This window comes from Ammospiza nelsoni, chromosome 1 (assembly GCF_027579445.1).
Source record: "Ammospiza nelsoni isolate bAmmNel1 chromosome 1, bAmmNel1.pri, whole genome shotgun sequence".
NCBI classification, from domain to species: Eukaryota; Metazoa; Chordata; class Aves; order Passeriformes; family Passerellidae; genus Ammospiza; species Ammospiza nelsoni.
The window spans coordinates 91,647,914-91,714,206 of record NC_080633.1 but is presented as its reverse complement, the minus strand read 5'-3'; the positions used below and the strand labels follow the sequence as shown (position 1 = coordinate 91,714,206).

Genomic DNA, 66,293 nt, shown 5'->3' with positions numbered 1-66,293 from the left:
ATCAGAGAACCAAAAATTACAGAACTGCTCTCGGCAGTAATAATGCTCTTATGGCAAAGTAATGGGTGAAGACTTTCTGTGATGACCATTGCAGTGGAAATTGAAGTATTGCGAGTACACAGGAGTTCCCTGGGGATCACATCCAAACACATCAACCAGAGGAAATTCATCAAGAGAAAGTACAGGAATGAGGCTAATGCAAAAATCATAAAGACTCAATTATTTTCATTCACAAAGATGTTTGTACAAGATGTAAAGAATATGAAGGTAAAAACATGTTTTGTCAAACTTTTTCAAACATTTTTGGGATGTAAATGTGATGGGAAGACTGAACATTCTGGGCTGAAATAGTTAAGGTGTAAAGAATTATTTCTGAACATACAAATAGGCCCCAGCAGGAAAAAAAAAAATCTGCAATCAACAAGCCAAATGAATGAGTTTACTGCTAGCCATAAAACTTGTAGCAAAATTTTCATGGAAGAGTTCCTTTTAAGCCGTTCTCTTGTTTCTTTCAGGTTAAATAACAATGGAAGTTAAAATAATTTGTTATGACTTTTTAGTGTTTAGTGAGTTATAATTTCAAGTGCTTCAGGAGTTTCAAGCAAAGATAAGTAGAGTAACCAAACAAGTCATATAAAAACTCTAATTACTTATCTAGAAATATTTATTGTGTCCTTAGTTGTCCAAATTAAAACGGAAGATCAGTAGAATAATTAATGGCTTTTAAAAGTTTATTTTTAAAAACAGAAAATGTTTTCTTCTCCTCAAAAAGTATCCAAAATATTAACTATTTCAAAAAGCACTAAGAGAAAAAGACTAATGACAACAATATGCAATTGTCCACAAGAATTTACATAATAGTTAATGTAATAACTGAAATTAAGGGTGTATCTCTTGCTCTCTGAAATATGTTTGAAATACTGGTAATATTTAGTTCACCTAAAATACATGAGCTTATTGAAGGACTATGTTTACATATAGGGAATCCCTAAAGAGGTAAGATATGATGAACTATTTAACACCTGTATAGTTATTAAAAGGTATTCTTATTTTTAGTAATGATATATACGTTACAGAAAAAACAGAGCTATTAAATTTGCCAAATATTTTAAATTCACCTCATAGAAACTTTTCCTTTTTTTCTTCTTTTGTGTGTAGAAAGCAAAAATGTCAAATAGAAATAGAGTGGGAAGACTGCATTTTCAATAAGTTAAACAGCTTCCTAAATTCACACTTCCAGGTAAAAATAAAGTCTCAAATAATGTATTTCAGAATAAAGTTCCTAGTTCTAGAAAAAGCCAAAGCTTACATATTTCTAAAGAAAAAAAAATCAGAAGAATATGATAGGAAGCATCATGTACAAATACTTTGGACACAGACAGGAAATTTGCTTAAGGAGAGGAAGAATCATCCAAGCTATAAAACATACTCCCTGCGAAAAGCATTGGACCTATGGGGTCATTGTTCACCATTGTTTTAAATGTGCATAAAAACTGTGTACTGCCCTGCAAGACCTCCCCAAAGTTCTCACACTGGCTGCTCTTTCTCTCCTTTATTAGCAAAAATATTTTTAAAATATTATTATTCAGCCTATTGCACTACCACTGCCAAGGATTTTTTTTTTGTTTAAATAAATGTGTTTGGATTGAAAGTCTCTTTATTTGAGACAGCTGCACAGTGCATGCAAAACACGAAATGAGCCGCACCCTGCTTCCCCAGGGCCAAAGGGTCCTCGGTGCTTCAGCAGGAACCCTGTTTTACAGGGAAGCTGGGTGTATAGTGCAGAGGCAGAGAGATCAAGGAATTGAGAGGAAGAACCCTAAAACTAAAACAAAATAAAACCACAGACTTGATGGCTGAGATAGAAACTGTTGCCTATTTCAGGGATCTTCTATCAGGCTGGTGAATGCTGTAAAATTCTCCTAGTGACAGGTTAATAAGATGAGGCAGCATTCAGTGGATTACTTGGGCAAGACCTCAGCTGCACCAGTTTGCAAATCTCTGTAGAACATGTATGTGCACCCATAGATAAAATACACACACAAAATGCCTGCTCAAAAGGTCACATACAAGCCAGGATGGACAGACAAACAGACAGAGTCAGAACATGCATGTCAAAGCCATCAATCAAAATATTTGCTTGCTGTAGGTATGCACTGCTGGCATATAATTTTTCTCTTAAACTAAATAGCAAGCATGAACTGCAGGCAGTGGAGATAAGGTACATAGAGGAAACCTAAGCCAGGAAGCTTAGCTGTCAGAAAGTATTGGAACAAAACTGCAGTTCTGCTCACAAAGTATGGTATGATGTTAAGGAAGATATGTTATGTTGGAAACCTGACTAATTTTTCAGAATTTCATGCAGACACAATGAATTAAAATACTGAGTTGCAAATACTTTTTGAAAGTTTGTCAAAATTATGGCATATTCTGAAACAATGAAGTAAATTCCTCATAAAGGTAATGCAGCTGGTCATAGTAGACAAAGAGAAGACCATGATTAAAATTCTGAACCAAGAAGTCAAGCAGATATTACATTGTGAAATTAATCTATGTCACTCTACACTGTAGCTACTTACTACCATTTGGTTTTAATAATTTTTTCAACGTTGTTTCTGTTTCTATGCCTGAAAGGACCACAGTAAACATATATAAGTCCAGTGATACTGGGGAAGCATTTCCTTTTCTCTGATGGTATTTCTAATATATGTCTTCTTTTTCATTAAGACAGACATAAGTGTCTTCACACAAAAGACATATTTAAAATTTCAATTTTCTTTTTCTCAGAAGTATGACCTTCTTGTGATTCACATCAGTAAGATTTTACAGTAGAAAATAAGTATTTTACCTCTTAAATTGCCATGAAAAAAGCCATCATACTTGGGGATTTGAGATGCCACCATCCTCACACTTTGATAATGCAGATTATAAGTGAGTCAGCTGTTTCTAGTTTTATGGATTTCTTTGGAACAGATTGCTTGACTACTTGCATTTCTACATTTCTGAGAGGCTTTTGATTATGATGGCATTTTTACAGTTTTCCTTATTACATGATCCTGAATTACATATGAGGTAGTATGTGTCCAAATATATTACATCCTATTACTACTGTAAGAGCAATGGAATTTTTTGTTACCTGGCCAATTTGTAGCTCTGTATCATTGCTCATTTGCCATATTATACTTACTTTACTAGTTCCACAGGTACATTACATGCTCTAATGTTTTCCTAGGCTTTGTTTGGCAAATGCTTAGTTCTGAGTCTTGAAGAACAATGACTAAGTAATTTATCTCTTTCGTTTCACATTATATGATGAGTAGCATCAATAAAGCTTGTATCTCCTTTGTGGTGTTGCTGGTGTTATGAGATCATCAGCAGTGGAGACTTATGTTAGAGAAGTTTCACAGATGTTGATTCCTGACATGTGTGTGTACTCCTGCCCTATGTGTTCTGCCCTTTTTGGTGGCCTGTTCTGTTCCTTGCACTTTTCTCATCTTCTTTATTTGAAAGTAATTAATTTCTTCATTCATTAGGGCTTTTTCCTGTAATTTAAAATTATTTTAACCTTTGAGCAATCTAACATTGACCTATACAAATTAGCACAGGACTGATGTAAATGAATTTCTTGTCAAAATCAATGCATTTTTCACTGACTGGAGAAAGATGCAGTTTGGACAAATCTTCTGAACAATTAACACACAGAGAATCTTGGTTTTATTTTGTCCCATCTTATCTTCCAAACTAAGCTTTCTCCATTCTCTTATCCTAATGAACTGTTTGAAAGGCTTAGGTTGTTCTTTCATTGGTGAAGAAATCAAGTCCTGTATTTTCTAAAGAGCTTTGTACTGCATCATCCAGGAGAATATTCCATAGCAGTTTATTAATTTCAGAAGAAATCTGATTATTTTTCCTTGCCTTGGTCATCAGTCAGTGACAGAAATCCCTGAGTGATCATACCAGTATAAATGCCTAGGATGCCAACTGAAGACGATAATGACCATCAGATGACAGCAGCAGAATTCAGAACAAATAATTTTCCCTCTCATTTTTTAAACCCCATCAAATATTTCCTATGTCTTATAAACTTCTTAAAATAAGCGTTGCATCTTTTGCTGATAGGCTTCTAATTCCATTCATGATATTTTTGTCTGCCATTTCAAACCATTAGTAGAATTGATAGCATAACCATCAGCTACATAACATAAATTGGTAGGATCAACATGTTGAGTAGCTTATCTCAAAGATAAACTGGAGTGATCCTGTCACTAATTTGACAATATCCGAGCAGGCACTTTGATATGGTAAGTATGACCCAATTTTCTTCCATCAAGAATAATGTATTGTATTAATCACTCTTGCCATTCCCTTCTTCCAGGCTCTGAAATCTTAAAAAGAGTCAATTGCACCATCCAGCTTTATTGACAACAGCAAGCTTCTCATACTGTTATAATGCAAGAATGGCTGTAAGCTGTTTTGGCTGGACCAAAATTCTTCTTATCCATGCATCTTCATTCTGCTGATGGCCACTGTAAGCTCCTTTATGCTTAAGAAAATTATTTAACATAAATGTAGATGATACATGCTTAAATATTCAACATGAGTTAAATATTCTACATGCTATCTATAATGAAAGAAGTATCCCTGAATACGTGTCCTGTCCAGGAAATTGTTCTATTATTTCTGTAATGATAAGTATGCATTTTTTTTAATGAATGGTACTTTCCCAAAGGAAAAGTGTCCATAACCACAGCCAAGATTCTTGTTTGCTGTAGACTTTCTCTAAGTGTAATAAGTTTGGCCCTTTGCCATGATGATCTGGCAATCTGGATTTGCCATTGTATCACAGCCAAAAAGCTGTGTAACTTGGAAGATAAGAATGCCACTGCCTAAAACCAGGGGATGGCTACATTTTAGTGGTATTTGACTTAGTGGTATTACACTCCTTTTAAGTTTTCCTAGTCTTCTCATCCCCAAACTCTCCATTCCATAACAAGTGCCCTGTGTTGCCATTGAAGTCACTGATTTTATAGATAGGGACACAACATGATATCATTTGAGTTAAGAAGTTCAAGATTTTTCTTTTCTTTTTTGCTTTGCTTTAGATGTTGTAAAATCAGTTTAACCTAGAAGATATTTCAGGATTTCCTGGGGGGCTGAAACTGAAGAGAAGACACACAAGAAATTCGCATTTTATGTACAAAGATTTTAAACTGAAAGACTAATCAGCGCTGTCAGGAGATGGGAAACGAGTGTTTGTAGGGGAAAAGAGTGAACTTTGAGTCCTGTATTTCATTGAAGAGAGACACCGCTTTGGAGCTAAAGGAGTCATAAAGTAGGACGGTGTAAGTAAAGGCTGGAGTAACGGGTACACGGAGCGGGGCTGACAGAGAGACCGCGCCAGGCTGTAGGAAGTCGCGCTGTGAAGCAAGAAAAAGGAATTGTTGTGTCAGGTGAAAATAAGCGAAGGAATAAGCCCCATGCTGCCATGATCGCGGGCACAGAGACACGCAATGCGGGGACATTTAATGTGCGGCAGCCAGTAACGGCGCGGAACGGCCGCAGGCCAGAGCGCAGAAATCCCTGGCGTGGGGGCAGGAGCCGTGAGGACACCGGCGCTGCCTGGCCGAGGCGGAGGGACACCACTGGGGCTGCCAGCGGGGCAGGAGAGGCGCCGAGACCCCCGACCCAGGCTGGGACAACCCTCGCCGGCTCCGAGGAGCGCGGCCCAGCCCGGCTCCCCCTTCACGCCGTGCGAGAGCGGCCAGGGCGCTGCGGCCGCCCTGGGCCGGCCTCCTCCTGCCGGCCGAGTCCCCTCCTCCCCGCTGCCTTCCCGGCGGCGGAGGGGCGGTCGCGGCCGGCCGAGCCGCTCGGGGCCCGGCAGCGCTGCCCATGGGGGAGAGCGGGGTGCCCCCGCAGGTCCAGCTCTTCCTCCGCGCCTGCGAGCAGGGCGACTGCGAGACCGCCCGACGCCTCCTGGGGCTGCCCGGAGGCGGCGGCGGCGACCCCGCGGCCCCCTCCTCCTCGTCGTGCGGCCCCGAGGAGACGGCGGCGGAGCCCCGCGGCGAAGCGTCGTCCCCGCCGAGCCCCGCCGTGCCCGTGGACTGCACGGACGAGGCGGGCAACACGGGGCTGCAGTTCGCCGCGGCCGGGGGGCATGAGCAGCTGGTGCGGTTCCTGCTGCGGAAGGGCGCCTCGGTGCAGAGCAGGAACCACTACGGATGGAGCCCCCTCATGCAAGCGGCCAGGTACGGGAGAGAGGGAGGGAGGGATCAGAGCCGAGGTGCGGGTCTCCCACCGCCATCCCTCTTCGCCGCGGAGCGCCGGCCTAGTCGGCGGCAGCCCCGGGGCGGGGAAGGGAGGGAGGGCCGCCGGGGCTCTGCCTTCCCCGCCCCCCGGCTGCCGCGGGCGCTCGGCTCCCTCGCTCTCCGAACCGCGGTCCCCGGGCCGAGGGAGGGCGCCGGGGAGCTCCGGGCGAGCCAGCGTGGGAGAGAGGGCGGGCGCCATGTTGAGGGCCGCGGTGGGTTGGTGCCAGCGGAGCCCTGAGTTGTCCCGGGGATCGGAGCGGTCGCCTGTTCCCGTCCCTGGGCGGGGGTGAGGAGGGGCTGTCCCGTGTAGAGTAGGCTAAGTGTTGTCATGGGGCATTAGAAACTTTCCATGTTGAGAATGTGGTATTTGAAGCGCTGCTTGCTGTTCCTTGGTTTAGCCAGCGCAAAATTGGAGCTAACGTGAACACGAAACACTGCTCTCCTCTGTGACAATAGGTATATGCACGTAGCCTTACTTAATTTTCCATGGGTTTTTTTGGTTTTGTGTTGTTTTGTTTGTTTTTTTTTTTTTTTTTAATCTGTGTGTCTTGTTGAAAACTACGTGTGATGTAAGACATACTGAAGCGAACTGAAACAATTTCTCTTAGTTTGCCCATGTGTGCCGAGGTAGCTTGCCAGAGGCTAGGGAAAATCATTGCTGAGGGTTTGTAATGACACAACGCTTGTTTTGTGCATCGGTGATGCTCTCCTCTGTGTAACCCACTGCTGGGCCGTGGGAGGTTCCCGTGTTGCCACTGCTGGGGTTGGTGCTTGTCTTTATTTATTCTGGTGGTGTTTTGGTTTGGTTTTTTTTCTGTTTTTTTTTTTTTTTTTGGGGGGGGGGGTTGTTTGTTTGGGTTTTTTGTTGGCTTGTTGTTTTTTTTTTTTAATTTCATAACTTCAAAATACTTGGAAGAAAATAATCTGTTTCAAAGTCAACCTTTCTCTTTTCAATTAATGGCCATAGAAAGTTCCCAAAGAATGAGTCACACAGCTGGTTTCCCAGTAAGAACAAGGAAGAACAAGGTTCAACAATTTAGTTATTTTATGAAGGTTTAAAGAAAAGGAAAAAATTGCAGAAACAGATTTTTTTTCCCCTTAATGAAAACCATACGCTCATTCCCTAAAAACAATAAAGTCAGATGACTAAAACACTCTCACTGATTTCAAGAAATTACTGGCTGACATTTGAAAAGTGTTGTATATATTGCTGAAAAGTGTAAAGTAAAAGAGCATATTTTCTCTTCTTTTTAATGGATAACCAGAAAGGAAGCCTGGTGTTTGTACAAAGGTAGGCTTCAGACTTAGGTAGCTGTTTCATTTTCTGGCTGTGATTAACTCTATTGCAGCTGGACAGGAGGTAGCATATATGCATAAAATTAACTGTGTGCAGGGGTTGCAGGCTCTACTGAGGTGATGCAGTGAAGGTACAGGGTAGATTTAGGGAGTACACAAGCTCCAGAGGCTTCCTCCTGCCACTGTATACTCTCTGGAAGGAAACAAAGGACTTTGAGGCTGTGGTTGCTTTAAGTGGTCAGTAGCATTCTCTGGGGTTTCCTCGACTAAGGTTTGCTTTGCTGTCATGTACAGAAGTTGCCTTCAGGGTCAAAGTTGGGTTGTGCTAACCACAACATGCATGAGCATGCAGTAGTGCATGATGCCTGCAACAAGAGCATGATGCACACATCTTGTCAAGGTATTATATTTATTAAAATATGGGGTTGCCATTTTCTCACTGATAATTGGCAACCCTAACCCCAACCTCCTGCTTGTCTGATTGCCTTTTGCTTACTGACAAACTAGCTGAGCCTCTGATAGTCAAGCGATATCAAAGCTAGGTTTCTGGTAAAGCTGGTGTCAGAGTTCAGTACTCTGACCAAGTTCTTGTAGATATTTCACACAAGGAGGGTTTGGTGCCATATTTCTTTCTTGGCAGAGACTTAATATTACACAGGGTTTTAATTTAGCCTTGTAATACAGCAGTGTCTTGAAATCATAGCGCAAGCCTGACATAGCAACTGCAACAGACAGTTGAATCACAAGACACCTTGGCACACCTGTTACATGTCCCTGTATGCTCATCATCACAGTGCTGGGTGTTGGAAGGAATGGGTTAAAAACCTCAAGACTGTTGAGGAGGATTGTAAATCACTCAAGTGACCTTGGAGCCAGGAATAATTCTTGATAAGTCTTGTGTGAACTGCAGGCCATTGGTCCTTTAGCATGAACTGGTTATGGTGCCTGCTTCTCCACTTGTGTATGTCTGCCTGTGTGTTGCTTTGGGGGTCCCCAGGTTCATGAGGTAACAAGTAAATTTACTCTTTGCATTCTAGCTGAGTGAGTTTGTGGTTGTTCTGTCTGCCTGCTTTTGTCAACTTACGCACTGGGTATTCCCAATTATCAGGAAGGAATAACTGGCTGGAAGCCAATTCAAGCACCTTACTTTTTTAACACTTAATTTCATTTTGGTGCTTGGTGTTGGGCTGAACTGTGTTGATGCTTCCCCCCATGCTGGTGTGTGTGACCGAGGAGCAGAATAATTTCCATTGATTGTTTTAGGGAAGGCCATTCACATGGCCAGTTGTCCCACTCTGCTGGTAAGCCATTTCTCTTGGTCCTCTCTGGTCCCCTTGGTGTTGAGGGAAGTTCAGCTAACTTTACAACAGTCATGGCCACTCACCGTGTTCTTCTCTGAGCTTCATGGACACATCTGTAATCCCTAAGTCTTCTTATATTGTGGGAGTTCATTGATGGTTCACAACTAGAAAACAAGGGATAATGCAAATATAGAAGACTGACTCTCCAGTTGATAAAATGGTGTTTTTCTTCCTTAGTTAGCACTGACGCTACAGTTTTTACTCCAGTTGTTCAGTAGTAATGATGGTACTTAATAAAGATCTCTGGAAACAAACTGGCTTTGATCTGTTAATGGGATACATCTGTGGAAAAAGAGCCTGAAAGTGACACTGGTTTGTGGAAGTTATGAGTTGGTGCCTTGGTGGCCTGCAGCAGAAAATGAGGCTGGCATTTTGCTGCTTTGAGCAGACCATCCTCTTTGATAGGTGCCTGCTTTATGAGCACAGTCACTGGTGCATGTGGAATGGTTTTGTTTACAGTCCTCGGCTGATGAGTGGTCTTCTCCAGCAAGGTGCCCATTGTCACATTCAGAGATGCTTGTATGATTCCTCACAGTGTATGTATTAGTCAATTGGCAAATTTGGTAATGAAGTTTTCTAGGTTCGGAGGATGTTGGTTTTTGCAGTCCAAGGTGTTAATTCTCCGTTGTGTCTCTTTCCTCCAAGGTTTGGACATCTAAGCGTGGCCCACATCTTGCTGGAGAATGGTGCTGATCTCAATGCACAGAACAAGTTAGGAGCCAGTGTCCTCACAATGGCCTCCAGAGGCGGTCATGTCAGCATGGTGAAATTGTTGCTGGAATCTGGAGCTTTTGTGGACAATTACGACCATTTTAGCACAAATGTACTTAACAGCAGCAGAGATGACCTTCCTGATATCACTCCACTGATGGCAGCTGCTCAGCATGGACATGAGGCAGTGGTGCATCTGTTGCTAGAGTGGGGAGCTGATTGTAACTACACCATAAAGACAATGGGCTGGAGCCCTTTAATGCTGGCAGCTGTTAGTGGAAAGGTGAGCATGGCACAGCAGCTCGTGGAGAAAGGTGCCAACCCTGATCACTTGAATGTACTACATAAAACACCTTTTGAAATCTCTGTTGGCTTCAAACACAAAGACATGAAGGACTATTTGGAATCTCTCACAACGATTAGGCCTCAGGCAGGTATGGAATGTTACTTTGTGTTTCACTTTAGAAATTGAGGAGCTTATTTTGTGTGGGCATGAGGTTCTTTGTAATTTGCAGCTGGATTTTGAAAATGTTGGAGCAGGCACACCTACTTCAGCTGAGGTACAAGTGCCCAACTTCAGCAAATTTTTTCCATGTTAGCAGGATAAGATTCCTGTCTGTATGTGGCTGTTTTGGGGACACTTTTCAAGATATTTATGCAAGCCAGCACTGGGAAGTGCTTAACAAGAGAGTTTGGAAGAGCTGGATTTTCCAGCTTTGTACTGTTTGGTATGAAAGATAAGGATGTGGCTAGCTCTAGAAAGATCATTTTCCACTGCCGTATGGACATGTCCAAAACTGTTGTCTACATTTGGTGTCATTTCTGCAGGTCAAGCTTCCCTTGTACTTGAAGAAGTAAGAACAAAAATCAGACATCTGTTTCTGTTGTAGAGAAGGTGTGATTGACTTATAGGTTAAGTTGGAACTCTAGAGCTTTCATCCAGCCATGCTGCCAGGCAGGACTGATTGATTGTAGATGTTTGGTCATGACCTTGAGGAACAGGCATCAGTTGCTTACAATATACAGAATCAGCGATCCATGGAATTCATGAGTGTCCATGTGTTTGCATATACAGGATGTATGTTCAGGCAGAGTTGGCCTCAACTTAAAGTATTGAAGGATTCTGTTTAAGTGAGAGGACTGGACTTGCTTTAAAGCAGATGGATGTTTGTCACCTCTGCTGAGGGGGAATTTCCATCATCAGGAGGGTAGTAACTCATTTGGGCAGAGGGAGGAGTAAAAACATTTTTCTTCCACACAAATTTCTGCATTGGTTTTTAACCACACTTCAAGTTTCCTCCTAGCGCTGGAGTCTTGAATATCTTGTGAAGAAGAAAGATCATTTCTGTCATATGGAAGACAGGAAAGAAGAAACTTTTGCTTCTTTCATTGCCATAGATAGGGTGAATTGCCTCCTAGGAGAAAGCAGCTCTCTTCCCACAGCTGTTCTCAGCAGCAAATTTACTGCCTGGAATGGCTTAAGTGTTACCTGCCTTCTGTCCCTGTCCTTACTTAGGCTCTACTCAGATCACAGTCTTTCCTTCTGGCATCTTCTCATGGTCTCCTGCTCCCTGAAGCTGCCTCTCCTCCAGGGTTTTCACATTACAAGAATGGAGCCTGGTCCTTTCCTAAACTAGTCTTTTGAAATCTGTTTTGCAGTGGTGAGCTCATACACACAGTTCCTTCTATAAGAGCAGTTTCTGAATCAGGAGAAAATGTAGGACGCATCACTCTCTTTCCTGGTCTTAAAATAAGAGTTTCTTGGAGTATTTTGGAATTTTCAGCAATTCCTTTTGTTCAGCATATTATGGTGACTTCCTTTGGAGTAAAGCTGTGAACATAAACCTTTTCTGTATTTCATAAAAATGCCAGAATTGGCTCACGAAATCTCTCAGTGTCTCCTTGTTTTTCATAAAATTTTGTTACCCCATTGATTCTGTAGTAATAATTTGTCCATAATAATTTCGAGGATAGAGGATGGTATTTTCTGGCATGAGTGGAAGGTGAAAAATATGTCACTATTTTTTTCTCATCTATATAGTGTCAGAATTTTCAAAGCACTGTGAATCCATGTAAAAAGAATGATTCTTCGCTCAAAGTATTACAATTTGTAATAATTACAGTTCTTATTATGGGGATGATTATCTGGGAGCTGAAGAATATTAATTCACAAATAACAAGCTGCGTAGTTAAATTGACACTATTATTTTTGTGACCTTTACAAATTAACCTGGAAATACTCAAGAGGAAATAAAACTGGGGCAGCTTGTAAAACTCCTTTTGAGTCACCTTTCAAAATAATCCCATACAATTTGAGTGTTCACTGTTGTACAGGTGATTTTACCAGGCCACAAAGCCATACTGTAATTCTGTAGGGGATATTTTAGACTTCCAGGCAGGAAAAAAAGAGTTTCCAAATACAATATCCTGATGGAGAATGGAAATTGAAAAGCCTGTGCTGGTGCCTTATTATAGTTTCTAGCTTTAGCTCTGCTCAGAGAACTATACAGGTGATTCATTCTTCCCAAAGGTAATACAGAACTTGTCAATACTTTCTTTGTTCTTATTCAGTATATGCCTAAACATATGTTTTATAATACTTTAAATTTTTAATAGTTTTTTGTATAAAAATTCTACTAGAGACTTTTGGTATTTTTTTTATTGCTAATATAAATGTTTATATTTCTTTCAGATGCAGAAAAGAGGCAACCTGATGTCTTTCATGCTTTGAAAATGGGTGAGTACTGTCATGATTCTTCCACCCTGTCTAGTTTTTCTAACTTCAGAGCATGTCTGTTTGCTAGTGTGGGAAACATGATTTTTCTGTTCCTGCTCTTCACATGTGAGCTACCAAAACATCTTCCTGGGAAAGCCTCAAGTCTGTTAGATTTTTAGAGTGATCATGTGCTCTTCTTGTACCCCTGTGATTTTTGAGATTTACAGATGTTAGTGCTGGGTCAGAAGAAGTAGCATAGGAGGGGCCAAATGAATACTGGTCAGCACACTGAGTTTTGGTTTTTTTTTTTTAATTTAGCTATGGATGGCAGCCCTGTTAAAAAAGCAACTCACTAGGTTAAGGAGTGTCCAGGGTTCAGAGGACATTCTGTACGTGTCTCTGTAGGTTCCAGGGTTTCTGTTTAACAGTTTGCCGTGAGTCTGTGTTATAAAACCCACCCGCTGTCTTTTGCCAAATCGGAACATACCAAAAGTAGTCCTGTTCCAAGAAATTAGCTGAGTGGCATTGGTGGGTGTGAGTTTCAGTGAGTGCATTCAAGTGGCTGCAGGGTTTGTCTGGGATTCTTAACGACTTTCCAAGGAAAATGTTCATGCTTGTGATTGAGTTGAAAGCAGCCTATGCTGTGAAGCAGTTTACCATCTGAAGGGTTTTATTAAAGGTGAAAATTTTTCCATTTGCATGGAAGTTGCTGATTTGCTTGTTCTTGCCCCTGTACCTGTGGTAGTACACACAATCACAGAGATCTTTTTTTTCCTTTGTCTTCTTCCCTGGTTTTGCCTGCCATAGGACAGCAAAAAGGATGTAGGTGAGCTTAGGCTCTCTGTTAAAGGCAATCCTGACTACCTCATACGTTCTGTAAAAGCAGCCCTACTTCAAGATTTAGGAAAAAACCCTCAACCTTGTTCAAATATAATCAGTAACATATTTCATACTGCTTTTTGTAATCTAGGCAAGAACTCAAGTGACTTCCAGCTCCTTTATGTGGAAACCTGAAAATTAGATTAACTTTTAAGGAACTGTAAAGCAGACTAATGACAACAAATGATTTTACTCTTAAGCAAGGAGTAGGGAAATTTTGTGTTGGAGGCGTAGTTCGAATACTGGAGACAGAAAAAAAATTCAGAATATAAGAAAGCTGAGCACTGAAATAAACACCGTTGAGGTTGTGGAATTCTATCAGTAAAAGTTTTTAGAATCAGTGAACTATCTTTGTAAGAGGAACTTACCAGTCAGTGTGAGACAAGGCATTTTTCTACCTGTTTAAGGCAAGGTATGACCTCCATCACCTTTCAGAGTGCCTTTGTACCCACCTACTTTGATTCTAAAATAATTTATTTTCTGTGAGTGCAGCCTTTGAAGGAAAAATAATGGTGCCTGAGCATCATCAATTTTCCTTGCAGGACATCATCTTACGGCAATTTAATAGAAATATTCCCTTTTTGTGTTTTCACATGCAGGATGCACTGCAGTTTATACAACCTTCCTTAGTCGTTCATTTCAGAAAATAATTATTATAATGGGATTGCGCCATAAGTGTACAGGTAGAGAAAATGAGGAAAATACAGTGCCTCATGCAGTTTTATGTCAGCTGGAAAGATGTACTAATTAACTAACATTTAGATTATGTTTTATCACTGTTTTACAGGAAACTTTCAGCTGGTTAAAGACATCATTGATGAAGATCTGAGTCAGGTTAATGTTACCACTGTTGATGGTGCATCTCCTTTAATGATTGCGGCTGTAACTGGACAGCTGCCCCTTGTTCAGTTCCTCGTTGAGAAAAAGGCTGATATTGATAAGCAGGATAATGTTCATGGCTGGACAGCACTAATGCAGGCCACGTACCATGGGTAAGACATGTGCTCTCTTTGTGTCTAGCAGTAAAGAAGTTTAATTTTTCTTACATCCCAATAGAAAAAATCCTCTTTGATACTGACTGTAGAAGCAGAGAGGTCTTAAAAAAAATTAAGAGACTCATGACCTCAGTTTCTCATGACTCTTGCGCTGCCCTCAGCTTTTTGGAGCAGATCTGAATCATGTTTTAATCACCATAGTATGAGAAAGACATTAAACTATTAGAGAATGTCCACAGGAGGGTAACACAGATGGTGGAGGGCCTTGAGGGGAAGCTGTGTGAGGAATGGCTGAGGTCACTTGCCTGTTCAGCCTGGAGGAGATGAGTCTGAGAGGAAAACTCATTGCCATCTATAACTTCGTCATGGGGGGAAGAGGAGGGACAGGCATTGACATCTTCTCTGTGGTGATCAGTGACAGGACCCGAGGGAATGGCCAGAAGTGTCAAGGCGAGGTTTAGGTTGGGTATTAGAAAAAAGTTCTTCGCTTAGAGAGTGGTTTGGCGCTGGAAGGCGCTCCCCAGGGAAGTGGTCACAGCACCAGGCCTGACAGAGTTCAAGGAGTGTTGGATCAAAGCGCTCAGAGACATGGTGTGACTCTTGGGGATAGTGCTGTGCAGGGATTCTACAGTCTTGAATTCAACTGCCCTTGTGGGTCCCTTCTAACTCAGGTTATTCTGTGATTCTGTGATGTTTGGATTTTAGAATGGGTAAAGCATTTGGGAACCTGAAGCAAGCTTAGTAAGTACTGGGAACATGGTGCTCCAGGCAGTCCCCAGGAGCCTTGGTGCATACTTCAGCTTCCATCCTTTGATGTTTTTCAGTATTGTGAAAGATTCTATCACCCCTCCTGCCAGGGTTGTAAGTCTACATGAAGTTGTGAAACTTCAAGGCAATCAGCTTTCCATGTACCACATTTTCCAGTTGTAAAACCATTTCTGTGTTCTTCTGTTCAGCCTTTAGTTTTCATCGAGTTTTTGGAAATGCAGCCAAAATAATTTCATTTTCTGTAAAGCTCCTTCGTAAATCTAAGTAGCTGCTTGGGAGTCAGACCTCAGAAATTGCCCTGGCTGGTACTTCACATGTGATATCTATAACACTGTTTGAATACAGGATATTCAGTTCTGGAAGGTGAACTTTTCTTTGTTGTAGATAAGGCCTGCAGCAAGGTGAAGGTTCTCTTAAGTGGTAGTACATTAATTGTATAAAGGCAGGTATTCGACACCTGATTTTTTTTTTAGTCAGCAGATCTGCTTGGACTGTATAAATGCAACAAAAAGGAAAAATAGGAGGTCAAGTTGTCATTGCCTTGTGAAACTTTTCTGAAGTAGTTCTTGGGGCCTTTATTGATAGTAGTGACAGAAGTGCACTAAGATCAGATTTTCTGGTGCAGCTGTTTCACATAGCATCAGTCACACAGTGCACTGCTGGAATAGGAGCAGCCAGCACAAAGTGATGGGCAGGGCTGCTAGCATGTCCCCTTGCTGGTACTCAGGTACTTGTTTGTGGAAGCACATACAAGAGTTAGTCCTGCATGTGTTCAGATGCTGGCTCTTCAGTTTACTGGAGGACGGGATTATGAAAAGTCTTTTCCCTAATATATCAGTCAACTTTGTAAATTTGAAACTTTGTAAGTTAATTTTGTTAATATGCTTAACATTTGAGGTAGTGGAATTTAAGGAGTGTTTGATATTGTTCATGCTTAAGTAAAGCTGTCTAAAGGACACTGGCTCAGTGGAAAGACCAGAAGGACATCCCAGTCCTGGAAATAAGAGTGTGACTTCTTGGGAACTTAGAGCTATCCATGAAGGATAAAAGATGTCTCAAGTCACCCAAGATAATCGCAGCATCACAGCCAGCTATGAAACCCTCTCAGTGTTGTATGTTGTCATAGGTAAATAATGACAGCAGGACTGACTCCAGGGACATCTGGATCAATAGAAGAGCAGCATGAAGGCTGCAGAAGTAGAGTTGCTGTGCTAAGTTTTACTGTGATGAGTAATCATAGTACAAGTGGAGGTAGTGCACTTGAAATATACAAGAGCCTTGTGTGTAAAGCCGCCTCGCGTGCATAATACTTATCCTTGTAATTCTATACTTTGTATCTGAACCTTTTTCTTAGCATGGAGAGTTGCAAGTTTTCATAACATCTGGAAATCTTTGAGCTCCACAGAGCCTCAGCTAACCCTTTCTCAGGACCACCAGTAGTGTGAAGGGCTTGAAGGAGGGAGCAGGCAAGGTCTCTCTGAGCCAGAGGCACTAAGAAGTGATGTCTCTGTGTGCTCACAAGGTGCAGGACTGGAGAGCAGGAGGGAGGGATGATAGTTCTAAAGAAGAGTAGGAAAGTAATAGGAAATACTCAGAGGAGCTGTGGTGAGGATAAGCAGAATTTTTGTTAGAAGAGAGGAGTAACAGTCATCCTCCATTTCAGGTTGATTTTGTGTGGAGTGAGTTCAGGAGTGGAAATCTAATCTGAATAAGAAATGATGCTCTGAAGTGGAGATGTTGAGATCCATTTTTCAGCTTCATTATTAGAATTTGCAGTTACCTGTTAGTGCTTGAGAATGTTTTTTCTCTGTGTTGCTGATGCATGTCAAAGTTTGATTTTATACAAGGTCGGTCACTGTTAAAGAGTTTTAATATTAAATATATTTTCCCTAGCTTTGTTTTCTGTTCAGTTATTTCATAGGCTGAATTGAAGTATTGTTTTTAACTCACAAGGCTAGTCCTGCTTATTTACTCAGGTGTATCAGAGGGGAGAGGGGCTAACTGGAGCAGGATGGTGAATGTCTTTTATGCAGCTAGCTTTGAGGAGGTTTTGTTGGAGGTGTTTTTGTTGGTTGGCATTTAATGCTGATTGTTTTTGCATTTTAAACACCTCAGGGAAGTGATGATGTGCCCTCTCAATTATAAAATTTATAGCTGTAATTAGGTGAAGTACTGTTTGAAGTTTATAAGTTATCTTCAGTCAATTTGGCTTTTCTGTATGCAATTTCTTAATGTGCAAGCTGTGAAAACGAGGTTGTATTGAAGATTTAGTGATGGCATGTGATGACTACTGAAATGTCCTTTGTCATTCCATCTGCTTTTCTGCCCTAGGCATTAATGGCTTTCATTGGAAAGGTGTTTAGCAACATATTGCAGTCACTTCCAAAGGATCAGCTTAGGAAGCTGATACTCAAATGGTGTTTTTAAGGCTAACTTTCTGCATGTTGATTAATGTAAGTCATACTGAGTAAACGTGACTGATAAAGGACTTGTGGGAGCTTTTGAAGAGCTTGTGAACAAATTTTACACTAAGTTATTTGTAGAATGTGTAAAACTGATCTCTGATTCAGGAATAATGTTATAAAAGGCTGCAAATAGAGTATTGGGTGCTTCTTTCTTCATTTACTTGTTCTTTAATGTGATCAATGCCTTTTTTTCTTTCCTTAAAGAAACAAAAATGTTGTAAAGTATCTGTTAAATCAAGGAGCTGATGTTAACCTTCGTGCGAAAAATGGATACACAGCGTTTGACTTGATAATGCTGCTGAATGATCCAGGTATGCTATTTCAAAATGCTGTGGAGAAATGCACAATATAAACAAATATACATTCCTTCCAATCTAGAAAATACATTGCAGTTGCTAGGAAGTATCCTCTCATGTCTAGGCTGGACTGGACCAAGAAAGGACACTGTCTGAAAGTGATTGGGGTTCAGTTAATTGGTTAGATGAGTGTATACGTTTATGGGATAACAGATTTCGTGCATTCCTCTTGCTTTTGGTTCTAAAGATGCTTGAAAACTGTGCTGTTTGTGTCACCAGAGCCAGCTGTGTGGCATTTGATTGTGGGGGCACTGGAATTCTGTAGTGTCATTAGCACAGAGCTATGAGCTGGAGGTAGAAATTGCCCCTTGACAAAGACCAGCAAAGGGCCAGGACAGAGAGAGCGCAGTGGGAACAGAACTAGGGAACTCCTGATGGAACCTCCAGCGAGAATAAATCACACCTCAGGGTTCAGGGTTCAGGTTGTTTGTGTGGGAGTGCTGTAGGACAAGACAGCATGCTTTGGGGAGGCTTGAATGAAACACATTCACTTTTTGTTGCAATTTGTTTTACATACATAATTTATTATTGTTAATCTTCCTTGGTACCTGAATTGATTTATCTGAAGCCAAAACCCATTACTGCTTATGCAGTCTCTGAATTTACACCTTATGGTGGTCATGGTTACTAGCAGATTGTTTTCTATGTCAAAGGTAGATCACTAATAGTGCAACATTTTAGATAATAAATACAGAGAATTATTTTAGACCTAACTTCTGCAGCAGAATAGTTTGTCTCGCTACTTCTTTCTCTCTTGTTCAGTTCTCTTTGCCTTTCTGAAAATCCTACCTGACTCCTGTACAAAATGCAGATTTACAGAATTTATTTTTTTTGCTTTCCTGTCTCCTGTCATGCTTATTCTTTTTTCATCCTCTTACTTTTTTTCTTACTTCTTTTTTGTCCATGTTTTTCTTACCATTTATTTTCAGTCCCTTCATTGTCCAGGCTGAACATCTTCTTTCTCTTTGGGATTTACTTTCGAACTTCTTTCTGCAACCTACACTTGAAGAAAGAATATTAATTTTTCTCTACTCTCTTCTGTGCCAGGTGAGAAAAGGGAACATCTCAATATTGTTCTTAACTTGTACAAAGTGTGAGAGAGGGCAGTTCACTTGGTCACACATGACTGATTCCAGCTGAGTAGCATGCTTATTTATATTGATAAAAACCTTTAGAGAGATGGTAAAACTGCAGCCCAAATTGTGGAGAGAAGACATGGGAAAATAGGTCAAGAAAGAAAGGTTTGGGGGTTCATCTGCTTTGTGTTTGAGAGGTAGATCAATTGCTACTTATATGTGATTTACAGGGAAAATGTCAGTGCATCGGTTGTAATTTGGGAAAGCAAAACAGGCCAAACATTATCTTAATTTGCTTCCTTTTAGATACAGAGCTTGTAAGGTTACTGGCATCCGCATGCATGCAAGTAGATAAAGACAAGAATAAAGTGAACAACAGATCATCTCTGCCTCGTTCCAGAAGTAGGCAATCCTTAAATGTCCCGATCTTGCCAGATGACAAAGGAGGCCTAAAGGTAAATATATTCATTCTTGATAAAACCTCATTAATTCCTGTAATGTATAAGCAGAAAAAATAATTGCTAAGTCTTTTGGATCTAATATGTAACTGGGTTTGTTGGGGAGTTGTGTGTGTTTCTGAATTCCTCGTTGACAGTATGTTCTGATTTTGTGGAGTGTAGCAGGTATTCAACTTCCTTTTCATCAGGTAGCAAGGCATTGAAGCATTTGCATTGAAGCATTTCAGTGCCTAGAAATAGATCTCATGATTAAGTGGAAGGTACCATGTTAATAAGTTTGGAACTCAATTTCCATTTTGATCTTGCTTTTAAATCTGGACAGAGGGTAGACTCCTTCCTAGCCATAAATGGTAACAGGCTATTGACATTGAAAATTAAAAATATCATAGCAGAGATCTTAATTTGAAGAGTTGTGGAGGAGTGTGTACTTCAGGCTTACATGTCATCTGGCATGCTGAATCCTTAACTCAAAACTGATGGTGGTCCAATAGGAAACAACATAGAGTTAGAATAAGTGTATGCCAACTAAACAAAGATACTCCAACTTTCATTGACTGAAAAAGAGAAGGAAGAAGAGTTAGTTTTGTTGTTGTTGCCTGTTTCCAGGCATCAGTTTATTTAGTGAATAATCTTTAATTATGGTGCATGTGTAGTGTACCTCAGAATTTTCTGGAGTCCATGATGTCATCCTTTAAGTATAAATATTACCAGGATCTTGAAAAAAGTAATGTTAATTTCCAGGCTATTTTTGACATGAATTTTAAAGACCATTTAAAGTTCTGCTTCAGCTCAAATCTGTTTTGCAGTTTTAACTATAAAGGAACATGTGATTGTTTTCATATGATTATGCTATCATTCAATATGATACAACTTCATTGTCAATTTAGACAGAGCTATTTTACATAGATGGGAGACTGTCAGAATAGCTTTTGGCTCTATGGAATACAGATCAGCAATGGATTGGATTGCAACCCTTGCAGTGTTACTACACAAAGACTTGAATTAGGGTCATAAAAGATTGTGAGGTGAAAAAAAAACTAGTTGCCAGTGATAAGGATACAGGCACAATTTTTGACATGAATTTAATAATCTGGAATATTTAAGTATTTGGCCTCAAAGCTACAGAGTATTACAGTGCTTACTAGTCATTATCAAACTTTTCAGCAGAAATTATATTCTGTATAGTTCTATTAAAAATACAACCTGTAAGCCTATGTAATCCATTCTTCCATCACTTCTTAATGCTTTGCTAATCAGCCTGTCTGACCATGAGTATCTTACATATCTTACATATCTTACATATCTTACTCTTCTTACAAATACTCCAAAAGGATAAAAATGATATTTGCAGATTTTCTGCTAGAGGGCAATGTCATAATAGGCATGACTCTTTGGGACAGTATGGCTGTGGTGAGGGGACCTCTCCCGGGATTTGTAGCAACTGTGTTTCTGTGTGAACAACTGCCCTGTGGTGAGCTGGAGCTGTGAACAAAAGAAACTTACGGCAACTCTACACCATTGTTTTGTTTAGATCAGTGCAAGTGACTGAGTGTATGGTCTGCAGGGTCATGGAAATGTGAGAGTGAGAGGGAATTCATGAGGCTCACTTGCCTTAGCATCAGGAGACAGAACAAATACACCAAGAACATCTTTGATAGATATTCAGTTCACTCTTCTTTCACTGTAGTGAAGATTCCCATATCCCATGGTTTTTCCATTAGCGCCCAGTTCCACTGCTTGATGCTTTTTTGGGTTAGAATTTTTTTCACCCTGAAATTTTTCCTTTTGTTGCCCATTAAATTGATTGAATCTTGTTCAGTGGTCACCTTCATTTTTGTAAGAACTGTATAAATACTTGAAGAACTATAATATTTAATATTTTTTCTAGTCTAAACAAAATTGATTAATGCAAATTTCCTTGTTTGTATGTTTTGATTCCTAAACTTTTGACTATTTCTAGTATGTATGTTATCTGTCAAGATGAGGATTCTAAAATGAGTGGTGAGATTCTGACCAGGGTCACAGTATCACTTAGTGGCATACAAAAACTCTGTCACAGATGTGTTTCCTTTTTGCCAGTGAAATTCACTTTTTTTTTTCAGCAGTAACACTGTGCATCTATACTGAGTTTCTGCTATGTTGTGATTGATTTTATTTCTTTAGTACACCTGCTTATTTCCTTGCTTTTTTTTCCTACATTAGTACACTTGATTTCTTCTTGCATGCCAGCTTGAACCTCCACTGAAAAATGTCAGTTTGGCAGTGTTTAAATTTAGAGTGTTAAAGGTGATTACAAAACTGTCTAGATGGATGTCTTCCTTATACTACAGAAAAATACGTTGTGTTTCATTGCTGCAGTTGTTAGTGAACATTCCCAAATCTATTGCACAAAGTATGTTCTCCCAGTTTGAGATCAAATAATTTGCAATTTGTCTCATTTTTTGGCTGTGGTCTTTTCCCTTTATTAATTTTACTTGAACCATATTTTTCTTAATTGTTTGATGAATGCTACATGAAATAGCAATAAAAGCTTTAATAAAGTCAAGCTGCATTCCAACTTTTCTTCCCTTCTGCTCCCTTGACTGGTTATTCTGTCAAAAAGAGATTCATTTGGTAGAGTTTATTTTCAACAAACCTATGCTGGCTGTGTCTTATGAGCTGTGATGACATAAGAAGTTTTTTCAGTTATGCCTTGTCATGGTAAGCATTTTGATCAGTAAATCTTCAGATTTTCCCTTTTCAGTGATTGTATATTTGCCTTTTGCCTGATTTCTGTAACTTCTTCCATACTTTTTAGTGAAGATAATATTTATTCAGCGGTCATGTTGCCTATAATTAACCCTGGGGTAATTTTAATCAATATTGTCTGGTTCTAATTTGTCTAGTTCTCATTTAAATACTCTTACTCTGTTAAGCAAATGCACATATATTCCTGCCTTCCTCCTGTTAATGGTACTAAATCATACTAAAATACCTGATTACAGCTAGGCTGCTTATGAAGTTTAAAAAAATAAATGCTTTTCAGTTTCACCTCTTCTTTGAGCACTTTTGTCATTAACTAGTAGACTTTTTGTGATGTTTCGTTTATTTTTATTTTGTGCACTGTATTGGCCCCTATTCCTTTACCTGCTGATAACATAGTAGATATTCATGATCTCATTCTTCACCTCTATCGCACAAGAACTGTTAAATGATTTGTTTCTTACCATTTCATGGCCTCTGTGTGAATCAACACGGGTGGGTAACCAAGGCAACCACCAAGCCACAGCTGAAATGCAAGGAGAAGATTTATTTTGTTACCTCAAGGACAAGGCTGGGTGCCAGAGATGCACAGGGACCCAGGGTTCAATAGGTTTAGTTCATCCTCTAAGTAAGGGCTTCGAGTGTGGCTGTGAGAGTGTGTTACCTCTGCACAGAAATTCTACTTCTCCACTCAGGCAGAGGATGAGCAACACCAGGCATAATGAATGGAGTTTCCCACACCTACATTTTTCACATTCCCAGCTGAAACGTCACTTTGAGCAGGAACTCTTCCCTCCTCTTATTTGATTTTAACCCTTTCTTCCCAAAAGCCTCAAAACCAAAGTTGTCCCTTTTCCATATGCAAAAATTTTATTTCCTTTGTTTTTTTTCTTCTTGCCTGTTCTTCTTCAGCAAATTACACTCTCAATGTCAGTCTTAGAGCAGTGTGAATTACTACATTCAGTTTCTCTTCTAGATTAAAATTATTTGAGGGCAGAGATTTCCAGTTCTTCCCCTTAATCTTTTATTCCTAGCATTTTTACAAATGTCTGAGGTATTTCTAAAATGGAAACGCCATTTTTCTAGTTCTTTGATACTGTTGCCTTCTCCCACTGCTGCTAGATTTCAGCCTTTTTATAGACACTATTTTTAACCAGAAATGAATTTTTGTTACTTGAATGCCTCAGTCTATTTAAAGCCCTTTATTACAGCTTCTGTACATGTGTGATGTGGTAGGGGTATATGGAGAGGCTGCAAACTCCTACAACAGCAAACTAAAAACTCCAGAGATCAGACCATCATACTGTGAACACCAGAAGACAAGGTGAACCTCTCCAGTGTCATTACTTTCTTGCCAGAGAGCAGTGATTTTTGTCTGGTACCATAGTGGCTGTATTTACTCCATTTTGGGGTAGTTTGTGGTGTGAGTGTATGTTCAGGGAGCAGAAGCACTGTGGGTAGGAGTAACAGATGATGGGCAGTTAGAAGTGATCTTTCTTACAGAAAGCAAGGTAGCTTCAGTGACCAAAACCAAGAAGTGCAAGCACTCTCTTTTGTAAGCTCATTGTAGTCTATGGTAAAGCTAGATGAACTTCCAGTTCCTTTGGAAGGTGAATAAATGCTGAACTGTGGGTTTTATTGCTTTCTCAGAGCTATTTGTCTCTCTTGCCTTTTTTCATCAGATCTTTGTTGCTGAAAGTAATGGAAATCTTTATTAGTTGTGACACCAAAGAGATACAGAGGTCTGAGAACTCTATACATTACTAATGCTCTGTGCAGATCTAAAATGTTTTTATTGGTCTTCTGCTACAAGGATTAATAGGTAGAGGATAAGTATAAAAAAGTTGCAAAGACATATATCAGTGAGTAGTTGAAAAATATTAAATGCCAAGAAGAGAGAAGAATATGTATTGTGAGAAAGGGTTGTTACCTGGATTTGCTATCACTTAAAGCTACCCTGATGAAGTGTTGTTATTTTAACATTAGTTTTTTAAAAAAGTGTTCCAGAAAGAGAAGGAGAAACTTAATAAATAATCAGAAGGTACTTACAATCTGATTTACCTAGAAGCTACATAATTTTTTGTGCAAAAGGCATAGGTTTTGTATAGTCTAGAGAAATATCTTACTGAAGACTTGAAGCAACTTGCACTGTCTGCCTGTAAAAATGTGCAGGTCTGTGAATATTTGAATAAATTTTACTTTGAGCAAAGTCTTTTTGCATAACAGTTTCCACATATGTGATATGTGTATGGATGGAGGTTATAGGTACATAGTCCTAAGGTTTATGTTGTTTTCACAGCTGCTGTTTCCTTGCCTTGCTCTTTTTCAGTTTATAGTCTTCCCAGTCTGGTTAAATTATCTATATAGAAGCACTGTATGGATGTGGACCTTTAGTTTGACAGAAATATTATCAGAACTCTTACAGTTTGCCACTGGTTTTGAAAATCTTGGCAAGAAGCTTTGATGCAGATTACATAACCTCATATGCACACCTATAAAAAGCATAAAATAGAGATTCCACTCATTGATTCCAGAGAGAGTAAAAATCTATGGTGAAATTGGAAGTTAATGGAAAAATTAAATATTTTCTATGTAGCTGCAAAAATCCCCTATTCAAATTGCCCTAATACTTCTATCTACTTTGACCTTCCAGGTACTGTGGAAACACATTTTAAAATATTTTCCATGTGAAAAATAAGGGAAGAGATAATTATTATGCATGCAAATTAGACTGAAGGATTCTGTTGGTAACTGCAAACCACTTTAGCATTGCTTTTTACCTTTTTGAAAAAACTCCTTGGTAAAATTATCGCTTCTCTAATGATTGCTTAATTATACATCTGTTTTCCTCTTTTATTTTTCCTTTTAGTTGGAATTAAATTGTTGTGTCTTCTTTTCAATCTAGTCCTGGTGGAGCAGGATGTCCAATCGATTCCGCAAGCTGAAGTTGACTCAGACATTGCGCCATGGATTTCCTTCTAATCAGTTTGTGCCTTTTCCGGATGAGGCTGAACCATCATTAAATTCCACTATAAAAGTAGCCTCACAGAGTGATACAGACATCTCTGGAAACCTTGATGCTGCTCCAGCTTGGAACACAAATAACAAATGTAGTGGTAAAGGCAGAGTTGTATTGTGGGAAATGAATTCTTGTGGGGTGGTCGGGATGATATTATTTCTGATTTATTGGTTTAGTTCTGCTTTAGCTTAATATAAGTGAAAAAACGTAATGTATTTGTAGTCTGTAGAAAGAGAGATGTTTGTACTCGTTGTTGATCGTGCTGAGTGCTGTAGCATTTAAGCAGAAAATACTAATAGAACCATGTTACTGTTTTTTAGTAAACGCCATTAAATTAAGACCAGTCACTGAAAAGTGTTAATATCTTCCATAAAAATTCCCCACTGTATGAATGCAAAGTAAGACTTGGCTTAACTTTAGCTGAGGTGCATGGGAGTGTCACTCATACTGTGTGCGTACTGAGGGTAAAGCTGTTGGTTGTTTAAAAGCAATGAGCTAGCCTTAGAAACAGAAGTAGAAACATGTAAAAAACAAAACATAATTTATGTATTTTTCAGGTGCAAACACTGCGAAAGGAGAAAAGGACGATGAATTATTGAAAACTATGGTATGTTGCAGTGTTTTTGGTGTTTCAGCCTAATTCAGAGGGTCATGTAGCTCCCATAATTTTTGCAGTTTTTTGCCTCCTGTCCAAGTCACTTCTAGAAAAAGAGCTTGTTTGTAGTCACTAGTCATGAACTGATAGGCTTTGATATACCAGTAGTTCTTAGACTAGCAAGTACTAAAAGTAGTGTGATATGGAAGCTGTACTGACTTCTTTCAAGAGTTATCCATACCTTTATTTGATCAGCAATGAAATAGTAAAATAAATGGAACAGCTGCTTAGTTCCTGACAACTATTATGAAGTGAGGAAAACATGGATGGAACATGGTACAATGGAGATGTGAAATCACTAGTAGAGACAACCATGAAATATCTAGTTTGGGAGGTGTATTTGTGTTATTCTGCTTCTTCTTTTGTTATGCTATAGCTTTATATTCCCCTGCAGCTTTCTCCCTGGTGATGTCATTAAATTTGGATGGTTATTATCTTTATGTTCTTTCAAAAGAAATTTGAGTTCTTTTGTAAGAACTTTTGGTATGACTGACTGACAGAACTCCAGGGAGCAAAATCAGCTGAGGTGTTTTTGTCTCTTTCTGCAGTACACATACAGCAGGAACATACAGTTGCTCACTGTTTCCAGTTATCCTGTCTGGGAATACAGAGAGGTCTGCATTGTTGTTTCTTTGGAAATTCATTGTTATTCTTGTGAAAGTCAACTTGAGCAATATTTAGCCCAGTAATGGAAGAGACAGTAATGGAAGAGAGTTTTCTGCCGCTTAATGAGCTATATTCATTGCATCAAATAAATAAGCATAATATTGAGGGTTACCACAGTGTTCATTGCTTTCTCTCTTGTTATTATGTCTTGTGCTTCTCCTCAAATAGTACTTTTGTGTCTCATTTCTGTTCTTTTTAAATGTGTTTTCATCTTTTTGCTTAACTTAGTATTTTGAAACCACATCTCCAGGTCCCAGTAAACTTTCTTAAGAAGTGACTCTTTCCCCACCCTTTTCTTTGTTCCCCTTTCTCAGCTGAGGAGCAGTGCTCCATTTACCAGGCTGCCCAGTGATAAGCTGAAAGCAGTGATACCACCTTTCTTACCACCCTCAAGCTTTGAGCTTTGGAATTCTGACCGAACCCGACTCAGCAAGGATGGCAAAGCTGAACAGATGAGAACTGCCTGGCCACAGAGAGCAGTCAAGCACGATTTTAACAGCAGTGGAAACTCTGATATAGTAAGCAAACTAAATGTGTATGAAAATACTGTGCTATGCCCTCGCCCCATTGTCTGATGAGCCATTCTGTTTCTGATTAGAAATTTCTTTTAACCCACTGTTTCAGCAATGGCTTGTCCATTTAAGCAGTGCTGCTTAGGAAGAATGCACATCTGTATGTAAGGAGCATAATGAAACAAAAGTTCTGTATGAAGTGAAACAACATTTTTTTAAATTTGGTTTGGTTTTGGGGGGTTATTGATTTTGTTTTGTTTTTTTGTTTGGTTTGGTTTTTTGAGGGTTTTTGGGGTTTTTTTGCTGTTAACCAGAACCACCAACAGTGTGGTAGAAACTGCTCTGATTTGAAAAAAAGACCAGGGACAGTAGAACTAAAGAATGAAAATTGCTCAATTTTTAGTAACTGAGCAGGAAGTAAGAAATATCAGTAAGACCAATATACAGACATAATATGCTGAAAATTAGCAATAGATAAAATTGTAGCAAGTAGTGATCAAGTGGACTCGAAGGCACACAGCTTTAAATTGGAAAAAGTCTTGATTATTTATGTTTTTTTTTTATAGAAGGAGCTTGCCTGATTCTACAATGCTTTCAGTCAAAAGGCAAGCCAAGAGTAAACTAGGTGGTTTGTCTTGAGCTAGGAAATTAAACAACTTTGACAGCCTTCTCTTTCATAGTTGGAGGATTTAAAGGAGAAGTGCTAACTCCCCTAACTGTAGACTGTAATAACTACATGTAGAGAAGACCAGTCCAGAATTGTGTTTCAATGTCAGTTCTAGACATGGGACAGTGAAGACATTTAGGAGGAATTTTTTTTCTCTTTCATTTTTTTATGTGGATACTGGCTTAATACCAGTAGAGGTGATTTAGGAGGAATAAGGCAGAATAAGGAAAGTGACATAACAGGAAGGTATGTGTTTATCATCCCAAAAAAGATGATTGTAGTAACATAGCTGGAAAATTGACATGTGTATAAAGTGAGGGGTAGGGAAGGGTTAGCTATCAGTCCTTCTGTGAGGAATGAAGGATCTTGTTGAAGGTGTAGGAAGGAGGGAAACAGTAAGTCAGAGATGGAAGAAGTGATTTGAGCAACAGAGTAAGAAATATTAAAAACCTGAGCTGCAAAAGCTCATATGTCAAGCGGCTGGCAGTGGCCAGTGGTGTAAAAGCAAAAGAAAAGTGGCTGAGGATTTGGGTAGTGTATAGCTGGATCAGTAGTGCCTCACTTAATAAAACTCAATAAAGTGGTGCAGCTGGCTGTTTAGATTGCAGGGAATATAGAAATGCAACTGGTGGAGAGCAAGTTTATATCACTTCTTGTAGCTTAGTTTGTAAGAAACAAATATGTGATGGATGGGAAGGTGGTAGCTGTTTTGTAAGATGAGAGAGACAAAGCTGGGATTCTGCAGGAAAGAAATTTCAGATGTGATAACTTTTTTGCTTCCCTACTGCTCATAATACTGTGTATATCATATCTCAGGTGCATCATATATGCTCATTTTCGTTGGTCAAAGATTAAGAAGAATTAATGGCTTAATGTGTTGTAATTTATTTCATTAAATAAATGTATTCAGTATATATATATTTATATAGGTATATATTCATGTATATGTAGAATAAGATTCTTTATGATATCCCCTTTGTTCTTCAGTGCAAGTTTCAGAACTTGGGATAAAGAAAATAGCAGTTGAAGTTTGCTCTTTATTTTTCTCAATCAAGAAAGAACAAATTATTTTTCATTTTGTTTTCCAGACCTCGGTTAGCAAAGGCACTAGACCAGTCAAATTGCCAGCATTTGCAAGAAGGCCAGCATCTCCTTCAAATTCCAATAACTTCAACCATTCTCCCCATTCTTCTGGTGGATCTAATAACATTGCAGGAATTAACAGGCATGGAGGAGAACTGCATAACAGATCAGGTACCATTTTTAATAAGAAAGTAATTTGTATCTGATTCAGTTAAAAAGTTAGTGTTTGTGATGATGGTAGAAGATAGTAAACTTTTTCTGAGTGCTCCTACCGTTGTAGAAGCAAAGCTTCTGTAAATTTAGAGGACTCGGGATTGGACTTCAAACACTTACATAAGGGAAGAACAGCCTTACATCTGCTACAGAACTCTCAGTGGTCAGCCCATCTCATGCAGATTTTACTGGATTCACCCATGGTGGGTCAGGCTCATTGCACCATGCATGTCATAGCAGCAGGCATAGGAGCCAGCTCTTACTTTCTGTTTGAAATAAAAGCTAGTTTTCAATTAAAACCAAAGCTGCATGCATTGTACCTTGTAGTTGTTGAAGACAATGTGGTGAAGTGGCTTATGAACACTATGTCCAAAGTTATGAAAGTCAGCTCTGTGTGTGTATAGACAGGGCTGCTTCCCTCTTCTGCTACTGATCTCTGTTCTTTATTCTGCTGTAGAAATCTGAACCTTGCAATTGTCTTGGGATTTATCCGGACAGTTTTTAAATGAAAGTGAATGTTTGAGAGTCAACAAAAGTATGGTTTCCTTTACATTTCAAAAGTATGGTTTCCTTTACTGGGTTTATTTTATTTTTTGTTCTAGGTGGCAGTGCAGATAATGTTTTGTCTCAGATTGCAGCCCAAAGAAGAAAAGCAGCAGGCTTACCTGAACAGAAACCCAGCCAACAGCACAGTCCAGTCCAGTCAACTCCTTCATCTGCTGTGTCGGATTTGCAGTGTGCTCAGGTTGTTGGCAATGGAAATGTTGTAAAGGTAATGGGAAATGTAAAATTTTGCACTCCAAATAAGTCATATCTCATTCATGGGTGGCTGGTGCACAACACTGCACAGCCAAAAAAGAATGAACACTTGGTATGTTAGTGGAAGCTTTTCAACTCTACAAACCTTATTTTTATAAACAGAAGATGAAACCTAATAATAAAACATGATTTTACTTTATTATTAATTTCACTTTGTTTTAAGAAAAAGTAAATGCAATGCTTGATTTTTGGGTAGAACTGCACTATTATAGTTTCTCATTATTTCTTTCTATGGACCAGAAATAATGTTTTATGTTAGTTATTCCTGGATTTTACCCTGAAGTGGTATAGTTGGTTTCTCCAGCTAGTTTCCCTTCAAAGACTCAACCTGAATGCAGAGTGTGACATAATTTGTACCAGGATATGGTGACCACAACAATATACATATAACCAGTCTGCTCCACTGGTGTTGTTTTTAAACAGTAGGTCATCACCTAAGTAAGGTTTTGTTCCTGAGGCCATGCTGTCTGTGCTGACTTACCTGTCAATTCCCAGGAATAGCTTTGCTCTCATTTTCGTGCACATACTTTGAAGTTCTTAACTGCTTTGTACACTTTTGACGGTTAAGATTTTAAATCTTCAAGATCTGCAGAGACACAAACTGGAAAGCAGCATCATAACAGAAGATGAGACATACTGTTGAGAAATTGATGGGTTTATTTACATAGAGAAACATTGCATTTCAGAGAGCAAGAGAAAGAAAACACAAAATTTGGAGTTTATGTTCTAAATGCCTGATATTCTGGAAATGTTAGAATACGTGAGCAAGAGCAAAATTTCTCCAACTTTTGCTTATGTAATCTCCAAGCAACTCATTTTGTTTTGCTTTGTTTGCATCTTTCAGTGAGATTCTTCAAATTTTACCTGAGGAAACAAAAATTACCAGAGTATAAAATTAATACTTTTGCAGTCTTATTCTGTATTGTCTTATATTGCAACAGTACACAATATTTTTATTTAATCAGTACATAAAAATGACAAATGAAATTGCAAAATTGTTCAGAAATTACATGGAAATTTCTGGAGGACAAAAATCAGAAAAAGGTGCAACTACTAATGCTGAAACAGTTTCCATGAATAGTGAACAGTCACCTTGTCTCTGATATGTCCGTTCTGATTCTGGAGGGGCTAATGGTTGCTTTTCAAAGATGAGATTGGGAGCTAAAATTTCTAACTCAGCTGGACCACCAGAGTCTGAGGATTTATATCAATTATTTGGCATATGGTAATCTGTCCTCCCTTTCTATCCTGTGTAACTGCTCCCTGAGTTATAAATGATCCATCTCTTTCTCCTGTAGACAAAACCCCTTTATCATCCTCTTCTCTCAATAAAGTCTTGTCTGCAGAGCAGCTACCAAATGCTTTTTCTTTCTGAGGTGGTCTGGCCAGTATGTTTTAATTAAACTCTCAGCATGTCCCCTCAGCTTGTTTTTAACTTGTAAGTAATTTCAGAAGAGCTCCTTGTGTGCCCCCCAAAAGTCTCATTTTTCTCCAGTTATATTAATCATCCCACCAAGAGATAATACCTGTGCCTGTGAGCTTTGGACTGCAGATCCTGTGACCTTTTGTTGCAACAATGCTGCCACTAAGAAGTTTATCTACTAAGTGTTTCCACTAAGTTTATCTAGAAGTGTTTCCACTCACAGTGGGATACACTTTGTACTGTTGAAAAGATTTTTAAACAACATTTATGCCATTGTTTTGGAAAGCCAACAGCTTTTTCAATGCTCTTGGTTTAGATGTCTGGACAAGTTTCCTTCTATCCACCAGTAACAAAACATGTCATAGTGTGGATCTCACTATAGATATTAATGTATGACACAACTGAGGTGATTTTTGGAGATTCCTGGTGGGATAACACAATCAAATATGGATCCACCCTGGCTGAAAAGGCTAGCAGTGTGTTATTGTAATCAGCAATGTAAATGGTGGAAATTTAATGTCTATATCCATTGAGGAATGGCTTGTGTTGTCTCATTAGGTTCATGCTGTCTAAACTTGGAAATAGCTGATCTAAAAATGCAGTGATATTATACTGATCAATTTTGCAAAACTTACCCATGAGGGGTGAGATGGTGCAAGCTTTAAAGAAAAGAAAAGAAAAAAATGAATAACATTTTACAGGATGATGTAATTTAAATAAATGCAGACAATGTGCTAGGGAGGGATGACCATTCTGCAACACAAATGACCAATAACAATTTAGATGGAAATTTGGGACAAAGTTGAAATGAGTTCATGATGCTTTTCAAGGAGCTCTCAAGTTTGTATCATATTACATCTAGTCAATTCAGTGCAGGGCTAAGGAAGTATTTATTACATTCTGACGTAGGATAGAGTAATCGAAGAATGTTACCACTCAAATGAGTTTTATCTTTTAAATCTGCATCTTTTTCATTAACTAGAAATGTTCCATTTATGCCACAGCACAGAAGCAAAATTGTAAAGACAGGAACCACAGTCATTCTCATTTCTTGAATTGTTACCTAGATCAATTTTTTTATCAGTTTGTTGCAGTAGCCTGGGTGACAAAAGGTATTTAAACTCTGAATTCAGGAATCCAGTAAAAAATCACCTTCTTTTTCGGTTATACAGTGCAGACATCAAAATGTATTTGTAGATCAAAGAATTTGGGAAATGAGGTGCAGTGATGGTTTTTGGAAAAGTCTGTTGATATATGTACAAATATATATATTCTACTACCCATTTTAACTCATGTATTTTCCCGTTTTCCATGGCAACAAATTTATCAAATATTTGCTAAATTATTAATAAATCACTTGACTCCTGTTAGGTAATAATAAATTTGAGGGTTGGCTGGAAACTTCCATTCCAGTGCAGCAAGGGGCTTAATGCGCCCAAAATTTAGTTTGTGCTTGCTACAAGTTTCTGGTTAATTCAGCATGAAGTACTGCTTTAAATTAGCATCTCATATGTTTTGAAAATCTTTAATTGAGTCTTAAATCTATGAATGAAAATCCCTATTTTCAAGTCAAAGTAATTTACTTTGTTTCTGTTATTAAGCTGTTTTTATTTCTAATGCCAATTTTACTTCTGCTTCTGCACATTCCAAGGGAGGTGGGGACGTGAGTGAGAGACTGTGTGGTGCATAGGTGCCACCTATACTTAAACCAAGATAGTCCTTCTAGAGAAAGAAAAATTGTAGTGCTTGTGAACAGTATTTGTTCACAAGAAATAATTTTCTTATTACAAAATTACAGCATTAATAAATGTATTTTCTTTATAGTTTTGAGGAGAGAGACTTCAATCTTGGATAAAATCACTATTGCTTCTATTATTTTAATATAGAAAGCAGAAACTTTCTATACTAAGAAAGGTCAAGCAGAAACTTCTAGTTGTGACTACGTGCTCTCAGAAATGATACACAACTTAAGTAATGTTGAAGCATCATGTAAAGCTAAACTTTCATGTGATTATTCTTTAACTCAAATGATTGTGTATCATTAACTGCAGCAGAAACTGGAAATGAAAAAAAGACCTCCATCTGGGACTTCATCTACATCTAAAAGCACATCACCAACTCTCACACCTTCTCCATCACCTTCCCCATCTCCAAAGGTCCAAAACGCAGAGTCTTCTGTCTCTTCTTCTCACAGACACGCCAAGAGCAATGGCTCCAGCAGTGGTACTATTACAGAGGATGGTGAGTAGCTCACTGCATATTAATTCATTGAGAATACTGTGTGTTTAAGGTATAACTGTACTGGACTACTGTGTATCTGCATGAGAGTGAGGTCTCCCTTCTTTCTAGAAAATATATTATGGTGTTTCGTATAGTGAGATTGATTCTCCTGCAGTAACTGCCTTTTTCTCTCCCAAAACCTGGGATTCTTTCCATTTTACAGAGAGACTGGTATCACCTCAAAGCTAGCATATAGGTGGCCACATTTTCCCCCTTCATGGCTTAAGTCCTGTTTGCCACCCTTTGCTGAGGGTACAAAATGCACTTTCTTCACACTAGATTTTTTTTAATTAGTAGATGAAGATAATCATATCACTACAGAGATATATTTTTCATTCATAGCAAGTCATAGCTACATGAAGAACTGTAGTGCATTTATTTTTCTGAATTGTGAAAATAACCTTATTACAACCTCTTTTTAACTTAGAGTCCTAAGAAAGAATTATGATGTTACTACTTTTCCTGTAAGATTAGTATCTTTTAAATTAGACTTTTAGGTCTAGATTACAACATTTTAAAAGTCATTTACTGCATTGGAAACAGAGTATTAATAACTTTGTTTTCTCTTGTAAATATCTAAAAAAAAAAGTGAAGAAAATAACATGACTCAGAACCTTTTAAATAAGGAATGCAGGCACTTTGTACTATTTTTGTTTTTTCTGAAATTGTCTCTATTGATTTTGGTTTATTTTCACTTACGCCAGCTTTGTCCATTAACACTAATTCCATTTGACACTGAAGACAGGTAATACTTGAGTTTCTTTCTGTCCTCTTCTTATGGCTTAGCTGTAACATACTCTAGTGACTGCTGGAGCAAATACTTTCATGTTTAGTGCCATTTTATAATGAGATCTTGATAACATAAGTGTTGCTGATTTAGAGATGCATAAAAGCAAGAGAGCTCACTGTTGGATAATGAAGCAAATTCCCCAAGCCATCAGCTGCTCTCCTCTCACTCAGTGAAGCTCACTTTTGTGACTGTGCACTAATGCCAGGATACTGTGAATTCCCTTGTAGCAGAGGTTGTTTGTCAGAAACCCAAGTAGCTCTGGGTTCATTGTGTTTGTAAGCTTTTGTAGTTAAATGCTCCTTTAATTCAAGGGCTTCTCTTACTGATGTTTGATTCAGCAGCAGCAATATGCCAAGCAGTAATGAGAAGAATAAGTGCAGAAGGTCTGTAGTGTTAACTTTTCTTTCAGGTGAACTTAACTGAATACGAAAATTGATTTACATTGACTGTTACTGTGAAGGAACAGTAGGCAGCAGCATTCAGAGGTGTTCTTTGTTTCTTTTTAGGCAACCATTTGGTGGACCATCAACAACTTGGCCCTATTCTGAGAGCCAGTGATGTAGAGAATTATGAAAGACGAAACCATGTGAGAGTAAAAGAGGGCTCTGAAAACTTGGAAAAAGGTAATCTTACCTTCTAGTATAGAACAGTATGAAAGGAGGTGCTAAATAGGAGTAACATGGCAAAAGCAGTAAGAGCTCCAAGAACCTTAGCTTGCTCCTGGCATGGAGGTAAGCAGACAAGGTAAGTGTAGAGCAAATAGAGTGGTGAAGCACAGGACAAACATGTTAAACAAGAGTTGTAAAACTGAGAGGTTTCAGGGTTTGTTCAGCCCTAAAGTAATAGTACAGGAACTGGAAGAGGGCTAGAGGAAGAGAAATCATGAAGGGCCTACTCTGAAGGCGTTCTCTGTATGTGAAAGGTGTTTGGTGTTATAATTGTTTATGACAATAAGACTGAGCTCAGACACCCTGAAAGTTTCTTCCCATATCATGGCCTGCATTTCTAATCACACCAGCACGATGAAAAATGAGTAGGGTAACTAACAACCTATAAGAAAAAGCTATTAACAGTATACCTAAGGGTCATCCAATGAGAATTCTCTATTCTTTCTCTAAGATGATATTTTTCATCAAACAATATAGAGAAGTTCCCATGATGCATTTTTAAAACTGATTGCGTTTTCCCATGGATTAATGTCAGGGTACTAAAGCTTTTAGTCTGAGACCATGTCAACTTTTGCAAATCATGTTAGGCATACCAAGTTAGTTGAATTTAAAGTTAAAAAAAACCCAACAAAATCCTAGCAGAAAATAAGACTTAACTAGAATTTTTCTCTTCAGTTGTCTGTGGACTCTCCGATGTAAAGAAGTCTTCCAAAATAGTACACAGAGGTGTGTTTATCTCAAGGTACTTGATGTCTTTTGAGAAGCTTACAATATGAGATTCTCTTTCATGTTTCTAGTGATGATGAAAGAAAAGGGAAAGTCAAAAGACAAAGAAGTGAAATAAGTGAAAGCAAAGTATATTTGGTAATGGACTAGTGGTGTCTTTAAAATGAAAGTTAGTTTATATGCAGAATATTAAATATAGTCTTGTTTTATAATGTAATAATTCATGATCTTCATTTGGACTCTTGACTACTTAGTACTTAAGGGTTAACTTAAGTACTAAGCACTTAAGTACTTAACTGACCAATTAGGTACTCAAGGGGAAAAAACAGTTAGTTACTTGTGACAGCAAAGTAATAAAAAGAAAACTTTATGTAGTGTGTAATTAAGAAAGGTAATGTCAGGTTTTTCTGAAAGTGCACTTATGCTCTTTAGCTAATTACATTTCTTTAAAAGTGTAGGAAGAATCACTGTCGGGTCCTACAACATTTAATTTTCTTAAGCTTTTAAAGGAAAGACAGTATTCAGAGCTCTTAGCCTTGGAAGGTGGCCTTGTAAAACTTAAATTCTGTCCAGTTTTCATCTTAGCTGGAGTTCAGCTGTCATTGTTCAAGGTGCCTGGATGTTGGGCACATAGGAGAAGAGGGTTCAGAACGACCTGTGCTGTATCAGTGTTTTGAATGAGCAGGTGTGTGGTTGATTGCTTGCTCTACTCTTTGCTTTCCTGGATGATGACGTAGAAATATGACTTTCAGTTCCTTGCCTGTTTGAGGATTTTTGCTGTCTAACCTGCACAATCTGGATCAGCCATCTGGGGCCAAGCACCTGCATTTTAGGCATTGAAGTGCCTTAGTTGCCCTTACTGGTTTGGTTTTGTAAGATCCTTTAATGAGGTAGAAAGGGCAATACAACGGTGTTTGACCTAGCAAGGTAAGACTAGATGGAATTACAGTATATGTAATTAGGTGAGAACAGAGTAAGCCAATGTTTCAGTTTCTGATGGAGAATAAATGGGGTTGTTTTTTTCTTGCCATAAATGACTATGGGAAATACAGGCTTTAATATGTATTTTCAGTTTGTAATGCTGAGGTCATTACAATATTTTCTAATCTATGGAGTTGACTTTTTTGTTTTCCTGTTATTACAGATGAGCTGACTGGCATCCTTAAAAAACTGTCACTTGAGAAATATCAGCCTATATTTGAGGAACAGGAGGTATGTCTTTTCTAAAAGATCTTTTACTGTTTTAATGAAAGTAGGGTATAAGACGTTGCATCAGATTTGTGATCCAGAATCAAGTTCTAAAACTAGTCCTGGTTGCAGAAAGAACTTTGAAACATGGACTAAGTGATATTTGTGGCATTCTCCAGAATAATGCAAATAGCAGAGCTTTTTTTCACTTAACCTACAGCTTTTCTATACATAGAGGTTTTTTTTCTCTCTGTTGTTGCACTCTGCTTTTTGTATATATGTCTGTATCCAACGTGGCTAAACAGTTCATAGGACATACCGTATCATCCCTGGAATCATAGCTGAAACCTCATTTTCAGAAGGAGAGCAGCGGGTTGTGAGTCACTGAGATGGCTGCTTTATCTTCTTTATCCACTGTGCATAAGCAATAGTGAATTAAAGTGGGGAGCGTAGGCATCATGATAGAGTAGAGCTGTGACATTGACTTGCTGAAGGATGCAATGACAGGAAATGTTGCTGAAAATAAGTAAAATTAATTCATTCCAATGTTTAAGGCAGGATTAGATGTGAGCAAATACTGTGTGTTTATTTGATCAAAGAAAAGGGTAGTGAAGGGACATGCCATAAGCTGACATTGCTACAGAGTTCAAAATTCAGCACAGGCCCAGATGATTTAGCTTCATCACAACAGATTGGGATATTATTGTTCCTCTACATGATAGGCAATGGAGCATTGTGTAGAAATTAATATACTTAGTGTGGGAAGGTTGTATCAATGTGAAAAGTTTCAGATTTTTGTTCTTATCACAACCCTATGGATATGTTGTAATAATAAAAACTGTTACCTAGGTTTTTCTCAGGAGACACTGGAAAAGTAAACACAATATTCTGAAGTTCCAGAAATACTTAGGGGGAAAGGATGAAGAAAAGAGAGAAACCTTAGGTTTATTCAAGTAGCTGCCACTGTAGGCAGAGGAATTTCTATGGAGACTATATATTCTGTATTAACAGAACTTGATGGGCAAAAAAACCTAAAAATCCATTAATATTTTAGGTGTACTATCATGGTTAGTTGAATGATTAACAGCAGATTAGAAGCCTTACAATAAAGTGGTAACGTGTGTACCATTTGGTGCTGGTAATTTATTAAAAATTCTTTTTGCACAATATTTACATTAAATCTATGCAATTAAAAAAACCCAACATACCACTTTTAACGTGTAGTAATGAATCTTCATATAGGTAAATTTGTCTTACCTTTTTTCTTTAATTTCTTTTTTTTTTTTTAATATGCAGGTGGATATGGAAGCTTTCCTCACACTTACTGATGGTGATTTGAAAGAGTTGGGTATTAAAACAGATGGATCAAGGCAGCAAATTTTGGCAGCTATTTCTGAACTGAATGCAGGAAAGGTACATTTTAAAGTACTGTACTTAGTATTTCAAAGTTTTTTATAAAATTACCTTTTGAAATTCAGTTACAGGTGTTAGTTAGAAAAGGTAAAATAATTTTTCCAAACGTAGTGTTTCGTGTATTTGACTAGTAAAATGTCTTCCTTTGTGGTATTTCCTGTTCTCTTTCAATAACTCTTTCCTAGTCCAGTGAACAAGCTACTTGTAAACATGAGCAGTTTTGCAGTTTCTGAATATTGATTTCAGCAGTGCTAAAAAGAATTGTCTGGCTGCAGTAGTGCAGCTAGAGAATGCAGTATAAGACGAAGGGCGTCCTTTGGTCAACATAAAAGGTTTTGATTCCTCCATGATTATGTGAATAGCTTTTCTCTCATTTCATACACTTTTATTGCCTTGGAATTTTATGTGGACACAAACTAATCTGCTAAGAATGGTGTACAGTAAACAGTGCTCTTGCCAGAGGGATTTTATACTTGAACATGTCTTTGATTAGGCTTGCTGATGCTTCTCAGCAGCTTTCTTAGATTTGAGGTCCATTCCCTCTCTGATAGTGGAAGTTCAGACAAACAAAACACAAAGACAATTTCTCTACGTCAGTATCAACAGTAGTGATGAGGCTAAAAATTAGGGGAGGTGGATGATGTTTCATACTAAGATATGCCATAAAGAATAGGAAGAAAATAATGGAAATGTTTCTATTGTTGTCTGGTAGTTTCAGAAAAAGATTACAGTTTCTCTATATATGTCTGTAAGGTAAGGATTTGTTATTATTTCTGATAGTATATGGAACATAGACACACATATTTACACGCTTGTTGTAATTTATACATTTGTTGTGTACTCTTAGTAAATTCATCTTTTAAACAGAAATTTAAGAATACCTTCTTTTATTTTATTGTTCTTTTACAGGGTCGAGAGAGACAGATTTTACAAGAAACTATACACAACTTCCACTCTTCCTTTGAGAGTAGTGTTAGTAACACACGACCACCAGGTCATTCCCAATGTAAGTAGCACCTGAAATTAATGAAAAAATGTATTGCAGGTTGAATCACAGAATGACAGTATCAGTTAGGTTGGAAAACACCTCTGAGATCACACAGTCCAACCTGTGACCAAACACCACCATGCCAACCAGATCATGGGACTGAATGCCAAGTCCAGTCTTTCCTTAAACACCTGCAGGGATGGTGACTCCATCATCTCCCTGGGCAGCCCATTCCAATGTCTAATCACTCATTTATTGAAAGAAATCTTCCCAATGTACAAATGTGTGGATATTTTATTTAGTACTGGCTGGAAGACAGAATGTGACAAACTGCTTTCCTGGCTAATGATGTGTGTCTCTTGCTGAGACTGTAGAGAAGATTTCAGTATAAAAAGTAGAGGTATCTATAAGATGTTTATGCACTCTTCATTACTATCTGAAATAAGGATAAGATTTTTGTTGTGCATTACTAAACACAGAAATGGATGTAAGTATAGCAAACCAGAATATACAGTATGCCATCGATAGTATCTGTATGTATATATGTAGGATCAGTGGGAGGTGTTCCTGTATGATACATAATTAACTTTAGCATACTCTTTATAGGAGACACTTTAGTATGATCAGGTAGAATGAATATATTCAAGATTTACAGTTTAACATAATGATTTAGGCAGCTATGTTAATTATATATTTATGTATGTATGTATTTAGTTATTTTGCATAGGTGATATTTTTTTATGATTATCTATAGTTGGTTTCTTTGGAATACATGTATTCCAAGCACCAGTGTTATGCTAGCCAAGCTAGAGAAACTGCCTTTTAAAATGTACTGTCTGTAACCAAAACATACAGGAAGGTGTTGCTGACCTGTAATAATTGAATACATTTCCTTCACTCCCAGATATAAAAACTGCAAATCTCTGTCCTGCCAGCCACCTGAAACAAAGGCAGATACTCATCTATTACTCCAGATTAAAGCATAGGGTGTAACCTATTCCCACATGCACTTCTGTATCCATGTTTTAGTAGAAACAACGAAAGCCATTGAATAGCCTTGAGAAGTTCAACCATGTTGAAAGTGCTTCTTCAATTGTTTATTTTGCTGCTTTCATCTACTCACAAAATAATTTCATTTGTTTAGGGGCTATGCTAAATAATTCAGGTATTGTATACTTTAGGAAACATTAATAATGAGCTAGTCCCAGTTGTTCCAATCTCAGTCAGCTGCATTTCACTAGATATGTGAAAGCAGGTGCTGGCTGTTGACCTACTAATGTCTTGGGGCAAACTGGGAATTGCTTGGGTAGTTAGTGAATGTGGGCCGCTTCCAGTGTTCTGTGTAGTCTGCTTGGCTGAAAGCCACAATCAGGTATCTCTGTGTGCATTGTGCAACTTTCCATTCTCAGCATAGTCAGCATGTGTGGGAACTTCTGGATGTCTCTTGGTAACATCCCAGAGATGAAGACCTCTTCTGTAGGTATTACTAGGTGCGCAGAAGCTGTTTGGGATTTGATTACCTGACGCAAAGAACTGGAATTACTCAAGAAGCAAATAAGCATAGAGGTCTAATGTATCTCCAAGCAACTTGCTGACCTTAAGTGTCTTGAAGGCATCAAAGGACAAGAAAGGTGGCTGAGAGCTGAGGAGAACTTCCTTTTGTAAGAATGGAGACAACAGTTGCTCCAGTTGAGCTTTTGACAAGAGGCTGCAAGAAGGCTGCCATAAGAGATCTGACTTTTGGGTTTTTGTGTATGAGAGCTCCATGATACAGATTTGGCTATGAAACAGAAACAGAAGCACTAACAGAGAAGAGGAAGACAACATATAGCTAAAAGAAGTTTCAGCACCAGGTAAGCTGCTTTTTAATGTAAAAAGTAGCAGTGGAATCCTTATGCAGTCTCTGGAACTTGAAGTAATTTCCAGGAATGTGTAGTATTTTAGAACATAAGAGCAGCTGTACCAAGTCAGATCCAAGGTCCATGCAATTGTGTTCAACTTTTTCATCCAGTCTCATCTGACACTGATTTGAAGAGCTACTTACTTTCATTTGCTGTGAACTTGCCATGTCCTGATTTCTTTTGCTTCATCATACTGGATCAGAAGATACAGTGAGCAGTTGTTTCCTCTTCACTGCCTCCATGCCACTGATGATTTTACAGATCACTATGACATCCTTCTTCATTCATGGTTTTTTCGAGGGAAAGGCTTATAGGCTGCTTTGTCATTCCCTGTAACATAGATTTTCTAACCTCTTTTCCTTTTCTGCTGTTATCTTTTCAGATGTGGGAGATAGCAGCCTGGCATACAGTATTAAATATGTAGGCATATTATGGATTTACATGATAGATAGATGTTTGTTTTTCAGTTGTGTTCTCTGCTTTCCATTCTCTTGCTCTTTCCTAGTTATTTCTGGTACTTTGATGTGTTGGCTATCATTGAAGACTGAATTGGTATTAATTCAAATTACGTCTTACAATGCAGCTGATCCTACTGAGTTTGAGCTCACAACCTATAGTTTTATATAAACACACATACATCATCTTTTCTGTTTGCCTTACTTCATATTACTTATCTTTGTATTACTTTATCTTCAACAAATTTTGTCACTATCTTATTGTTTAGGCACAGATGTCATATGAAGTCTTTTTGCCAGTCTTCTGTTTACCTTTCTTTTTACTTACATGCATAACTTTGGAAAGTTTTCCCCTTCACTCTCTGTGCCCTTTCAAAATCATATCTTGAATATACTGTTCATATCCTGAATATCCTTATGCAGATGCCTATGAAATACTAGTGGTGAATCTCTCTACTATGGAAAAAAATCATTATTTACTGCAAACTTCTGTCCTCTGCCTCACTAAGAGTTTATTTATCTACACAAGAAATTTTATTTTTACCCTGTGGGTTCCTTAAGGGCTAACCTTGAACCTTGTGAAGTGTCTTGTCAAAATCCAAGCATCAAATGGACCTCTTTAATCTACAAGACTGTTGGCCCCTTCAAGGAATTCTAGTAAGTTGGTGAGGCAAGACTTCAAAAATCCCTTCTTGATTGTTTCCAACAAAATTTCAGATTGTTCCAGGTTTTACTGATCTGGTTGCTATTACTTTCCAGCTCACTGGTCTCTGTTTCCCTACATTTCCTGTTGAACCATTAAAAAGATTTGCATCACTGTTACCACATCTCAGTTATGTGACAATTTGAGCAACAACCTGTGTTCTGTATGCAGCAGTTCAGCTGCTTAGTCCTGCTTCTCTAGGACATCTGGCTTAGAAATTCGATATTACTTGCTTTGTGTATTTGTTTCATATTCTTTTTTGCTAGTACTTCAGGTTAAGCTGTCTTGGACTCCCACATAAAAGTTTCTGAAATGGAATCCTTCCACCCCATGCCAGGGACACTAGGTTGGGCTGTGTGAATTCCTTGCTCCAGTCCTTGCCTGACCTGGATAAGGCAGAGGAGTGTAAATGATTCAGAGGTTACTGGACTCCCAAGCCATTAGGTTTGGAAGCACCATGAATTCTGAAGAGGCAAACAGTACTTGCTTGGGGAATGTTGCCTCCATCTCTTTTTTCAGTGGAAATTAGTTGGTCACTTTTAGAAAATACTGATAAAATTATTCATTCCAAGAGTGAAGGTTTTAGCGGGTTTTGACACTTTGCTGGTTTGACTACTATTGCGTCTTGGAAAATTGACAATGCACCCTGGCCATGATAAGAGAAACTACTAGGAACATACTGCTTCTTTATAGCCTAGTGAATGTGTCCAGCAAACACGGAATTACTGTTCTGCTTTGCCATTTAGAGCAGATAACCAGCCCATGGAGGCATGAGGCTCTGAGGAACAAAGTCCTTTGTCTGGATTCCAACTTCAGTGAAACAGCAAGTGGCAGCATGAAGTCCAGCTTTCTGAGAGAATGGGATTTAACAAATAATATTATCCCAGGAGGAGTTTCTTTTTGTGGTCTGAGGTGACCTTACAGGATTCTGGTAAAAAAAGAAAACTGGACTTTCTGTATGCCTAGTTGCCAGGACTAATTGTTTAGTTTATTTTTGGGAGCTGTGTTAAGATTCATGCTGCCATTAACTGAGTGCAGTCAGGAGGTTGAACAGATCTGACAGTGGTGAGCAGGTTAATTGAAACAAATGACACCAAAGAAGACAGAGTTGCATTTCAACACAAACTTGCCAAATCGGAAATGAAAAGCTGAAAAAAGGTCATGTGAATTCATATGTAAAAAAAAAAGGCGGGGTGGGGGGGGAGAAAAGCAACTGAAATAATTTCCTCCAGAAGAGTAGACATAAAATCCTATGTGTTAGTTATTGTAGTTATAATAAATGTGTAAGGAAGTGTTACATGTTAAATCCTCTGATAAAAAATGGAAACACTTCATGAAAGTTCCCTTTCCCATTTATGGCTTGCAACAGAATTTGCCATTTTTACAAAAATTACATGAAAAATGTGAGAGAGCATCCACGGTTTATACTCAGAAGGACACAATCTTTTTCTGCTAGGATATTTCTTAGACTCATTATGAAAAATCCCATTAAGATTGGTTGGAGGTAAAGCTAACTACCAGTTAACTTAGTTTGCCTTTTAATGCCAAGTTTATTGGGATTTCTGAAAGAGAAAGATCAGCCTTGTCATTTAGTACAGGCATCCAGCTGCTCTCCCCCATCTAAACAACACTTCTGATAGGTGGGAAGAAAAGAGAAAATCCAAACATCTGGTAGAGGCAATGAGCAAAGGCAGGAGAATAAACTGAATATTCTCCAGACAAAAGTTTAAATGAAGAGTAGTTATACCTATGATGAAGAAAGAATATGATGCCATGCAGTCTGTAGTTAGTGGAAATTCTCATCCTCCAGTTTCTTTTCACATACTATAGTATGTTATATGTATCTATAGATACATATGTATCTGCAGATACAGAATTGTTTGTGTATTTGCTTTTCATTTTTGGATTCAGACTCAAAAATATCCAGTGGAAATTATCCAGCAGAGGGAGAGATTGAAGAGAGAGAAGTAAAAATAGGAGCAAAATCAATACAGACTTGCATATAAAAATCATACAGGATTCAGATAATCACTTACTGGAAAGGTGCGCATTGAGAAAAGAGGGATACTCCAAACTTTGTGGCAGTAGGTGACTTTTTCACATGAGTTTGACTTTTTATACCTTCTCCTTGAAGGAGATGGCTTAAGATGAGCAAAATGAATTACAGGATCAAACTGTTAGATACTGGTATAAAGCGTACATTGGCAAACGTGGGCCTGTTTCCAGTAGTAGTGGAGTTACTCTCTTGTTTACAGTTGTGAGTCTTGCTGATTACAGTTTTTCAGACTTCTTTTTTTTCCCCTCTTACAGCTCCTGGCTGCTCTTTAAAACCACAAGAAGCTGTTTCTTCTAAGAGGTAGCTACTGGAACAAAAGTGGTTTTTATTTTTTATGGTGAAGCTTGGCATCTGACTAAGTAAATCCATAAAAATGAAAATTTGAAAAGTTAGTCCTGACTACACTGACATAGGATTTTCTGCAGTAACGTGCTTAAAATACAAAACCCACAGAAAGGCAGAGAAAATACTAAAGAGATTGCCCATATAGTTCAGCCTAAGTGTTGAATTGTTCAAGGCATCAGTGGTCTGAATTTAAGAAGAGCAAAGTCAGAAGAGCAGGAAGAATGGGTGAACGTGCAAGAAGATGGATGTTTCATTAAACTCTTTCCCACAGATGAAGAACCCACAGGAGACCTACATGGGCACAAGTCAAGAGGAGCAAGAGCATGGAAGAAGGCAAGGACACCACAAATTGTGACCCCTGCTACATGGGGAAATACATAAGCTGAATATGCCTCTTTTGATTGGATACAGATAAAGTAGTCTAGATTGAAAATGTAATGATTTCATGGGAAGAAAGAAAAAGGAGAAGTAATGCTGCATTCTTCAATAACCAAAATATATTTTATCTATTCAATATTATGAGGTTAGAACAGCAGTAAAAATAAAAACAAAATACCTATTTGTAAAAACAGCACTTTATTTGAGTAAATGCATTATCTGTCACCAATATTTAAACAGAAAGAATGTTAAAATATTTTATATTGCTGACTAATTTTTGAGAATAAAACCATTTACATGATATTGGCTGGGGTTTTTTGAATAGTAACACTAGCATATCCTTAAAGATACATTTTTATAATTTGATTTTGTAGCAGTTTTGAAATAAAAGTTACAATAATTACAAGTAGAAATAATTTTCTGCTTAGTAAATATCATTTTTGTTAAGCAGTTGAAATGCAAATCATCAGGAATTAAAATAAAATTCATCAGAAGCCTCTGACACTATATTTATCTTTCTGAAGACTCAAGTACTGCAGGTAAGGGCAAGAAGATCTCGGAGCTCAAATTACCTGAGTGCTCTCAGTATATAACTAAAGATTTTACATTTCTCCATGATCTTGGGAGCTCATGGCTTCTTTTTCTGCCTTTGAGAGGAGGTAAGTTTGAGACAGAGTCCTGTATTGTGTGTCTGTGTGTCAGGGCTGGCACGGGCAGCTCTTTAAACTCCGCTGTAGGCAGCGGAGATTTGGTGGGTACCATCACCAGGGCCTCAAACACCAGTATCTCACTGGGCTGGACCAGAAGTTTGATTCAGTTGTTCAGACCTCCACTGGCATTTGCCAGGCCCTAAGGCATCCAAAGCACCCAGAAGGGATGCCAGACATGACACTATATGAGGGTTATGATCAGGTTATTCATTGCAGCCACTTGGACAAAGAGACCATTCAGAGATGGGGACTATAATTTCATTGACTTGTCCTGATTTGTCACAGACTTTCAAAGGTGAAAGCTTTTTTTTTAATTTCCTGTTTACTGTTCATTTTCTGTGTCCTCCTTTTCAGTTTTAATGAAAACCTTTGTTAGCAAACTTTGCTTACCTCATAATGAAAAGTGATACCTTCTGGGTTTTACCAAAGAAGAAAATCCTACAAAAACAGTTCTTGTTATGATTCAGTCTAGTGTTACAGGCTTGACCAATCTGGAGTTATTAACCTAAGATTTTGCTGAGGAGTACTGTTATTTTACAAGAAGGTTTTATAAGTTTCTTTCAATGTAATTTTCTTTTTCTGTACTTTGAGCATTAATGAAGATCTGATTTTAAATAAAGATACTTTGTTATCTGGAAATTATTCAAGCAGTCATCTATCGTATTTCTCATGCTTCAGCAAATGCCTTAGAAGCCAGGTACCTTCTCAAGGGAATATCTTTGGTTTCCAGAGTGAAGGGGAACATAAGAGTTCATGCAAAGAGATTTCTTTAATACTGAGATCAGCTTAATTTACAATTGCTTGGCTTGTCTGATTCTGACACTAATAGCCTCAAACTTGCCACTTTATTTTATTTCAAAGCCCTCTTGGCACTACAAGGGTACATTTAGTGGGAACAGGCTTTGTCCATTAAAACTGAAACTTCTTGTGCTATATTTAAAGCTCATTTGGAACACTTAATTTTAAGTCTCTCAGAAGTGTGTTAATGCAATATCCTCCTTAAAGTGTCACGGCAAGGAATTGTTTCAAAGCAATTTTTGCCACTTGTCATTCACAGCATTCCAGTGTGCATTAAAACTTCATGGAGTTAACATGCAGTCATAAAAACAAAAGCAAACAGATATTTGAAGTATGATTGCCAAATTCCCAGCATTGCACCTATAGCATTTTAAATAGCCTCTTGCTTATCTTGAGTTTTTATTCGTAAGTATTTTCAGAATAGGTCTGTCTGGTCTTAAGAAGAGTGGGATATCAGGACTGTTAGCAGAAGCACAGGCTAGTCCTGTACAGGAGCATGGTTCTTGAATGTGATGTGTTGATGTGTTGGAAAGCAGGCCCCTTCAAGACTTCCTTATAAATAGCCTAAAAATATTCTGTGTTCATACACTTGATGCCTGGCTGTGAGTTCTTGTTTTTAATAAGCATTTGTGATTTGTTACCCCACAGAATCAGTAGCCTCCAATTAGTTGGTACACAGATTTCCTGTTTTTCTGAGTTGTGGAATAAAACCATTGCACAGACAGCAGCTAACAGTGTGCTGGGTTTGATCACAACAGGCCTGATTTCAACTGTTCTCCACAGATTCCTCCATGTGTTTTTTCCCAAGTCACACTCTGCTGCCATTTAGAGTGGCATTCTTCCTAAGAATGGGAAAAATGAATAAATGGAAAATAAATTGAATAAAAAATTGAATAAAAGCTAGAGATAGAAGTTCCACTGCTAGATTGGGATTTCTGGTTTTCTTTCCAGGATCTGCCTCTTTTTTAGGTTGTTTTTTTTTTTTTTGAATACTCAGAATTAATATTGAATGCCTTGGGAATCACTTACTGCAGCAGCTCAGATGCCAAAGCACTTACTGTTTATCACAGACTTAGTTCAAAATCTGTTGCTCATATACCTTTACTTAGAGCAAACAGAAAGTGTCATTCTCTGTGCTAGTAATTAAAAGGCATAAGCAGAGATCCACTTTTCCAGCTGCTTGAGCCACAGAATACAAAAGAGAGCTCGAGTTGATAGATGCTACTAAAACATTGTATTATCTCCTATCATGCATTTGAATTGCTTGTTTGGTGTATGTGTCAGGCACGCACACAAACTGTAGTCCTTAGCAATGCCACAGATACATTTTACAGAATGCCAGAATGACTGAAGCTGAACGAGCCTTTGGGGTACATCTTGTCCAGTGCCCCCCTGCTGAAGCAGACCACCGAGATGTGGTTGTCTGGGACCCTGTCCAGTGGTGTCCCATCATCCAGTGAGATGCTCTTCATAGAAAGCTATCAGATTCATTAGACATGATTTCCTCTGTTGTGAATTTGTGCTGACTACTCCCAAACACCATCTTAAAATAATTGGAAGTTATTTTTAGGGTTATTTTCTCCATCACATTCCCCAAAGTCAAGGTGAGACTGATAAGGTCCAGTTCCCTGAATCCTCTTTCTTTGTTATTTATAAAGATAGGGATGACCTGTTTTCTTACATTGTGCAGAAACCTTGGCCAATCACCGCAACCTTTTAAAGATAATTGAAGCAGGTTTGCAATGACACCAAACAGCTCCCTCAGTACTTATAGAGTGCACCACATCAGGTCCCATGGACTTGTCTGTGTCATACAACATCTCTTGGAATGCCATGGAAGGATATTTTGTCTATATGTGCCCCTCAAATAATGGATGCCATGCATACCACACCTTGGCTCATCCTTTGGTGGTTTATAGACATCCTCTTACAGTGAATTTCATAGTAGTTTGTCAGCTCTATTTCAAGCATCCCATCATTTTCATTGCACAGCAACAGCATTCATGGTTACCATTCTCTGGGCATGTTGTGTTGCTTCTCAGTTTACACAGTGATACATAAACTTTGGTGTTTTCCTTCTAATTCCTTGGACAAAGAGAGTGAACAGGTTGCAGCTAAAATTTGCCAACGCTTTTGTGTTACCAGCATTCAAGCAAATCCAGCATCATGATGAAGTGGGCAATGGCCTTTTAAAATGCTGAGAGTGTGTTAGGCTCTGAATATTCAGAGGAGAAGGACCTAGTACATACTGAAGACTGCAATACACCCTATATTTCCTAGCCCCACATAACTTGACTCTTGCCACTCATCACACTGACAATAAAATTAAGTCAGTGCACAGTTAGGAAACAGGCTATGAGATTCAGAAACAGCAAATCCTGCAATAACAGAATGCCTCTCCTTCAGGGCACAGGTGGTTTCCTGTGCTTTATCCAGATGACAGACTGTGAAGTCATGCTGACTAGTCCTTGGTTCAGCCAGCCAGCCAGCAGACATGGGTCCAACTCCCAGGGAAGCCAATTGCTCCAAGTGCCTTTTTCTGCACAGCAACAATTACTTGCAACCAAACTCCTTCTTATTTCCTCTGTGTGAGGAGAGATGTACCTTCTCAAGTATCCTGAAATGTAAACTTTGATGATCAAAGATACTGACTTCTAACATTAGTAGTGTCTATTCTTTGCTCAATTTAGAGGACAGTGGTGGTCTCAGATTAGGCAGTGCCCCATGACAGCTCCTAAATGCGCTGGGTTTTGTGACAGCACTGCTTAAACATAATAATGGTTTTCTACTTGTGGCAAGATGCTTGCTGAGAAATTGTAATAAAAAGAAATGTCCCTTTTTACCTTTCCATAAATCAGTACTGAACTAAAGAGCCAAATACTGGCCTGATTTGTACCTCTATAACTACCACATCCAAGCCACAGTGGATTGAAGTGCAGGGAACTGCAAAAGAATCTGGGCTAAAATAATCTAGAAATTAAGTATCCCACCTACCATGTCTGGTTGCATAATTTCTGTGTAAGCATGGTGTGCATGCAAGGAAACCGTAGGTATGTTAGACAAGGAGCTGCAGAATGTGTTTGTTGTGTTGCTTTAAATATATTTTTAATTTTGTTGGTGACTCGCCTCCCTGTTGGCATTCATTATGCCATTGTTTTAACACCTTGGAAGGCCTTGCCATTTTAATCTGATGAGTATTTATTTGATAAATATTGCAAATGTTATTAATGGACTTGTTTTATAATACCTTCCTTTTCCGCTGGATCAAAGCAACACAAAGAGCAGTTCATTTATAGAGATGAGGGGACAAAGAGGAAAAAAGAAAACTACAAAAAAACCCCAAAAAACAGTGGAAAACCCTGACTTGGTTGGATATATCAACAAAACTAAGCTGATGATTCAGCCTGTTTATTATGTGGAAATTAGCAATAGCCTTCTCATATGTTAGCCATTATGTACATGTGAATACTTTGAATTAATTTGGGAGAACTGTGCATAAGCACAGCATGAGAAACTCCTCATTTCTCCCCTGGAGACAACATGCAATATTAAAAGCCTTGCACAGCCATTTCACAAGCAGAGAATGCCAAACAATTTGCAAATACAGAAGGCAGAGCTGATGATAGGATGGAAATCCATACTATGGTGTTTTCACCTTCTATGTCTGGCTCCCCATGCTGCACTAAATTCCTTTTAGTTTACTTATCACACAGAGAGAAAATCTAGATTCTTTGTGTTGTACCTTTAAGATGTCTGGCAAAGACACACCAGTGATTTCCTAGGTGAAACAAGCTCAATTCAGGAAGTGAAGAGGGGAAAGACAGTGTCCTATGCTTTTTGCATTTTAAAGTTAAAAAATTGCATAGAAAGTTTTAAACATGAATGAGAGCTGTAAGCTATATTTATGTTAGAATGTAGTATTTTTTAAATCAAAACAAAACCACACACATCTAGAAATTTCCTGTAAAAACATAAAATAAATATTTACTTTCCATTTGCAACAACAATATTTTTGCCAGCTTTGCTGTCTTTGTTCATGTACCTGCTTTTTTCAGTCTGTCATCCTAGGTTTTTTAACATTCCCCAATGAGCACATGTTCCCTGTAAGTGCTTATTATCAGAGCCAAGTGCATGTTGCAATCCAGTTAATTCACTTCACCATTGTGTTGCTTTTTTGTTATGCATGTTAGACATGTATATTTATAATGCAATGAAACCTCAAGCTGAGGTCACTGGATGGAAGAAATATTTATTTGTCTCAAAAGTTTGAATGGAAGACTATGTTCTTGGCATTAGTTATGTTGTGAATTTGGGAATGTGACCAGAAGGGAGTACATCCTGAGTTCTGCTCCTGCTTGACAACAACAAGTGATGTTGAGTAAATCACTTTTCTGCCAGAGTTTCGCTTCACCAATAGACAGCTGGTAATGTTCCATCCTTAGCTGGTTATGCAGCCACCAGCACTGTCAACAGAAAGCTCCAAGAACAATTAACATTGGCATCAGTAGCAGACTGCTCTTTAGCATTCTTGATATTTTCTAGGTGTTGAAATGAGAGATTAAAAACACTACAGAAACATTCACAATTATGTTGGTGCCCAGATAGGAGCACCACCATCCTCAGGCTTTTGATCATGCTCCTTCCCAAGATTCATGGTGAAAGCTGCAAGAGTCAGCATAAGGTTGCCAACTGCTAGACGAATCTGATTGCCTTCTATGACAAAATGTCTGAATTTCGGGATGCAAGGGCAGCACCTTGACTTTTGCAAAGCTTTTAACACCCTGCCTCACAGTATTCCTATATCCAAGGTGAGATACCACGATTTGGATGAGTGGATAACTAGACAGATAAAAAACTGGTTGGATGGTCAAGCTTAAATAATAGTTGTAATAGTACCTCAGTGGTTTATCCAGCAGAAACCTTACAAAATTCATCTGGGACAAATGTCAAGTCCCTTACCTGGGAAGGAAGAACTCTGAGCAACAATACAGGCAGAGTGATGGGAATCAGCTCTGTGCAAAAGTATTCGGGGGCCTTGGTGGACATAAGACAGGAGCACAGACTGTCTGCAAAGAGGGCCAGCAGCCACAGAATGAGAGGAGACAATCCCTTTCTGATTACCATTTATTAGGCCCCACTCCATTGAATCTGGGGGTACACAGTGCAGGAAAGCAATGGATAAACTAGAATGAATCCAGCAAGGGCATTAAAATACTTGACCACCAGAGCTCTTGCCTCTTTAGGAGAGGCTGAGGGAATTGGGTTTATTCAGCATGGTGTAAAGAGGGCTACATGGGACCCTCTGATAGCTATGCAGCTAGTGAGGACAGCAGCCTTCTGGTTCCTGTAAGGAGGCGGTCGAGAAGATGGAGTCAGGCTCTTCTCAGTGCTGCAGGGTGGGAGGACGGGAGTCAATTGCCACAGTCTTGAAACGAGACAGCTGATCAGTGATGCTTTTCTCCCCAAAGAGAGCCGAGCAGCGCAGCAGGTTGTCCACAGGGCTGTTGCAGCTCTCAGTCTGGCAGGATTTTGAGACGTGAGGGGATGAAGCCCTGGACAGACAGCTCGCACCTCCCGGGGACAGACAGCTCGTACCTCCCAGGGACAGACATCTCCCACCTCCCAGGGACAGACAGACAGCTCGCACCTCCCGGCTGACCCTGCCTTGAGCCAGACCAGAGCACTGGGCCACCTGAGGTCAGCTGCTGGACCCTGCATCCTCCAGCATCCCGCCCGATCCGGAGGTGTGCGCAGAGCATTCCAGGATGCGAACTGCTGAGCGAGGACCGCCTGATACAGGCGGACCGGGTGCCAGGGACTGAGTTTAACATTCTCTCCTTCACTTACAAAAAGTCCCCTCAGCCGAGGCGCGCTGCAGCACCCTGATAATAATGATCACATCCGGAGGAGGAGAGGTGACATTGCCGGGGCCGCCCCTCAGCGCCAGGGCCCGGCCCGGCCGCGCAGCCGGGGGCGCCATGGCGGCAGCCGCCCGCCAGGGGGCGCTGCCGGCTCGGCGTTGGCCGCCGCCCGCCCGACCTCGGGAGTGAGGGACGGAGCCCGGGCGGGGCTGGAGCCGCGCCGGCACGGCTGGGGCCGGGGATGGCTGCCCGTCGGTGTGACACTTTCCTCATTGAAAGTGCAGCTGTGCAGCTAATGGGCTCTCCCGCTCGCTTTGCCTTGCCTCGTCGCCGCGTTTCCCAGCAGGGGCGAAGGCCTCGTCCCCAGCGCCAGGGGCGGTTTGAGCGCTCTGGGTCTCCGAAGTAGAGGGGGCAGTGCTGGGACCTCCGGCCCTGAGCTGTGCCCCAAGGACCGGGAAGGGGTCTGGGAACACGGCACTGTGGCTGCTCCGGCAGCAACAGTGTGGCTTGGGTGGCGAGAGGTGCTCCTGAAGCGACTGCCAGGCCTTGGTTTTGCTGTGCCCTGAGCAGAGCCCCCAGGTTTACTGGGAGAGGGCGGCTGAGGAGCCCACCTGCACTGGCACAACTAAGCCGCCCTCGGAGCGTGTTCTGGCAGCCTCTCCCCACATAACTAAATAGCTCCGTGTGGGCTGGTGCTCTGACATCTCCACGGTGTAGTGAGTGAGCTCTCCAAACAGGCATCGGGATCCAAGCCCTCCTGTGTTTGCCCACAGGAAAGGAGAACTCACAAAATGATACCAGTGAGCGAATACCAAATCAAGTTTTAAGTATGGTCTAAAATTGCCCTAGTGCATTCTCCGCTCCAGTCATTATGCTGTGTATTTGCTATAGAAATACGGTACAGAAAGATCAAGAAAGGGAACTGTGACAGGAGCAGCACATTCGCAGGTATGCTTCAAAACACACCAGTGTTGTTCTCCATTGCAGTTGGCATTCCCATTGCAGTGGGAAGAGGTATAACTGTTCTGAACCCTCCAGTCTGAGTATGTGTTAGTTTAAACCATCTGAATCAAAAATATTTATGGTAGTGAAAAATCTCTGATCTGCTTAAATTCTTCCAAATTTAGGTTTGGCGTTGAGTCATCGTTATTCCCTGTCAAATGGTTTTGTGAACTCACCCAAATAATGAGATGTCACTTGCCTAGATACATTAATAATTAGAAGGATTTATTGTCGTAGGCATCATGGGAAAGTGTAACTTTCCCATTAGATGTCCTTAATTAGAAAAGAATGTGTCAGATTTCAGATCAACGTAGAGGAACTACAACTATCCATTAAAGAGAGAAGGACAAATAATGCAAATGACAGCTCTTGCAGAAGTACAAAGATTTAAATACTTTATAAATTAAGGGGATTGAAGGTGCTCATTTTCATCTCTAAAGCTCTGTGACCTGTCTTCTTCATCAGAAGGGTGCAGTTTCCAAACTGAATTAAACAACATAAAGAGCAAGTGCTCTATATAATTCTGACAATAGAATATTGGTGTATTCAGCAGTTATTCCTTTCCTGTCTTTGAGGAATGGCTGCTTAAGGTGGGCCAAACTGCTCTGGAAACTACTTGATTATGCTAATATGAAAATTTTATAGTGACAATGGCATCTCTTGAACCACAGGAGCCATAGCTAATACACTTGTTCAGTTGGTGGCAAGATGTGGGATAGAGAAGTGGTCTGACTGGCTTTAAGATAAAAATTGGAGAGCTGTTAGGTACTTCTAGCATGTGGGAGACATTACTGTAAATCCAAGCAGAATGAGATGCCTAACTACTTGGGCATGTGTGAGGGGTTAATTTAAGTACCCATCTTTTGTGTCTTCCATTTGGCTCCAGGTAATTCTTCACAGACCCAGGCCAAGGGTTTTACATGGGTGTTACACACAAGCTAGAAACTAAGTCTTACAATACTTACATTTACTTAGAGTCACGAGCAGAACCAGTTCATACTTGTATTTCTGCTCAGTGCTTGGTTAACATTCAGGCATGTATTTTATTTATGCAGTCTTAAAATCATGCCATGGATAACATCAGAGCAAGGGTAGTTTAAGAAACGGGACATGTGTCTACAGTTCGTTTCAGCTTACAAAGAGATGATGTTCCGAGATGGGGTGGCTTAAAATTTTGCACCACAAGTAAACTACTCCATCTGGGAAATTGGATCTATTAATCCTATGTCAGTTACACCTGAAAGTTACTACGAGCTGATTTCTGTGGCCTACAGCTTCTACCACAACTTTTTCTGCAGCCTCAGTGAAATCAGAAACACTGGACCAGTGCCCAGATGACAGGTGGCCACCAAGTTATCAGCTTGTTTCCTGCTCTTGATAAGTGTTTCATTCGGGATGGTTTTGGGAAGAAAGGTGAATTTGTTTCTTACCAGGAAAAGAAATCCTCTAACATGGAGGCTGAGCCACACAAACAGGGCCTTGTTAAATAAGCCTTTCGGTTTTACCATTTTGTGTAGTATTTTGCTTGAAAAATATGTTGCTGTTCTATTATGAGCTTTTATCTGAAGAAAATCACAATCATTACGTTTGGATTTAGAAAAGAATTTATCTAATTTATCTGGAGGAGATAGGTGCTCAAAAGATATATAGTTCTATGGGATTGAAAATGTCTTTGCTAAGACTTCTGTATCTTCTGTAGGTAGGACGTTAAAGACATGACTTAAATACTCTTTTAAAATGTTGTGTGGAAGCCTTCTCTTTTATAAATTCAACGCTTATCACATATTAAATGCAGAGAGTGCTTGGGAACACAGAGCATGTTCCAAAGGGATACATAAAAAGCACCCTCCATAAGTTATTAGCATGCAGCATTTGTGTTTTTAATGAGCTGAAATGAGAAATCTTGTAAACTAATTTGAACGAACTACATTGTCTTAGTGAGAGTAAGATGTCTCAAACATCAATCAGCTCTTGAAAGTTTGTTTGTGAGATACTTCTCTAAAAATCTTTCATCCTAAATCTGACTCTTGAAAACTCAGCAGTAGATCTTGACACGATTCATATATGAATGCCCAAGAGATAAGTGGTGCACTGTTTTACTGGGGAAGGTGGTATAAATATTCCAGGACTAAATAAAGCTCACCTGCTCATTAAAAGGTACTGAAACCTGATTACTGTTTTGTAAATGAGAGTTCCTGAAACACACCTTTATTTTCAAACCTTCTCTGAAAAACCTCTGGGGATATGCAAGATTTGGTATGACAAAGAAAACATTTTATTCAGCTTTAGGAGCTGGAACGTCTGCTGCAGGAGAGTGTTACCTGTGATGCCCACACATCGCACCACCAGTAGAGTTGCTATTCTTGTAGTAGTAGTAGTAGTAGTAGTAGTAGCAGCAGCAGCAGCAGTATTTTTAGTTTTAAATTGAAATCTGCCTGAAGCCACAGATGAGTCCTCAGCATACTGCTCTCTGACCAAGGATGCAAATCTGAATTGAAACTTTCCTTGAAAAGCCCCTTTAAAAGTTGACTCTCCACTTGGAATGAGTGAAGCACCTTTGACTTGAGGAAGACTAAAGTGCTGCAGGTGTTTGCACTCTACAGTGTTGGACAAGTTATGCCACAGAAAGAGACAAAGTAAAAGATTGAAGCCAGATCACTGCCTGTTTATTTCTTTGGCAGGAAGGAGTCTTCATGTATCTGAATACAATAATATTAGGGGCTTTTGCATCTTAAGAATCTCTGTCACATAAATTCAGGTTGATGAATCAGCAAAGCTGTTCACTTTCCATGTATTAAAATAGATACCTGACTTAATTTTGCCAGTAAAAGCAGTATTGAGCAGATTATACAATGAAGAAGTTACCCATACTAAATGGATGATTGGAAATTTGGTTGTTCAGACATCTTACGGTAACCAAATATGCAGACAGATATTTCAGGAGATACAAAATTTTCCTGGTGTCCCTTGTAGTAAAACCAGGTATGCAGAGTAAACCATGCCTATTTTTGGTGGTATATCCTTATCCTGTACAACAATCATGAATAATTATATATGTCAATACTTATGGGAAGCAATGTACGCTCATAGTCAAAATAAGAGCTTAGACACCAAACATTCTCCTGTTTACTGGGCTTTCAGGACCTTGTTTAATATGAAGAGCTGGAATGTATAGAGCTCTGCCTGGGGAATGGACTGTGAGCCAGCTGAGTGTGCTGAGGTATCAGTCACTGAGTACTGGGTGATGTTGTAGTAGGTGTAAACTACAGGTGTCATAAGCAGGAAGAACAAATGGAAAAGATCTTCTGTAGACTGAAGACACCTCATCTTGCAGGCTGTGGTTCTCCTGGGGAAACTTTACCCACCTTATATCCACCAAAGGAACAACACGGATATATATAGTCCTGGAGGTTCCTGGATGGTATTTCCTGATGTAAATGATAGAGGATTGAGTGGGGAGAGGTGTTCTGCTGGACCTCATAATTACAAATGAGGAAGGTCAAGGATGTGAAAATTGAAATCAATCTTAGCTGCAGTGGCCATGAGAAAGTGGAGTTCAGAATCCTGAGAAGAGTAAGTAGGGCAAAAAGCAAGCTCATGACCCTGGATATCAGGAGAGTAAGGATCATGACTCTGGACATCAGGACTTTGGCCTTGCAGGGAGACTGTTCATGCAGACTCCTGTGGAATAAGGCCCTGTATGGAAAAGAGGCCCAAGAAAGCTGTTTGATATTCAAGGATTATGTCCTCCAAGGTCAAGAACGGTCTATTTCAACAAGCAGGAAGTCAGGCAAAAATAGCAGGACGATTATATGAGTTAACAAGGAGTTCCTGGCAAAATTCAGGCATAAAAAGGAGAGAGACTGTCTGAACAGGCTGACATTATGTTAGGAAAGCCAAAATCTGTCTAGAATTGAATTTAGTAGGGGGTGTTAAAGGTAGCAAGAGGACTTCTCACAGTACATAATTAGCAAAAGAAGACTAGGGAAAATACATATCTGCTGCTGAATGGGGCAAGAGCCCTGGTGACACAAGATGTGGGAGAGGCTGTCACTGAGTGTGCCATCTTCTCCTCAGTCTTTTCCAGGAAGGCCTACCTTCAGAAACCTGAGGACTAAGAGACCAAGAGGGAAGACTGGAGCAAAGAAGTCTTACCCTTAATGGAAGAGGTTCAGGTTAGAAAACAATTAATCAAGGTGGACATATGTAAGTCCATGGGCTCTAGTGGGATGCACCAATCAGATCTGAGGGAACTGGCATCATTGAGACACTACTCGTGATAATCTTTGAATTACATGGTCACTAGCAGTGTCTGAGGACTGGAGGAAAGCAAGTGTCATTTTGTCTCCAGAAAGGGCAAGAAGGGGGACCCCAGGACCTACTGACCAGTTACAGCCTCAATTCCTTTGCACGTGATGGAGCAGCTAATCCTGGAAATAATTTCCAGGCATAAAAAGGACAAGTCATCACCCCAGGGAGTCATGCTTGACCACTTGATAACCTTCTATAATGAAATGACTGCTATGTTAGATGAGGTAGTGGATATTGTGTGCCTCAGTTTCTGTAAGGCTTTTGACCCTGGCTCTCACAAGACTGCCATGCAGAAGGTGATGAAGTGTAGGTTGGCCGAACAGAAAGTGAGCTGAGATGAAAACTGGAGAGTCCAACAAAGGACCACTAAGGGAAATTTGTCGGCACATAAAATATTTGAAATGAAGGTGAAAAGAAGACAGAGCCAGGTGGTTGGGAAGTCTCTATCTTCGCAGATACTCAACAGTCATCTTAACATGGTAATGGGCAGCTAGTTTTAGGTGGCCCTCCTTGAGTAGGGGGGTTGAACCACATGACCTCCAGAGGTCCCTTTCAACCTCAGCTGAGCTATTACTCAGTGAATTTACCACGCTTTCATTTTGGGCATGAAGACAGATCCAATACATAAATAAATAAATCTAATTCATACTTGCAACCCAATCACTGAATCATAAAATATAAAATGAAAGCGAGGAAAAGAGCTGCAGAAGGTCAAGACGCTGCAACAAGTAGGGTTGTACTCTGACAACTAAGAAGTAGTTTAATTTTTCACTTTGGACTCACTTTGAGTAAGTAAAATGGCTGAACAGTATCCAAAATGATGGGGAATTAAACAGCCACATGAAAGATGTATTCATTTCTCTGTTACGGAAGGAGAATATGTCCAATGTGTAATAGAGGCCAGAGAGAAGAGACAATACTTCCTGGGAGGTCTTGGTTTTGCTTCAGGAGTTCTTACCTGTTATAGAGATTTGGCAGAGCCACTGCTTTAGGCACACAGTTTGTGTTAATTGGGAGTGGGGCTTTGGTGGAGCCTCATCCCCAATGTGCTGCAGGTGTGCAGGACAGGTGAGCAGCACTGAAGGTAACGGGACATGGAGTGCTGAGGTGTGCTGACCAATCACCAAAGGGTGCAGAGGGCACACATGTGTAAGGCATGTAAGGTGAAGGGTATCAAAGGTTGGACTGAAAAGCTACAAAGAGCAGATGCTTTGAAGCCTTCTGAAATTGTATGGTGATACTCTGTACTGTGGCTATTTTGACTGTGATGTATGTCATGATGCCGACAGAGCCACCCTTGCTGCTTACTGACCTAGGAGCTCCACACTGGATTCTGGAGAAATTCTGGAGGTGGGGCAAAAAGCCATCACATTCACTTCCTCCATTTAAAGTACTGCTAGATACTGTTTCCAAAGTATTTTACTCCATGTTTTCCTCTTCAGAGGAATAGGTCCACTGACTGTTGCCAAAGGATGATTTGTGTAGCCATATTGACTTGAACCGCATAAGTTTGCAGTCATCTGCAAAAAGGGCCTCAGACCTTCGGCTAGGTGAAGTGGTTAGGTGCAGGTGGGGATCAGTCTGAGTCCTGTAAGAAGTGAATTTAAACATCTACCTCAATCCTGTAGAGCAGGGAATGTAGAAATGAACTTCTCAAAACATTGTGGAACAAAAGAGGGGCACTTGAAAAGGATTTTCCAAGGAGCCTGTCTTCCTTTGCATTGAATTGTGAAGTCAATAGCTCCTTGCTCCTCGATGTGCTTGCTAAAAATGGTCTCTATTTAGAGCTAGGGGAAGTTGATAGAAACAGTTAACATGTGCCCAGGCTTTTTTTATCTGCCTGACTGTAAACATCCGTGGATATTAGCACAGTTTGTCTATATTTTTCCAATTACCTTGGAAGTGAGCATTGCTGCAGTGTAAGCATTTTCATCTATTTGTCTTTTGAGTAAACCCAAGAAAAATAACCAATACCAGAACATTGAAAACATTGCAAAATCACTGTGTTACAGCTCATACAGCTGTCCACTTTGACCTATTGTAATACCATAAGTAAAATTCTCAGTATTTTGCAGGCTTCATTTACCTAGTTTCATTATATTTTTAATCAAATGATACTTCATATGTGGGGTTTTTTGGTTTCTTTTTTTTTTTAACATGTGCAATATGAATGTGATTGGAAGGGTTGCAGCTTTCTATCCAGTAAGTGTGATGTGACTTTATACATAGAACAGCTCAAATATAATTACAAGTATGGACAAAGTCACCAAAGCATTTTCTATCCATGTGACCAACAGGGCTGAATCAGCTATCACTGTGCTTGATGAGTGGAGCTTCAGCTTTGCATGCCACATTTTTTCAAAGCATAATGCAGTTTCTATTTCCCTGTTGTTATGATTGTATGAGACAATCCCTAGCTTTAGAAAAGGCAGCAGCAAGTTAGGGCATTAAAATTAAAGGGGAAAAAAATCTACACAAACCACTTAAGCACACTCATTATTATGGCCCTTGCTACCTCAGGCCACTGGAGAACTTATAATTTAGTCAGCATTATGCAGTTTGAAGTGTTTTATGTTCTGCATGGGAGCAAGCTGCAATTCAAATATCAGTGGCCATGAAAAATATGCACATACGTTTAGTATGAAAATCTCCAAGGGCATAACAGAAGAGACGGGCACATGTAGCTGCAGTGTGATGGAGAATTTCTGTGAATTAATCATTTGGACATAGTTTATCACCATTTTATATTTTGCCAGAGATGCTTCCTCGCCATTTGTTAGGAAAACTTATTATACATGCACATCTTAGAAAGATAATAAGGCCAAAGCCTTTGATGCTTAAAGGCAACAGCCTTTGTTAGATTCTGTTATGACACAGACAACTTCTCCACTGACAGAGCTATTCAGATAACAAGAGTAATTGCTTATTTTATCGAGTTTAGGGAATTGTGCTCCATTCTCCCTCCTTGCCTACTACATTAGCTATTATGACCCATCTTCTACCGTAATTTAAGGGGAGTGGAGTATGTGCATTTTTAAAGCTTTTCTTGAAAGAATAGAGTGCTGTATTTACATACTTCTTTCATTATTCCACAGGGCCAATACTTTAATGTATTCCTTCCAAAGAAGCAGAGTGGCATGTGTGTGCATGTGTGCATCTCTTTCTGTGCCTAGGTGTTTGTGTGCAGTTTAGTGTCTGAGTGGGTAGGGGAATGAGAAGGGCTTATTTAGTTGTTTCTTTATACCTTCTTCTGACTGGAGACAATACCATTGTAATTGGTATTAGCAAAACTACAAACAGAGCAATCACTCCTGACACTTTAAAAGAACTTTATTGACATCTCCAAACACGAGAGGAATTTTAAAGTAGAACTTTTGCAACTGTAAGGCTTGGTCTGATCAAAAGCCTGATAGTAGCTCCAGATGTAACAAATGAGGCTCCAGAACAGATTCCAGTTCCTTTTGAGTAAAAAGGAAAAAAAAAGGCTTAAGTTTGATTCAGCCTAATCCTGACAAAACCATCAAAAGATAGTGTTGCAAGGAGAGAATTAAAAAAAAAAACTTTCAAAATTTATGCACCATCCAAAGATTTTAAAAGGTTCAAACTCAATATTTAAATGTAAGGTTTAATATCAGAAAATGCTGCTGTGCTTTACAGTTTTATTACTTAGAAACCCTGGTTTCCTCCAGTATGAGCATGTTCTGGTTCTGGCCAGGACAGGGTTAATTTTGCAGTGGCCAGGAGGGAGCATGGCTAGGACCTAGAAGTTATTCTGTACCTTATTTTAGGGGGCAAAGGGAAGGGACTTCTCTTCTGAAAGGAAGGGCTCTCTTGCCATCAGGGTGGCATGCTGGAATTGTGGGCTCCACAGTGAGCATTTTGGCATGAATCACTTTTTTGCACACTTTTGTTATTAATATTGCTGCTGTTACTGTTATTTTCTTTTCTCATTGTTGTTTCCAGGAATTGTTCTTAGCACATTATTCTCTGCCTTTTGTGCCTTCAACTCCCCTCTAAAGTGTATCACGGGAGAGGGGCAGTGGTGTGGATTTTGATGGAATTACTAAATTGGAGAATACCATTCCTTAACCACAACAGACCACTATAGCAAAGCCATGTAATGGTCAGAATCTGACTTCTGAAACAACAAAAAACAATACTGATGTTAACAGAAGGACAACTTTCAAATGGAAACTGAAGTGAGTTATACCTCTCCCACTGTATATAAATAGAATAATTTTCCAGAAGTGTAACCAAATATGAAGGCCGGTTCTGAGCAAATTCCAGCAGCAGTTTCATGAAGAAAGAGTTCATGACTTTTTTTCCTCCTAGCAGGGAGAGGTGCACTTTCACACTCCAGACGCACTTGTTAAGAGGCTGTTACATGTAAGAAAGAACTTTGTGTTCTCTAGTTCTTTTTATTTCCTGATTCATGTGAATGCCCTGTAAAGTATCTGAACTGACTCAAGTAGCATCCTTGCTATCAGCTGGGAAGACCGGATGCCAGCTTTATTTCCCTGATGATTGTTCTGCTTTTGTCACCATGAAAAGGTCTGGTTAATACATCCACCTTTGTGTTTGTCATATTTAAATGTACAGCCAGATTCTCTGTTTTGCAAGGACATTTTCTTCATCTTTTGAAGTCACTCCATGAGACTGGTAACAAATGATAGCTTGCCAGCTACAGAGTGGGTATTAAAAATGAATTTTTCATAGCAGACATTCATGCGATTGTCTTGTGGCTGACTGAGGGGACACAAGTGTGTTCTGCATCTCAGTGGAGCAGCTGGCAAGATAAGGGGAGTGTCTGGATTAATGTGCTCTGCTCTGATTAGCTCCATAAAGACACAATTGGTCTATGCAGAAGGCTATGCTGGATTAATGAAATACACCTTTTTCAGGACAGTGTCTCTGCATAGCACTGGTTCCTGTAGATGGACCAACTCATTTGGGACAGCCTATTTATGACTAAACCATCTCCATTGTGCTTGTTGCCTTGTCATTTTTGACTGGAGGTTGAGAATGATGTAACATTTCTGAAGATTTTATATCCTTGGCAAAACTAAGGAGATCTAATCACCATGTACTCAAGCAGTTTCATGAAACTGAGGGAAAGACGGTAGAAATTTGACACTTCCTTTCACAAACTTTCCATCCCTATTTTTCTTTATAGGGTAGTCACTTCATTTCCTGCAATGATACCTGCTACTCTCTACAGCTCCATGATCATTTTGACCGCAGGGCTGTTGGATCAGGAATGTGGTGGGATTCACAGGTAGGTTCGGGCTGTCTCCAAAGGGCTGTCCTTCTGCTACCCTCAAGTCAGTTGTAAGTACAGATGGTGACCCTGCAAATGGACCTCAGCTGCCCAGCAGCTCAGCACCCAGATACACAATGCTGGGCATGTGCAGTGACTGACAAGCAGGACGTGCCAGTCTTGCCAAGCGTGCAGGCTCTGAGTGTGCAGCAAATCTGACACACTCTGGATTCACTGAGCTTTCACTGTGTGCCCAGAGTGTCTCCTCTGCACCTGACTAGTAAATCCAGGTTGCCATGCATACACACAGTAGTTATTTATGATGGGGTTTTGGGCATTTGGCAAGTAGTTCAAGCTACTGCCTCTGCTCTTAGTTCGGGAGAAATGTCCAAAAATCCCTTTTTTTCCTGTGGGACCAGTGGAAACTGCTACAAGTTGAACAAGGCGTTGTATCTGGGGTAGATCAGGCATGTGGCATCTGCACAGGAGGTTAGCAGATCATCACACAGGAAGGGTGACTGAGAGCTGCTCTTCAAGAAAGCTGAACACAGCTGTTGATAAGAGAATACACTCTCATGTATTGAGAGCAGACTGTGTTTGGTCCTGTTGCTTCTTCACAAAACTCTGAAAGACCGTCTCTGTGGTACACTCTGTATTACATTGCTGTCTCCCATGCTTCATCTCCTAGGGAGTCCAGTCATTCAAGTCTTACATAGAAACACCACTGGTGCTTTTTAGGTTTGCTAAGACTTCTGTATCAGGATGTCCTTTTACAGCAAAGCTACTTCATGATTGTCTGAAATGTTGGTAATGCTTTATTGCAGCTACTCTTGAGTTGCCTGAAGTTATCTGAAGCACGTGCTTCACTGTTTAAGCTTTCCTCTTTTCTGCTTCCCACTTCAGTTTGCCTCTCCATCTCCTTTCATGTTGCTTTCAATACATACTGCTTCCTGTTTATGTTTATGGCTGGTAGAGAGAGTAAATGAATAGCAGTAAATTAATTGATTCAAGTAGCAAGCAGTGTGTGACTTGCCAGAGCCAACCTTTCCCAGGCTTCCCCGGACAAGGTCAGGGAGAAATGGGCAGAACTTTTGATGGATAATCCAGGAGAGTATGTCCTTTTGCAGTGCTGAGCTCTGTTTCAGGGCACTTGCAGCCCTTGGTCTTTGTCTTACTTTGATGTAGATTTTTCTTTTTAAAAGCGACAACCAGTGACTGTATTTTGAACAGGAATCTCTGAGAGTTTATTCACTTTTCTGTGTTGCTGTATCCTTTCCACTTTGTGTCACTGTAGCCTCTTTGTTGGGAATGTATTCTTGCTCTTTTGGGTCAGTTATCTGGTCTTTGCTGCCCAACTTCTGGCTATTAATTTGTTCTCTTCTGGATCAGGCTGGCTTCTAAACATTTCTTTATGCTTTAGAGTTAGTTTGGCATTGTATGTTGCTGTTCCTTTTCTCTCCAAATTAATTAACTGCTATTTTACATATCCTCTGAAAAATGGAAAATCCACATCACTCTGTAAGCTGAGCATAAAGACTGAGAGAGCACAAGGCCTAACAGAGTAGAAAATCTACAGCCTAACTCTATTGCTTAATCGAGGTTATATATATATATTAATAACAGAAACTGCAAAGATAGCAGAAATAGCAGGTCGGACAGGCAAGATCAAAATGGCTCTGGAAAAAGTTATTTTAGTCACGTAGGATTTTTTTTTTAATTTATTGCTTGGGACAAAGTATGAATGCAAGCTGAAATTGCAGCAGCAAATAACCCCAGAGCATGGCAAGTTATACTTAGCTAGCATTAAGGTAATGTCATGTAGAAGCAGAATATTTGTGGTTAGCTAAAGTGACAAAAATACAGCTGCAGTGATATTAATCCTATATTAATCTTGTAAAGAGATGGGATTTTAAGAAGTAATGGTCTTTGGAAGGGATCTACCTGCTTGCTCTGTATAGACCAGTTATCTCTTTTTAGGCATTAACTGAACTTGGTATTCTGATTTCATTATTGATAACTTGACCAAGCTTTATTGCTCTCTTATCTGTGAATTTTGTAACTTTATTTAAAATCCTTGTAATAGCCCTTAAATTCTCATCATTAGAAGTTCCATTTTGAGATATTTAGTGATGTTTTCATAACTGGTCAGTAATTCAGGCTTTTAAAGGTGCATGCAGCTGCTGGCTAAATACTTTTCAATTATAATGGGACCATCTGAATGGATATTCCATAGAACATGGTCCTAACTTAGAATTAAATGTATGCTTCAAGTTATGTGAGTACTTAGATAACAGCTATATGTTTCTAAATCTATTGTATATATATTATTAACACACTCCTTCTTGAAATACAGAATCCCAGATGGTTTAATTTCAATTTGCAGAGGGCAGTATATGCCTACATGTATCTAATACTCAAATATTTGCATTGCTTTTTTTAAAGTCACTTTTACTTGAAAAAAGCTGATAAACTGTGTAGTAGATAGCTGTTATTCAATATGGCTACACAATTTGGGTTATTTGCTGAGATATAAATGGGAAAATGCTAATATTTAAAGTAATTTGCTGTAGAAATAGGCTAATTTTAATCTCAGACAGCCCATGCAATTTGTGCAGTGCTGTTACAAGCTATAAAAATTAGATTGGAACTGTAAGGTATTTTCAAGTTCCAAGTCTTCTTTCGTTGGTGTAGGACAGGTGTAATAATCTGACCATGAGATTATGTATTTGGAACAAAATAGCCACTCTCATGTTTTTACACTTTTCTAAAGACTTAATATGATCCCATTCCATTGTCATGTAATTTATTTTAGTTCTTCATTTCCCCGGAAAGTTCTTAGGTGAGAAATGTTTGAATTGAAATGGAGACAGCTTGGGTAGGTCTAGAAACCTTTGAGCTTGCATTGCTGGACATCAGCCTTTCTAAGTAAATAACTACTGAGCAGCAGAATTTACACTCAGTGGAATTCTTTCCAAAAGTAAAAGGAGAGGAAGTGTGATCTTGAAGATGTTTCTAGTTTTGGCCTGTGTCCTTTTTCTCATTTCTGGTTTCCACTCATGCCACTGTGCCTTTGGAATTTCTTTCCCGCAGAGAAACACACTTTGCAGTGTTTAAAAAACTGTCTGCACCACATTTCTTTGAAAAACTGGTTTTGCTTCAGATCTTTTTTTTTTTTTTTTTTTTTTTTTTTTTTTTTTTTTTTTTTTTTGTGTATTAGTGGATTCATGATTTTTCCCTCCAGGGAAATACAGTGCTAAAATGTGATATCCCTTTCGCCC

General features: G+C 39.3%; 1 protein-coding gene across 2 annotated transcripts; it reads left to right on the top strand.

The window, feature by feature from the left end:
- Positions 1-5,889: 5,889 nt before the first annotated feature.
- Positions 5,890-46,425, top strand: ANKS6 (ankyrin repeat and sterile alpha motif domain containing 6). 2 transcript variants are annotated; one of them, XM_059485507.1, is made up of 18 exons: positions 5,890-6,245; positions 9,608-10,107; positions 12,366-12,410; positions 14,056-14,260; positions 17,701-17,807; positions 19,235-19,383; positions 25,034-25,244; positions 25,705-25,754; positions 26,783-26,986; positions 28,736-28,901; positions 29,546-29,715; positions 33,237-33,426; positions 34,762-34,878; positions 36,794-36,861; positions 38,134-38,250; positions 39,160-39,256; positions 44,608-44,653; positions 44,970-46,425. In XM_059485507.1, the coding sequence occupies exons 1-18, from the start codon at positions 5,890-5,892 to the stop codon at positions 44,971-44,973; spliced, it is 2,802 nt and encodes a 933-aa protein (XP_059341490.1). In that variant the 3' UTR covers positions 44,974-46,425. The 2 variants fall into 2 exon arrangements, with proteins under 2 accessions (XP_059341490.1, XP_059341497.1); XM_059485514.1 differs by having other exon boundaries at positions 25,034-25,238; positions 44,608-46,425.
- Positions 46,426-66,293: the final 19,868 nt, after the last annotated feature.

Coding starts and splice junctions, on each gene's coding strand:
- ANKS6 (XM_059485507.1), top strand. CDS start 5,890: ATGGGGGAGAGCGGGGTGCCCCCGCAGGTCCAGCTCTTCCTCCGCGCC. Junction 34,879..36,793: donor CTCTGAAAACTTGGAAAAAG/GTAATCTTACCT, acceptor CTGTTATTACAG/ATGAGCTGACTGGCATCCTT. Junction 36,862..38,133: donor CTATATTTGAGGAACAGGAG/GTATGTCTTTTC, acceptor TTTAATATGCAG/GTGGATATGGAAGCTTTCCT.